The 72,089-nt window shown below is 38.7% G+C and overlaps 2 protein-coding genes across 2 annotated transcripts; one reads left to right on the top strand and one right to left on the bottom strand.

Annotated features, from left to right (window-relative positions):
• Nucleotides 1–2,012: 2,012 nt before the first annotated feature.
• On the bottom strand, nt 2,013–3,428 carry LOC149820934 (uncharacterized). The gene is made up of 2 exons (XM_089983500.1): nt 3,159–3,428; nt 2,013–2,330 (listed from the first exon to the last, which is right to left on the bottom strand). Exons 1-2 carry the CDS (start codon nt 3,378–3,380, stop codon nt 2,244–2,246), a joined length of 309 nt encoding a protein of 102 aa, XP_089839626.1. The 5' UTR covers nt 3,381–3,428; the 3' UTR covers nt 2,013–2,243.
• A 34,635-nt stretch (nt 3,429–38,063) lies between these two features.
• LOC149820933 (beta-xylosidase/alpha-L-arabinofuranosidase 1-like) lies at nt 38,064–43,160 on the top strand. The gene is made up of 6 exons (XM_089981866.1): nt 38,064–38,555; nt 39,590–39,895; nt 40,029–40,198; nt 41,172–41,272; nt 41,367–42,122; nt 42,538–43,160. Exons 1-6 carry the CDS (start codon nt 38,064–38,066, stop codon nt 43,158–43,160), a joined length of 2,448 nt encoding a protein of 815 aa, XP_089837992.1.
• Nucleotides 43,161–72,089: the final 28,929 nt, after the last annotated feature.

Genomic DNA, 72,089 nt, shown 5'->3' with positions numbered 1-72,089 from the left:
TTCAGAATAATCACTTAGACAAATTTAGGCAAAGCAAAAGGCATTGCGCCAGGAATGGTTGAACCTTGTACTAATGAGCGAATCCCGTCTGTCCATTTTTCCCATAAATTTTAAAAAATGGAGGCGAGTAATTTTTCAATATCTTTTTGAAATAAAGGTCAAGTGAGACCTTGCAAAAGAGTTTCCTTCTTTTTTCTCTTTCTCTCTCTTTCTTTCTTTCTCCCCTTCAAAAAGGGAAAAAGGCTGAAAGGAAAAGAGGAAAAGGACAATTTTTGCAACGATCACAACACTCCTTCAACTTGGAGATAATCTGAACCTTCTTTATCCCCAGGGGTCTAACTTGCATATCAGTCCTCAACTTGACGATAATTGAGAAAGCCCTTTTACAGATAATCAATTATACTTGTTTTATTGAGAATTTTGAATGAATTATTTATTGCTCAGAATATTTCTACTGCTTTCTTGTCAGAAGAATCATCTTTTTAGAAATGCACCATAGCTATGATCAATATCAATTCGCTTCTGACTTTTCAAAATCATTGAACATTTCTTTACTAATCATATCAAGGATATTTTTTTTATCCTTTTGGTTGATCAATAGGGAAAAGGTTTTGAATTTTGCTCTTTTTCTTAGCAAGCTTCACCTTTTAGGAAAGAATACTAGAGATAATCTTGAGGTGATTCTTTTGTGTAATAAAATATTGGAATCAACAATTGTTTTGGCAAATTGGCAAAATGTTCGAGAATCCCTTGTGAAGCAATTACTCAATATTAATTTTGATGGGACCTTGGGCTGAAAATTTAGAAAGAATAATATGAAAATTATATTTTGGAAATCCCGACTAATAAAACAGGATTTTGAAATCCCGACCAGTGAAAGTACTGGATTTTGGTAATCCTGACCAGTTGTAGAAACTGGATTTTGAAATCCCGACTAGGTTAAAGCTAGATTTTGATAATCCCGACCAGTAAAAATACTGGATTTTGGTAATCCCGACCAGTGAAAATACTAGATTTTGGTAATCCTGACCAGTGAAAAAAGTGGATTTTAAAACCTCGACCAGTTGTATAAACTGAATTTTTGAAATCCCGACTAGGTTAAAGCTAGATTTTGATGATCCCAACCAGTGAAATTACTGGATTTTGGTAATCCCAACCAGTGAAAATACTGGATTTTAAAATCCCGACCAGTTGTATAAACTGGATCTTAAAATCCTGACCAGTGAAAACACTGGATTTTGAAATCCCGACCAGTGAAAATACTGAATTTTAAAATCCTGACCAGTGAAAATACTGGATTTTGAAACTCGATCAGTGAAAACACTAGATTTTGAAATCTTGACTAGTGAAAACACTGGATTTTGAAATCCCGACTAGTGAAAACACTGGATTTTGAATTCTCGACCAGTGAAAATACTGGATTTTAAAATCCCAACCAGTGAAAACACTGGATTTTGAAACCCGACTAGTGAAAACACTGAATTTTAAAATCCTGACCAGTTAAAACATTGAATTTTGAAATTCTGAATAGTTGTATAAACTGGATTTTGAAATCTTGACTAGTGAAAACATTGAATTTTGAAATCTCGACTAGGTTAAAGCTAGATTTAGATAATCTCGACCAATGAAAATACTGGATTTTGGTAGTCCCGACCAGTGAAAATACTGGATTTTGAAATCCTGACCAGTTGTATAACACTACAACAAAGCAGTAGCTTAGCGACGACCACATTCCGTCGCTAATCCGTCGCTAACGATGTTAGCGACGGATTAGCGACAACGCGGCGACAGTATGCTTACGTCGCGAATATTTCGACGCTAACTGGCGACAGAATAATTCCGTCGCTAATTGCGACGGAATAACGAGCGCTATATTCCGTCGCCAATCCGCCAGTACTAAACGGCGACCACGGCGTGGCGACGGATTTAATTCCGTCGCTAAGCCGTCGCTAGATTAATATGAATAGCGACGGAATCATCCGTCGCTAATCCGTCGCAAAAACGGAAAAAAATAAAAAAAAATTTATTTAAAAATTAATTACCGAGAACTGTACAATTTATATTTCCTGTACAATTTATATTTCCTGTAAATAAAAAACAAACCACACAAAAAAATTCATATAACAAGTATCTATAATAATTAATCGTTCCACCTTAAAACTAAGAAGTTTAATTATATATTTACAATTCAACAATTACAATTAGGAAAAATAAAAAAAATAGAACTTCTTCAACACAGTCCTCTAATCATCGCCAAGATTTTGTGCGTCTTCTTGTTCATTGTCTTTATCTGTCCCTTCAGCTCCACTACCCTGATTATCGCTAGCAGCCTACACAAGAAAAAAACAGTAAGTATTGATAAACAAAAATATAATGAAATAAATTACACACTATATGTGATTCTATCATGTGCTCATGTGTGATCTAAGGCAATAAAAAAACTCTATATGTGATTCTATCATGCTCATATGTGTGCTAAGGCAGTCAAAAAATTGAATATGTGATTATAGCATGTTCATATGTGTTCTAAGGCATATAAAAAAACTCTATATGTGATTCTACCATGCTCAGATGTGCTTTAAGGCAGGCAAAAAACTATATATGTGATTCGATCATGCTCGTATGTGTGCTAAGGCAGTAAAAAAATTGAATATGTGAATATAGCATGCTCATATGTGCTCTAAGGCAGGCAAAGCCAAAAATTTTATATGTGATTCTATCATAAATGATATATAACATGTTCATATGTGTTCTAAGGCAGTTAAAAAACTCTATATGTTATTATAGCATGTTCATATGTGTGCTAAGGCAGTCAAAAAACAGAATATGTGATTATAATATGCTCATATGTGTTCTTAGGCAGTAAAAAAACTGAATATGTGATTATAGCATGCTTATGTGTTCTAATGCAATCAAAAAACTTTATATGTGATTCTATCATGCTCATATGTGCTCTAAGACAGACAAAAAGTTAAATATATATATATATATATGTGATTCTATCATGCTCATATGTGTGCTAAGGCAGTAAAAAAATTGAATATGTGATTATAGCATGTTCATATGTGTTCTAAGGCATCTAGAAAAACTCTATATGTGATTCTACCATGCTCAGATGTGCTTTAAGACAGTCAAAAAAACTATATATGTGATTATACCTGAGAGGGACCTGGAATCGAAGATCCCCTATCCTGAACAGCGGCCTTGATCTCATTTCGGAGAAAGGGGGCGACGGTGTATTGGAAGTAGTTATTCAGTGATTCATTAATGATCTCGCGTACATCATCACCGGAAAGAATAGTCGGCTGCTTGGAGCTTATGTCGGCGCAAGAAGTTGGTGAGCCGTAACTGGAAGAACCAATAACTGGTGAAGTGTTCATATTACTCCCAAACCCGAACACGCGACCTTTTTTGGGTTCACCTACTGCAGTCACCCATGCTGTAGGATCAAATGATGGATGCTGAGTAGCGTCTTCGCCATATCGCTCTACCATTTGTTGCTCATATGCCTCCTACAAAATAATGTTTAAAGTATTCATTAATAATTAATGATAACATTATGATGACTTGCATATATATTGCAATGATTATTAATAGAATTAATACATACCGTTGTCGTTCTCGCCTTCTCTGATACGAAGACTCCCGTGGTCTTCCGTTTATGTGTTTCTACAAACACATCCTTATATGGTACACTGCCTCCTTTTTCTGCTTTCTGCGAAGTTAAATGACAAAAGATTTAGTACACAAATTTGCAACAATACTTATAAAATTAATATTATATATTGATGAGTTACCATTTTCTTTAGGTGGCTCCCAAATGTCTTAGATCCACCTGTGTGTAGATGGGCTTCGGGCATCTTCGATCGATTTTGTGAAGCCTTCGCAGAGCGATTTTTAAATGCATCTCCCACCCACATATCGCACATTTCATCCCAGTAATCTCTCCTGATAGTAATAGGACCATGGCCCTTCCACAGTAATGGATCATCTACTACGCCAGATGCTTTTTTTGCTGCAGTCTTCATAGTGTGCAGCATGTCTGCAAATCGATTGGCAGCCACCTTCTGCCACACCTTCCTTGCATCATTTTCTTCCACCGTAGTTGCAAAGCGATTCGAAGCCTACAAATATTTTCAGAAAGTTAGTAGACATTGCTTAAATAAATTAAATATGAAACACATTAACTATGAGGAACAACTGTATACCATGAATGAGGACCACAATCTGTCTAATACCTCCTTTGGGTACTCTTTCCATTGAGCAACTGGTCCTGGTAGATGTTGAAGAAGTGAATTCCTAATCTCCCGTACTACTTCTTGTGGCTCAAACCTCGTGCTGCACATGAATTGTTACACAGTAAATATCAATATAAAATATTTAAAAGATATGCAATAATTGAAAACAAAATACTTACGATCGATTATCGATATACACTATTCGAATGAGTCTTCTTGTGCCAGCCTGAGAAGACCCTGTTTCCTGTGTTGGCTGTTGACTTGTGCGATCAACTGGTGTAGGTGGGTCGTGTACAGGCGCAACATCATCTGTAAAAAAATACACACCAAGTTCTCAGAATGTGCATTTGAACTAATCAAGCATCTAATTAGTTATATGATATACCTATCACAGGAGCCCGTGAAGATGAAGGTTGAGCCTGGCTACTACTGGATGAGCGACCACTATAACCTCCACGAACCATATTCTAACAAATAACATATGTCATACAATACATTCAAATAATTCACATCAAGTATTACAATGCATTCAAGTCATTCACATCAAGCATTGCAATGCATTCAAATAATTCAAATCATTGACATCAAGTATTGCACTAATTCAAATCATTCGTTAATTGCATAAATTATAATACATTCAGATAATTGAAATCATTCACATCAAGTATTACAATGCATTCGAATCATTCGTATCAAGTATTACAATACATTGAAATAAAAATTTTAATCATTCACACCAAGTATTGCAATACAACTCACATCAAGTATTACAATGCATTTAAATAGAGGTTTGTAGTATAAGATTTTGCTCACTAGCTTGAGAATTCTTCCTCGTCACTAGTTTGACTTTCTTCTTCTTCTTCTTCTTCTTCTTCTTCTTCTTCTTCTTCTTCATTGTTTGCCCATCCACTTGGTACATCATTTGGATCACATTCCTCTATGAATGTTTCATCAGCCAATGGAGATATGACATGCATATCATGCGCAACATCGTGACCATAAGCGAAGTCACAGACATCATCTGATTGATAGTAATCACTGTCTTCAGCTAACTCATCTTCTTGTAACTGATCATACTCGGGGTATAGTTTGGATTTCACCTTGCAAACTGCCCACCATTCATTTCTATCTGACTTTTTTATACTCGGATATGAAGTATAATAAACTTGTTGAGCTTGCGAGGCTAATATGAATGGTTCATATGTTCCAAACCTGGATTTATGATTCACCTCCACAATGCCTGAAGCTTTGTCGAGTCTTGTTGCAGTTGGATCAAACCAATGACACTTGAATACCGTAACTTTGTTATTCATGCCTAAGTAAGTCAACTCCATTATTTCCTCTATAACACCGTAGTAATCGTGTTCATTTTCACCGTAGCTGCTACCCTTGACACACACACCACTATTTATCGTTGATTTGTTTATACCGTAGTCTTTTGTATGGAATTGATAACCATTTACGATATACCCGTTGTAGCATTGCACAGCTTTGGTCGGACCATTTTCTAAATCACATATTCCTTGATCTTTAACATCACCATGGCGAACCTACGCACAGACATAAACAATTATTGTGATCACGATCAATTAAGTAACTTAGTGTTGTTTATAAGTACAAAATTTATGTTAGCTTCTTTACCAACTGTTTCAACCACTCCACAAACTTAGTTTCACGTTCTTTTTGTACTTCTGCATTAGTGAGATGTGAAACTTTGCTTTGCAACTCCAGATCAAATCGTCTGCAAACCACAAATACTTATATTACCGAGCCATGTATCCACATATAGAACATAAAAGGATTTATAATTGAGTTGCATATACATATACTTACTCGATGTATGGGTCGATCGCTGAACAATTAAAAAGAATATAGATGTGTGCTGCATCTTGCTCTCGATCTGTCAATAGCCTTGATCGGCAACTACCAAATGCATGCCCAAGTCGTTGAAATATCGACAGCTTGTCAGCTACAGTTACTTGTTCTCCATCATCGTTACGGGGCGGGCATGTGTAACGTGTTGAAATATGAGGTTCGAAGTACATAGATGAGAAATTTGAAATCTCTTCTAAAGTATACGCCTCACAAATAGAGCCTTCTACTCTTGCTTTATTACGAACCTTTTTTTTTAGGTCGAACATGCATCTGACAAGAATATACATTTCAAATTTTAAATATCTGTCATTAAAGAGACAAATATAAAAAAACATATACCTTTCAAATGGGTACATCCATCGATATTGCACAGGGCCACCAACCCTTAGTTCATATGGCAAATGTATGATCAAATGTTCCATAACATCGAAAAATGCTGGCGTAAATATCTTTTCTAACAGACAAACAGTGGTGATGACAGAGTCCTCGAGATTCTTTACATCTGATACAATGACCTCCGATGCGCACAATGTTCTGAAAAATCCGCTCAACTCAGACAATACCCCCCATATAGGTTTGTCTAACATATCATGAAATGCTAGGGGTATCAATCGTTGCATAAAGATATGACAATCATGGCTCTTCAACCCATATAACTGTCCATCGTCAATCTTCACAGCCCGAGCAATGTTAGAGACATATCCATCTGGAAATCTCAGTTGTCTCAACCATTGACATACATGTTTTATTTGATCAGGTCCGAGCACGTACTTCGCCTTTGTTTTCAGTACTTTGCCATTATACTCTTTGAGTTCCAATTCTGGTCTTTTACATATTAATTTTAAATCCATACGGGCATTCGGATTATCCTTCGTTTTTCCTTTAATATTCATTACTGTATTGAACACATTATCAAACACATTTTTCTCTACATGCATCACATCCAAATTATGTCGTATTAATAGGGTCGGCCAATACGGTAGTTCCCAAAAAATAGATTTTTTCGTCCAATTGTGTTCCTTCCCAAATCCACGGAAGGGTGTAGGACTGCGGGCATCTGTTAATACATCTGGAAAGTATCGCAATCTTCTTAAAATCTCTATGCCAGACAATCTTGAGGATGGACCTTCCATTTCAGTTGTGCCTGCTGTAAATGCATTCTTTTGACGTCGGAACGGATGATCGCTGGGTAGAAATCGACGATGGCAATCAAACCAGCAAGGCTTCCTTCCATGCCTCAATCTAAAAGCTTTGGAATCCTCCATGTAGTACGGACAAGCCAACCTCCCATGTGTGCTCCAACCAGATAACATACCATATGCAGGGAAGTCACTGATTGTCCATAGAACAGCGGCCTTCATGTTGAAATTTTGTTTTTTGTGGGCATCATACGTGGTAACACCGTCATCCCACAGTACTTTTAATTCATCAATCAATGGCCTTAGATATACATCAAGATTTTGGCCAGGTGAGGTCGGACCAGGGATCAACAGAGACAAGAAAAGATTTGGACGTTTCATACACAAGCTTGGTGGAAGGTTGTATGGAGTTACAAATACTGGCCAGCATGAGTATGGAGTTGATCTACCCCCAAATGGATTAAATCCATCTGTACATATACCGAGTCTAACATTTCGCACTTCCATTGCGAAGTTCTGATGAGTACGATCAAAGTGCTTCCAAGCTTCAGCGTCAACAGGATGCGTGATCTTGTTTTCATCGTGTCGAACTTTATTTGCATGCCATCTCATGTGTTTAGCTGTCTTTGAAGACATATACAATCGCTGCAATCTAGGAGTGATAGGAAAGTAGCGGAGCGACTTGTATGAAACTTCCTTTGATCTCGTGCTACCATTGCCTCTTGTCTTTGGCTTGAACCGAGGATGCCCACATGACGGGCATGATATGTCGTTTTCCTGCTCCTTGAAATACAACATGCAGTGATTTGGACAAGCATCAATCTTTTTGTAACCCATACCTAGAGCGTTGACCATAACTTTCGCACGATAGAAATTTTGTGGCAATTTCTCATCTTTAGGCAACATACTCTTCACAATCATGCACAAACGGTCAAAACATGATTGACTCAAATTATACTCGGACTTCAAATTCATTAGTTGAAGAACTGCAGACAAGATAGTGTGACTCTCACAACCGTTCCAAAGTGGCTCATCAGCATCTCTAAGTAAATCATAAAATCTACTAGCTGCATCGTTTGGTGATTCTTCATCTACGACAGTTCTTACATCACTAGAACTCATAGCAGAACCCAGTTCTGTTCCTGCAGCATCAAATATCAAATTCGTATATGGATTATCGTGCACCACATTCACCCGTGCATCAAAATCGTTTCTAAATTCTTCTCCATGAAACGTCCAGTTCTGATAATCACTCACAAAACCCTTCCTGTATAGGTGATGTCTAATGCCATGAGGTTCTACAAATCGATTATTCTTACAAATCTTGCAGGGACACCTAATCCGACCTGTGGGATCTACCGTACTGACACTTGCCGTTGCAAATTCAATAAAACTGTCGACACCATCCATATATTCATGCGATAACTCATTGTCCACTATCCTACGGTACATCCATTCACGGTTTGCAGTCATTCTGTCGTATGATGTTACGAATAGTATCCTAACCAGTTAAAAGAGAACCATCAGAATACTATGATGAAGAAAATATCAAATTTATCATGCAATATATGATGTCATACAATCACAAGAATTATGATGCATGCATTGATAACTTAATATTTTCATGTGCAAACTATTCATGACACGATACATTCATTTGAAGCATGCTTTCAGTATACAATTTCACATGGAAGACATAATCAAATTGAAAGTAACTACATGTAAGCATGGATACAATCACATCAAACATTGCAATACATCGAAATAATTCATATCAAACAAATATCAAACATGTACCTGCAGCAAACACACTTCAATATCCCACTAACTACTACCATGCATAGCATGGACTCCGTACTCCAAAAATAAGAACACTTCCATATTCATACATTAAAATCATGCTCAGCATGATCTCCGAACTCCAACAAAGTAATCCTAGATATCAACAACTAAGTGAGTGTGTGAACAATAAAGTGTTATATTCAATAAATTAAATAACATGTGATGCGCTTGCATCACTTACTCACCACGGGTATTTACCCGATTTGCATTGTTTTTGTCACTTACTTACCACGGGTGGCGGGGCACAAGCGAGTTCTGTTGAGAAATCTGCAAAAAAAAATGATGTTTTAAAATGAAGTCACCATGAAATTATTCGACCATATTAAATCATAAAACCTTAAAATACAAGAAAATAAATTATAAATAAACCAAAACATCATAAACTATAAGAAAAATAAACCATAAAATTAAATAAAAAAGCCACAATTTAAACCTTAATCAAACAAGGAAAAAACCTGCCCAAATCAAATACAAAAAAATCCTTAATCAAATTAACTAAAAAGTATTAATTAAAAAAATGTGATTTAAATCCCTAATTATAGAAAATCAATGAAAATCAAAGAAAACTAAACAATAAAAATAAAATAAAAAACCTAATTTCTGAAAAAAGAAAAAAAAGAGCAAGAAACCAGGGGGTCGACCCCCGGCCGGACATCAAAAGGGGTTGACCCCCTGCCGGACAAGGCAGGGGGTTGACCCCTGGCCGGACACGGCAGGGGGTTGACCCCTGGCCGGACACGGCAGGGGGTCGACCCCGGCCGGACAAGGCAGGGGGTTGACCCCCTGCCGGACATCAAAAGGGGTTGACCCCCTGCCGGGGTTGACCCCCTGCCGGACACGGCGGGGGGTCGACCCCCGGCCGGACATGGCAGGGGGTCGACCCCCCCCCCCCGACCGGACACGGCAGGGGGTCGACCCCCTACCAGGGTTGACCCCCGGCCGGACACGGCAGGGGGTCGACCCCCGGCCGGACACGGCAGAGGGTCGACCACCTACCGGGGTCGACCGCCTGGCAGAGTCGACCCCCTGCCGGAAAACGCAGGGGGTCAACCTCCAATCCATTTAAGGTGAAATACGTACCTGCGGTTGCTCCGGGCAGCGACGACGGCAGCGAAAGGTTGACGGAGATCGACTTCCGGCGAACGGTGGGGGCCGGCAGAGAGGTCGACGGGATGTATAGGGCGGCCGAAGGAAGAGGGCGGCAGGAGGGAGAGGGCGGCGGGCGGGAGCAGCGAAAGGAGAAAGGAAAAAGAGGGCTGGGATTAGGGGTAATGCGACATTTAGCGACGGCTTAGCGACGGATTAATTCAGTCGCTAAGCCATCGTAATTCAAAAAACAAAAAAGGCGACAGAAAATATTTCGTCGCCTAGGCCGTCGCTATGTTGCGACGGAATTTTAGCCGTCGCAATTCCGTCGCTAACTGTCGTATTTATTGCGACAAAATATTCTCTCGCACAATCCGTCGCTAAGTAGCGACGGATTTTGCGATGGAATATAATCTGTCGCTAGTTTCGTAAAATTCTACAAATATAGCGATGGATTCATTTCTCTCGTTAATCCGTCGCTAAGTAGCGACGATATAACTCCGTCGCTAAATTCCGTCGCTAATCAACTATTTTTTTGTAGTGTAAACTGAATTTTGAAATTCCAACTAGGTTAAAGCTAGATTTTGATAATCCTGACCAGTGAAAATACTGTATTTTGATAATCCTGACCAGTGAAAACACTGGATTTTGAAATCTCGACCAGTGAAAATACTTGATTTTGAAATCCCGACCAGTTGTATAAACTGAATTTTGAAATCCTAACCAATAAAAAATACAGGATTTTGGTAATCCCAATCAGTGAAAATACTGGATTTTAAAAGACCAAGTTCAGAAAGAATTCAACTTAGAGATCATGTTTTTTAGTAAGAAATTGGTTCAGAAGGGAATTTAACCCAAGAACTGCAAATTTGAAAAAGAAAATGGTCCAAGAGGAAATTCATCCTAAGACCAAACAATTTTGAAGAAAAGGGATCAGTACGAGGACTGACCTTGAGAAATAGGCTTGATTTAAGATTGAGAATTTTGAGAAATAACCAGTGCGAGGACTGGGTTTTGCAAATAATTCAACTTGATCTTTGATTGAAAATTTTGAGAAATGACCAGTGCGAGGACTGGATTTCAAAAATGGTCTGATCTAAGATCGAAAATTCTGAAAATGACCAGTTCAAGGACTAAGTTCCGACAATGGCTCGATCTAGGATCAAATTTTTTAAAAATAACCAGTTCGAGGATTGGGTTTTGTAAATGGTTCAACTTGATCTTTGATTGAAAATTTTGAGAGATAACCAGTGCGAGGACTGGGTTTTGCAAATGATTCAACTTGATCTTTGATTGAAAATTTTGAGAACTAACCAGTGCGAGGACTGGGTTTTGCAAATGATTCAACTTGCAAGTTGAATTCGGAAAATAAAGATTTCTTGATGAAAATTTCTAATTCAAGAGACCATCATAGTTAACTGTATGTGGTCTGCTTTCAGGATTACCCCTTATCCTGAATGGGTAGAAAAGAAGCTGATTTAAGAGATGACAGAAATTGATGGTAGAAAACCCACAGAATGTAATGAGTGAAAGTAATGTTTCAGGATTGCCCCTTACCCTGAATGGGGAGAAAAGAAGCTGATTTAAGAGATGACAGAAATTGATGGTAGAAAACCCACAGGATGTAATGAGTGAAAGTAATGTTTCAGGATTGCCCCTTACCCTGAATGGGGATGAAAAGAATTTAAAGATGATGATAGAAGAATTGATTGGATTTTGCCTGAATATGGAAATTTTGAAGTAAGACGAATGTATATATAAAAAATAAAAATGCCCCAGTATAATGGAGAAGAATGTTAGGATAATAGAAGATCATTGTTATTGAAAAAGGCTCTTTGAAGAATACAAAGGATAAAATGGGCATTTTAGGTATAAAACTTCTTAAAATGTAGAGCATTGACAGGATCTGACAATTCTACCCCATCTGTGTTGATCAAACGATATGCATTTCCGGGCAATGCTTCTTTGACCACATAGGGACTTTCTCAATTGGGTGACCATTTTCCATGCGGGCGGTGCTTGATATGAGCTATTGATCTGAGTACCAGGTCATTAACTCTGAATCTCCTCTCGATGAGGGACTTGGCATAATGTCGAGCTGTCCTTTGACAATAAGCTTGAGCATGTTCGGTTGCCTTGAGTCTTCTTTCATCCACTAGATCAAGTTGTACCAATCTTTGTTGTTGATACTGATTAGCGGCAATTATATAAGTGAGGCAAATTTGAGAGCTGGATTTTGAATATGGAGAGGTAAGACCACCTCAGTCCCATAAATGAGTTCTAAAGGAGTGGCATTGGTCTGAGTTCGGATGGTAGTTTGGTATGCTCAAAGTGCATTATGAATTTTCTCATGCCAATCACGACCTGTTTCCACAGTTCTCTTCAAAATACGAATTAAAATCTTGTTGGTGGTCTCTGCCTGCCCGTTCCCATGAGGATAATAAGGAGTGGAGAAATGATGGTAAATTTTGAATTTTGAACAGAAGGTTTTCATCCTCTCATTTTTGAAATGACTGTCATTGTCTAACACAATGTCATGTGGTATACAAAAACGATAAAGAATGTTCTTGTGAATGAAAGAAACCACATGTCGGCCTTCTACCGTATGTAGAGTAACAACTTCAACCCATTTGATGAAATATTTTGTATTTGCAATAAAATATTTGTGGTCATTGGAAGCGAAAGGAGTAATTGGGCCTACGACATCGAAAGCCCACATAGAAACAAGCCAAGGAGAAACCACAGACTGCAAGTATGCGATAGGTGCATGAATGGAAAGAGCGTGCATTTGGCATTTGATGCACTTCTTCACAAATCGATAGCAATCTTGCTGCATGGTTTTCCAGTAATACCCTGCCCCGATGATCTGTTTGATGAGAGTTTGGTAACCGACATGGCCACCACAAATTTCTTTATGTGCCTCTTGGACAACTTCCATAGCCTCATCTTTGTCTAAGCATCTGGCGTACTCAGCACTGAACCCACGGCGGTAGAGGACATTGGCAAGGATGAAATAGTGGGCGGACATACGTTGGATTGCTTGTCTTTCCCTCCTTGGCATTTCTGGCAGAAATTCACCTGTTTCAATAAAATTCTTAATGTCTTGATACCAGGGCTTATCCTTTTGATTGACCTGGTTTACTTGCTCGGCCGAAATAAAGGCAGGTTGATCAAGTCTGCCAATTTCAAAAGAGTGACAGAATTCACTGTCTTTAAAGGACAAAATGAAGCCCAGGCTGGCCAAACCGTCAGTTATTTGATTGTGTTCCCTTCTAATGTGATTGAGCTGAAATTCTTTGAAGTTGTCTAAAAGAGCTAAGACAATCTTCTGGTAAGGGATTAATTTTGGATCTTTCACCTGCCACTCAGTGTTAACTTGACTAACGACAAGCAATGGATAGCCAAAGGCATGTACTCTCTTGACATCGAAATTCTGCAAAATTTTTAGGCCTTGCATTGGAGCTTCATACTCGGCCATGTTGTGAGTACATTGGAAACCAAGTTTGAGAGCATAAGGGATCATTTCTTTCTCATGAGAAATCAATAATATTTTAATCCCTATGTTAGACATATTCTTAGAGCCATCAAAGAATAGGTTCCAAACTGGGAATTGTTAAACATTACATATATGATCATTAGAGAAATCATCTTTCACCTTGATCTCTTCTGCCAGAGGAAAATCTGCCAACTGATCTACGATAGCTTAGCCTTTTATTGACTTTTGAGACACATACTCTAAGTCATACTGCATCAGAAGGACTTACCATTTAGCAATTCGCCCAGTAAGAAATGGTTGCTCGAGAATGTACTTAAGAGGATTGAGCTTTGATAAAATTTTGAATTCTGATGCCAACAAGTAATGCCTCAGTTTCTGACACATCCATACTAAGGCTAGGCATATCTTTTCCATCTGAGAATATTTCTTTTCATAATCAATGAAAGTTTTGTTCATATAATAGATGATATGTTCTATTTGGATGCCTTCTTCATACTGCGCAAGAAATCCACCGCAGGCATTTTGATTGACAAAGATATATAATAGTAGAGGCTTTCCCAATTCTGGCGGCTTCAGAAAAGGTGGATTAAGAAGATATTGCTTGATGCGCTCAAACGAATGTTGACATTCTGGTCCCCATTCAAACTTTACTCTTTTTCTTAACAGATGATTGAAAGATTCGCATCTCATGACCAAATTGGAGATGAATTGTCGAATAGACTGAATTCGCCCCTGGAGGCTTCGTAGCTCTTTGAGATTAGTTGGAGGTGGCATATCAATAATTGCTTTTGCTTTAGCAGAATCCACCTCTATTCCTTTCTTACTGATCATGAAACCAAGCAATTTACCTGACTCTACTCCAAAGACACATTTTTCAGGGTTGAGTCTTAATTTGTAGAGAATAAGCCTTTCAAAGACTTGACCAAGAGCATCGAGGTGATTCTCCTCTTCTTTGGATTTGACCAGGATGTCATCCACATAGGCATCCATGTTTTTATGCATTTGGTCGTAAAAAATAACGGTCATTGCTCTCTGATAGGTTGCCCCAACATTCTTTAGCCCAAATGACATGACTGTATAGTAAACGGTTCCCCACGGTGTGGTGAAAGAAGTTTTTGACTGATCATGAGCGGCCAACTTGATCTGATATTAACCTGAATATCCATCCATAAAGGAAAACATGGCATGATCTGCCATACTATTGATCAAAAGATCGATATTGGGGAGTGAATAATCATCCTTCGGGGTGGCCTTGTTGAGATCTCTAAAATCAATACAAATTCAGACTTTACCATTCTTTTTGGGAACTGCCACAATGTTTGCCAACCAGTTTGGATAATCAATGGTCCGAATGAACCCTGCTTTTAGGAAATCTTCAAGTCCTTCCTTGACTTGTTGCTCAACTCGAGGATCCAATTTCCTTAGTTTTTGCTTGATTGGCCTGGAATTTGGTTTCAACTTGAGGCGGTGCTCAATCAGCTTGGGATCTCTGAAATCAATACTTCTTGATGCTTCTTAAGAAAATGGATGAGTCTTCCTTTCTCATCTGAACTTAAACCTGAGCCAATTTTAAGGATTTTTGGATCATTTTATGAACCAATGTTGATATCTTCTATTGGATTCTGAACCAAAGACGATGGTTCATTCTGCTTTTGAATATAAGCAAATTTTGGCAATTCTTGAATGGTCGAGTCAAATTCTGTCGGCTCTTCAATCTGCTCTGTCGCCTTGCTAACTTCTGCTCTTGCCTTTATCTTATGGATCCTTGCTGGCTTGGAGTTATTTTGAGAAAGTTTAGGATTGATAATGAGCCTTTTTATTGATTTAGGAGGCATGATTTGACAGTCCTGAAAATGCAAAAAAAAGATTTTTAAGGGAAATTGTAAACCCCAAAACAACTTTTTATACGAAAGCAAATGACATAGACAAAAGGTATAAGCAAGAATGATAGGCATCAAGATGTGAGGAGAAGATCAAATTTTCATTGATTGAGTAATGTTGAGAACAACGACTGAGTATTTACAAAAGTTCGACAAAGGACACAAAAGATTGGGATTGTGTTGTCCCTACAAGGTGACCGAAAAACAAGGAAAGAAAGCAGAAAACTATGGCATTATCCTTCTCATTTTGTTCCTTTGACGAATATGGTTCCTTTGTTGGATGTCTGGTCGGTGAACCTCAATCCTGAACCAGCGAAATGTCGAGCAGGGATGATCGGCTCCACCCTGTCATCTTTATTCTTTCCCAGGCCCCTGAAAGGCTGATAGTCATGTTTCATTAGGAGGTCAAATCATTTCTTTACTTTTGAGAACTGTGGAAACAAAGGGTGATTTTTTAAAGGGTGGTAATCAAGATGTCCTCTCAGTTTAAAGAAATGAGATCCTTGACATTGGACCGTTGATGCGACGTTCTCAACTAGTTGAATTTCTTTTAGCTTTAACATTTCTAGACTTTGGCTAAGGTTAATCTCATCGCTTTCCTTGATGCTGGGAATGTCTGTTGTAAAGGTTGAACGGGGAATCATAGGCTGTGGCAGCCTTTCTTCAAAAAATTTACCCATAATTATGGTGATCATTCTTCCTTTAGACCATTTTATATATTGGTGGAGTGTTCAGGGAACAACATTGGCATTATGGATCCACGTATGTCCCAACAGAAGATTGTATGTTGGTGGCACGTTGATGACATGAAACAAGGTTGTATATACTGAGTAATTGATAAAAATCTCTAGAAAGATCTTCCCTTTGGTTGTCTGCCCGTGGTTATTGAAACCGTAAATTATGATTGGGTCTATCACGTATTCCTCTTCTTTCAATCCCAATGCTCTTACGGTTATTTCTGGACAAATGTTGAGATTGCTGCCTCCATCAACGAGCACATGCGGGACTGTCATGCCACTGGTCCTTACCACAATATATAATGCATTATTGTGAAAAACATGTGATTTTGGCAAATTCTCTTCAGAAAAAGTGATAGGCGCATTGGTCATCGTCTGATTCACTATTTATGCCATATCTTCTGAAGTGGTGCCTGGTTTTACTTTGATTTTCCTCATCAAACCACTTAGCATCTCCTGATGCTTCGGAGAATCATGAGTCAGTTCCAAGATTGAAACATTGGAAAGTGCCGTAACTGGCTTCTGGAGGAGTTTAGCTCGTTCTTCCGCGGTCTTGGAAGTTTCTGCTTTCTTCATAAGGATTTGCTTTTTGATGATTTTTTTGGAAAAGGCAAGGCCCTTTTTGGTTTCGGCTGATGAGTTTATCCGATCTAGGATCGAGATGATGTTCATTTTCTTGGGGGCAAGCTGGGTTTGGTGAAGAACCATAACCTGATGCTGGAGACTTATATCCTTCTTGGAGCATGGAGATATATGATTTTGTGGTAGAAAAGGATACTCTGAAACGATTGCTATTGAATGATTTGGGAATGGTGCTAACAATATTTCTAGCTTGTTTTCCTCTTCATCTTCCATGAGGAGTTTTTTATCAATGCAGTCTTGTATCAAATGTTTGAGCACAAAACAATATTTTGTATCATGCCCCATTGTCCTGTGGAATTTGCAGAATTGTTCTTTAAATCTTTCCATGATCACAGGAAGGTCAGCGATTTTAGGGAGCTTGACCATTCCCTGAGCCAATATATATTCCAGGACTTTCTCTAGGGGTCGATCCAAAGGAGTGAATGTGCGATCTCTACTCCAATTGATGCGTTTGGGATTTTCTTGAAGATCCTCTTTCTGTTGGGGGTCAGTTAGAAGAAGTTTATCATTGTTCTTAAAGAACTTTCCTTTTTGTCCTTTGTTTTGATCCGCCTTCGGGCCATTGCCACTGTTATTTTTATTGCCCTTACTACTACTACCATGATTGTTGCCAGAGGTATCAGCTGAGAAGGTGAAATGTGCCTTTTTCTTCTGATCTTGGGCATTCTTGACAAGAGTAATGCCTTCATATACTCCATTTTCCATCCCCATTTCGAGCCATTCAGCTCGCTCTGTCAACTCAATGAATGATTTTGATGAGAAAGTGGAAATGAAGCTTCTTAATGGCTGCGAGAAATTGTTGAGAATAATTTGGATAACATGCTCTTTAGAGATGGGATTTCTCATCTTATTGCAAATACTTCTCCATTTGCAGATGAAATCTCTGGCTTTCTTATTGTTTTCCTGCTTGAGGTTATACAGATGATTGAGCGTGGGTAGAGCTTCCGTGTTGAACAAGAATCACTCAATGAACAGATTAACAACCTTGTTGAAATCTCGCAATTCAATGAGGTTAATATGCTCAGCATACCACTTGGCAGTTGTGCCTTCCAAACTGCGAGGGAAGCATAAGAAAAGAGCACAGTTGTCCTCATTGAATCTGGCGCACTCTGCAAAAAACATTGCGAGATGAGCCTTGGGATCTCCTGATCTACTAGAGAGGTTTTTCAAGCTATCATCTCCAACCAATCCAACATAGAAGTCTTGCCTGGTATATATTGTCTTCCCCTTGTCTCGAACTTGTAAGTCCTTAACCATTCTGGTCAGTGCTTGGATTGAATCTTCCATTGAGACCCCATATCTAGGTTTGTTTACTAATTCAGACTCTTCTATCATCTTTTTAGATTGTCGCAGAGGGTTTTGGATGAATACAAATTCTTCTTCTTCTTAATCCTCTTCTGCTAATTCTGTATCTTCAGAAGCATTGTCATACTGGACTTTCTTCTTACTGATCCTGACATGCCTTTTTACGGGCTTTCTCCTGATCTTGCTCTTAGAAGATACTTTCTTCGGATCTGCCCCAGTCTGTTCAGATATCATCTTTGTCATCATTTTCTGTAATAGTTTGTACATGGCCCGATCAATGTCATCTTCTACCTCTTGGCCATGTCCCCTGTATGATCTGGGGGGGGGGGGTCATATCTTTTGCCTCACTGTCATTGTGCTGTTGAACTATTCTTTCCTGTCCTGGTCTGAACCATGATGAAATGCCAATGTTTTCTGCAGAATAAAGGAATGATCAACTCACTGCAGAAGTTTTAGGATGAATTTGAGAAAAAGAAGAATTTGAGACTTGGTAGACAATTCAGAGAGATTATCCCATTACCAAGGATTGGGTCATCACAAGAATTGTGACAATTGCATTATTATTTTCATAATAATTGAAAAATGTGCCTTGTTACCTAAACGAGGTCGTCAACCATGATCTTGAAGAAAAATAGAGAAGTATTTGATATTTGGAGAGAAATGTCCCATTACCAGGGATAAGGTCATCACAAGAATTGTGACCATTGTATTTTATTTAAGAGTGAAATAACCAAAAAATAAAATTTGGCCAGAAACTTTTGGGAGAACAAAAAAATAAATTTTTATTAATGACAAATCAAAGACAAAGAGAGGGTGGGCAAATAGTTTGCCATCACTCTTGATATTTAGAAGATACATTGGGTCCTGGAAATATGAAAAGAGGAATAAAAGAGTCCCAAGTGTATTTGGCTGCATGGTATGCTCTGGACCATTGATCTGACTGTAGATCAAATTTTGGCATAATACCCATTGAAAAACGAGTGTTGACATGAATCTGCTGCTGCAAAAATTGTCTTAGACACCTTTCTGATTGATAATCGACACAAAAGAATGGACCAAGTAATCTGTAGTACTTGCCACGCGCATAGGTATAGCGAGGAACTGATTTTTGTCGGTTGAAGTAGTCCCAAACGATCTCTTCTTGATACAAACTTTTGATCAAGAATCGATATTGAAGAGTGGAATGTGGCTTCTCGTTGTTGAATCTGAATGGGCTAGCTTTTGATGGCACATGTCGCAGGAACCACGACAGTAGGGCATAGATGCATCCTTCTACCAAGATGGTCTCTCCGAAAGCAAAGCGAGTCAAACCTCAGTAGAGGAAAGCTAAGGCGGCCATAGAAATTGAGAGACGGTGGGTCTGCTTACTTCCCCATCTTCGCAAGAGTTGGACAAGTCTGACATCAACAAGGTTCTGGCCGTCTTGAAAGAAAACTAAACCCACTGTGCATAGGATCATGGCATGTTGAATCCTTTCCTTAGCTGCTCGGGACAAGGTATCAACTTCCTCGTATGCCCCATACTTGCAATAGCGCCCGAATAGATCGATGAACTGACTTCCATCAATTTCAGTGAGTGGCCAAGATCTAGTCCCAGTTGCTTTGGCTAAGGCATCTCGAACATCCACCCCTTTGACATTGACTAGGAACTGCTGCTCGACAAGATCATCTGATTGACTAGCTAGCTCTGCTAATCCCATGATGTCATTGAATTCATCCATCAGTAGGGTCATCTCTCTCCATAGAAACCAAAATATGCAAGTACGCAAATTTTATCGTTTTGAGATTTCTATTGATGGTTTGCTTGCCTACTACCGATGCCATCTCTAATCCACAATCATCCAAGTGGTCTGAAAATATACTTAAGAAAGTGGCAAACCAAGAATAATACCATCGGGGGAAGAAGGGAAGAGTATGAATTGCACGATGATCTGGGAATCCTTGTCTTATCTCATATGAGATATGGTTTTTGGGAAGGATAATATCAAGTGAATTAGATGCCATTGAATAATATTAGGGCAGAGAAAATAAAAGGATAAGATAAAATGCAGGACTTTAGAGAATAGAAGATAGAATCAAGATCTAGAAGGAAGAAGATATATATGACTGGAATTTTGAAAATGAAGAGAATTTTTAGAAAAAGATTTCCAGGGTTTTGGGAAATTTGATCTGAAGAGAAGAAAAAAGAAAGAAGAAGGAAAGTACACACCTGGGTGTTTAAAATGGAGAGAAAATTTTGAAAGAGATACCCAGGGTTTTGAGAAAAAGTTATTCTGGAAAATATAAGAAATAAGCAAGCCTCACATAATCACAACTATACAAACAAGGATGCACAAACAACACTCCCTAAAAGTTGACTCTAAATGTAATATTTAAAAAGGCTTGTAGGACCTTAATCCTAACTCTAAGGTTTAGATCATCTGATTTCAATCAAGATATGCCGATATACTCAAGCCGAAGCTTGAAGTACGTGGCATAAGAATATTTCTCTGGTTCTAAGGTAATGGTTTTTCCAACATCCTTGAGGACCTGTTGTAACGCCCCGAAATTTTAACCCAATTTTTGAAGATTTTTTTTTATAACAGCGGAAACAAGAAATAAAATAAGGTTAAGCATTTCGAGACATTACGGTGGAGAGAAACCCAAGACATTTATTTCATTTCAATATTAATGAAAATCATCAGAGTTTTAAATGATATGAACAGTTAAATTTTACAATAAACTCAAGCGATACCTGGAACAATAAATCCAAAAATCTCGATCCGATGCCTCATCCCGCAGCCGCTCATAAACCCTATTCTTTACCTGAAAAATAGTAAATTGATTGGAATTAGACTACCACGTCTAAGTAGGAATTACTGTAAATTTGGCAAATATACTAAGTAACAAGTATGCAAGGGATTTGTTTAATTACGGACAATAAAACATAGCATGAGAATATGAACATTACTAAACTACTGCACATTGTTAGTTTAAGTTTCTAGCTAGAATATATGAACACTACCAAGACCAAATCAACCATTGCAGGAGTACAAAATTCATCTCATGATAAGGTAATATCATTTGCAGCATTTAAATATATCATGGCCACTGATTCCATTGAATGCTTAAAAGTAAGTGAAGCAGACTATGCAACAACGGTAACAGACATATACATAAGCAAGTAAAGCGAATTGTGCAACAGCAGCAACATGCATCTCAGTCATGTGACAACCACAATATGAATTCAATGATCTCATATCTACATCTTTCAGTATTTCATTTCATCACAAGCTCAGAACATGCTGGAAGAATATAAGCATGTCTCCTTAGTAATTTCAATCACTGTGATACTAAAAATATTCTAATTGATGTTTATCTTTTCCTATCCCGCAGGTACACACGGACCAAGGCAACCATCACAGAAGAGAACGTTCGGGGGTATATTATTCAAAGTTGTTTTATTAACCCGAACATTCTAACTGTGACTGAAATCCCAAGGGAGCGGCCAGTGACCGAGAGAAACTCCCAAAGGCCAAAACCAAAACAGGATGCATCCCTAACTTCTGCAGAAGAACATGGAACTACCACCTAGGACACATTTGGTAGTCCGGGTCCCCCAACTCTGAGGACTGAGACCAACGAGTCGCTTTACGCTCAAAACTAAACACATGTCCCCAGAGTTTTGTACCACCTACCCTCTCCAAGGTAAGCCCGAATCTGAGTTGGTTAATCTTTTCATTTAATTATTTTCCTGAAGTACAGGGCATTTCCCCAACTTCCTTCTACTACCTTAGCAGTAGATCCCAACCTTAGTCATTTTACCAAGGTGAATAAACCATCCAAATCCTTTTTCCATATTGATTGCTTAAACTCACTCAAAGTGCTCCGGTGCCTTTAAACCAATCAAGCATGAATGCTCCGGTGCCTTTAAACCAGTCGGGCAACAAGAATTAAATTTAAGTTTCTTATCAGTATTATGATCATTATTCTAAATGCTTTGGTACTTTTAAACCAATCAGACACAAATGCCCCGGTATCTTTCAACCAGTCAGGCTCACAGAAATTAACCTTTAATTTTCTCACCAATGTTGTTGACATTGAGTACACGCTCATTAACCAAAATACCTGCATCAGGTACTCAATCCATATTGCCCAATTAGGCAAGATTCCCAAACTCCCTATCATTCATTTTGAATTCTCAATGGACAAGGGAAAGCAATTCACATAACTTGACTGCATGCAACAAACAATTTCAATAATTGACATTTCATTAATATGTCTCATAGCTCTTCTACAGAAAGCAGTCAAACTCAGACATTTCCAGGTTTGAATGTCAGCAACTTACATGACATAATTTCATATATAAACAAATTGCACATACACCCATTTCTAAATCAAGTTACAATTCCTTTTATTACTAAAGTGTAAAACATAGTGTTTCACAAATAGGTCGCATCACATATATCCAACTACAAAGCCCACCTACAATCTCATAACGAATTACAATTCTTAATGGCAATTTAAAAACACTGTTTGTTTGTTTGTTTTTTTTTTTTTTTTTCAGGTATCTAATATCACCCAGGTGCCAGCAATAACCGACCCAAAGGTTTGGTCAGGAGTTCATGATTTAAAGGGTTTCAGTTAGGTTCCCTTTTCAAGTATCTCACAAAGGATCGAGTATACGGCTTCATATAAGTATTCATTTCATCAAGCACCATTGTGTTATTATCCAAACCTAATCCTACTACTTCATGTAGACAGTGTACAGGCATCACCAAAATGTGAAATAGAAGTATAATAAGAATTGAGTGAAAGAACATGTAATTTAGAAGTGTGCAGGAATCATAATCATCAATATTAAAATTTCTGGTATTACCCCTTTTTAAGCACCTGTAATCAGTAAATATCATGTATTAGTTCTGACCTGGCAGTTCAAAAATTAAAAATCCATACTATCATGTTATGAGGATCGACACCCACAACATTCATTGCGTGTAACAAACTGCTAGCATTATTCATACACTTACAGACTCTATCTGTGTTATGTAGTTAGCAAGGCAATCATTATAGTCTTGATTTTCTTCTGAGTTTAGTGAGAGGTCTGATTTAAAGTTTGAAAAGTAGTTCACCCAAGTACTGGTGAACAGACTCTGTGTACGTATAACAGTGTAAATGGGCATCACATAATTTATCAAAATCAGAAGTTACTGCAATGTTCATATGGGTTGAACACTGATGCCCTACTCATAACCGAGTAACGTACACAGGCCAATGAGCACCAGGGACCCCTAATTAATTGATATAGGAATAAAACACAGTACAAGCTACAACAGTTGAACCTTACAGTGGAAATACAACTTATGCAACAAAAGAAAACCATGAGACTTATCCCATATTACAGTTTATTGTGTTATATAAGTATACTTCTAAAACCATCTACCATAAAAAAAAATTTACTAGGTTCAGTTATATAATCAAATCTATATGAGTATTAACACCCACAGAGTCGATTATATCCAAGAAAAACTCAGGGAAGAGCTACCACCGTAGGGCTTAACAAAACCTTCCAGACTACATCAATTCATACCCCTTTTAGTGTTGTTTCACACGCAGAAGCATGGATATGCAGTTCAACCAAGTTCCTGGTTTCACTACTGATCTTCTCCAAAATCGGTAGGTGTTTAAATCAGGAAGCAACGACTCAAAATATGTCACACTTGTTGAACCCAGGTTTTTACCCACATGATGACTGCATAGTTCTTATAAACATTCTACTGAACCATAGAAAAAAAAAGAAAACAGAGAAGTCAAAAATCTCAGAAGGAAAAGTTTAGCAGTGCATACCTGACATCAATACTCGCACAAAAACAAAGAAATACTCATGCAAAAACAAAGAAACCCCTTCCCCATTATCAGGAATCTGAAATTCCCAAATCTTCTATTTGGGGTTTTCGGCAAAACCAATATACACTTGGAGATTTATACGTATGCGCAAAGCATCATAAATCCTACACCTAAATTCCAAAATTTTGATTTGGGGATTCACGGCAAACCCAAAACCCCAATTTTTCGAGTTGGGAGTTACGACAAATCCAAAGCATGCTTGAAAACTTAGTAAATAATCGAAATCACAGTAAAACCTACCTCGGCAATGCAAAATCCCCAACTTTGTTCGATTGTTTCTCCCTAGCCGCTGTGAAGCCAAGCCCTCCTCACGCCGACTCCACGAACACGAACGAGAGAGATGGAAAAACCGAAGTAACCTCGCTGCCGTGCTCGTGTGAGTCATGCGTCTTCCACCGGCTGGTGTAAGAAAGAAAGGAAAATGGGAGGGAGAGGAAGAGAGAAACGAAAGAGAGTTGAGGGAGACCGAGAGAGAGAGAGAGGGTTCGACTAAATGGGAGAGGAAGGAGGCGAGATATGGAAGGGTTCCACGAAAATCGGAAGGGGATCTGCTACCCTCCCCTTCACACGGCGGCTGCGCATTGCCCCCTCCTCCTCCTCTTGTGATTTGGCTTGTGTTAGGGTTATGAACCCTAACACTCATTTTATCGGGCCTGCATAGTGCCCCCATACTTAACTTCATTTTTTTTTTCATTTTACTTAACGCACGGTGTGGTGCGGGGCATGGATCAACTGGATCCATGACCCACAATCTCGCCACGGTTTGGATCTACGGCCCATCGATGGTTTGGGTCCGATATTTGGACCCCTACGGATCCAACCACGGATCCAAGTATATATATTTATACTTGGTATTATTATTACTATCTTATATATATATATATATATATATATATATATATATATATATATTACACCCCAATCGGGTACGGTTTCAGTTTGGCCACCACTGAGACCCGCAACCCAAATCTTTAATGAAACCACTCAGTTGGGCAATTTGGATCTGTCTAAGGATTCAAAATATTACAAGTTTTAAAATATTATTTTCTTAATACATTTGGTTTATTCTTCGATACGATCTTGTGGGTCTTTCATAGGTTAATATAAATCCATTTACGTTAACCAAAAATTGACATAACTTAATATGGATCCAGGATCCATTGTGCTTCGTAAATCCTTTTAATAAATTTGGATCCAGAAATCTGAAGTTTTAATTATATGATTTGGGACTATGGATCCAAATGAATTATTATGGATCCGACTAAATATACATTGATCTTTATGGTTTCAATACAAGGATCCAGATATATATATTGAAATTCTGATATCGAAGATCCAAATGCAATATTGTGGATCCAAACATCGCCTTACGCTATACCAATTCTCACTAAAGTGTTGTAAAAATTTTCTCATTAAAATCTGATTTACTTCAAGGATCCAAATAGGTTATCCAAGATCCAAATTCGAATAAATAATTAAAACAATAAATTATTCGTGTATCACCTTAATGACTTAAAAATCTAAATTTATTTATCTGATAAAAATCGTGGGTATTACACCTGTCGATATACTTTGGACTATGGCCCTTAGTACATGGCAGGGGGGTGTTAACCCAAATGAGTGGTCCAGTTATAGGGCTCTTTCCCGAACTATGGTTCAGTGAGACAGCCCAGCAACGTGAAGACCAGGACAATATAGGTGAGGATGTTTTGAAAATATGAGCAACATGCAAGAAATCAGATGGCTCTAATGCAAAGCCCTAAATAAATAGAATTTTGAAAATCATAAAGAAGCACATACTTGCATACATTGTTATCATTCAATCCCTAGATTAAGGAGAGTTGTATTTCAGACCTAAGTCTAAGTGAGCATGGATAAATCTCCTAAATATGGTCCTACCAAACCATACTTGATCCTATATGCATAATGTTAGCTGGGTATGATTTTTTGTCTCTAAGGCTACATGAAAATGAAGCTGACATTTAAAGAATAATAACTCAATCAAATTTAGATAAGGCAAAGGTATTTAATTTGATCAGACGAAGATGGGTCCCATCATGGTCGACAAACCTATGATCGTTGCAAAATTTTTTCTCTTTTACCTTTTCTTCCTTTCCCCTTTTTGAAGGGAAAATGTAGAAGAGAAAAGAGAAACACTTTGCAAGGTCTCACTTGACCTTTTGGAAAAGATGTTTTGAAATTTACTCGCCTCCGTTTTGAAAAATTTTGTGAGAAAATAGAGAGACAAGATTCGCTTATCGGTACGAGGTTCAACTGTTCCTAGTGCCTTTACCATGAGTAATTGAAACAAGAATCGAATTCATGCATTTTGCTTTGCCAAAATTTGTCTAAGTGATTTTTCTGAAATCCTAAATGCACATAGAGTCATGCTTGTGTTGTAATGTATGCTTTTGAAAATATTTTAGAATTTTGGATTTTCCAAGTGATTTTGAAATAAGTTTGAAAATATCCTTTAGAAAATTTGAACTTGATTTGAAAAGATTGAAATTTGAATCCCAAAACTGAGGATTGAAGTGAATTTGAGATTGAAAAGAAATTTAGAAGTTGAGACTTTGAAATAATTCTGAAATTTGATTTGATGTTTGAAATCAGATCTGTATTTCGAATTGGAAATCCAAAATGAATTCTGAATTTAGCTTGAGAATTTGGAATAAGATTTAGAATTTGAAATTGAATTTGTGATGAAAATGGAATTTGAAATTTGGAATTTTGAAAGTTTGAATTTGAAAGTTTTGAAATTGAAATAAAACTTTAAATTGATTTTGAGAATTGGAATTGAGATTTTGAAGAAATTCTGAAATTTGATTTGATATTTGTAGTCAAAGTCGAACTTGAGAATTGAATTGGAATTTCAAAATGAATTTCAATCTTTGATTAGGAATTCAAATTGGATATTGAAATAAAATTCAGAATTGAATTTGAGATGGAAGATAGAATTCAAAATTTGAATTTTTGAAAAAGAGGTAAAGACTTGAATATTTGAAATTGACAAGAAATTCGAAGTCAAAATATAAAATCCAAGAAATTGTGAAGTTCAAAAATAGGAATTAAAAATTAGAATTTTGAAATAAGATTTAAAACTGAGTAGAATTGAGAAATAAAAAAAAGATAAATTTGCATTTATGAATGGAAGTTGAAAATGGTTTTGAATTTTGGAAAGACTGCATTTCCGAAAATTTATTTCAAAATCACTTGGAATTTCGAAAATGATTTGAGATAATTTAGAAAGATGGCAAATAATGATGCAAAATGATGAATTCTTTGAGAAAATTTGTTTAAAATTAGAGTTTTAAAAGCAAATTTTATTCTTTAATGGAAGTGAAATGAGATTTAAATTTTAATATACTCATGACTATGGTCACAAATATATTTTAATTTAATCTCTATTTAAATTCCAAGAAAGAATAAAATTAATTTTTATGCTTTTATAGAACTTAAGGCAAGATTAAATTTTAATATATCCATGACTATGACCACAAATATATCTTGATTTAATCTTTACTTTGAATTCTGATAAAAGAAGAAAATGTATTTTTGAAAAATATGATAATTTTTCAGAAAGGACCTAAAGTGTAGGTCAAATTTTATTTCATAAAAGATAAAAATCCTTAGTATTGTTCATATTTTGACTATGGCCATAAATATGAATCATTTACTTAGGATTAATTACCTTTTATTAGAATAGTGCATGTGTCATTCGTGTTATCTCATAGTGCTTTTTGAAGAAATAAAATAAAATGAAATGCCATAAGCAATTATGAGAATTTAAAATTGCAACTATATGCTCGTATATTCTATTCTAAACAGAAAAAAAAAATTCTCCTTAATCTAGGACAGTCTTAAATTGAAATTGAAATAATAAAATTCCTAATCTAGGAAAGGAAATCAAAATCTCCCAAGCTTTTTCTGCAAATATGAGTTAGCACGAGGCAAAAAGAAATGCAAAATATAGAAAGAAAATTGAGGATATCATGTTAAAACTAATATGCATATGGTTATGCCTAAGCTATAATAGAAATGCATATGTTAATGAAGATGCAATGCCTAATGCATGAATGAAATGCATATGCATTTGCCTAAGTGCTATGCTTATGCTAAACAAAAGGCATGTAGAATTGCCTAAGTGCAATGCCTATGCTAGTGAAGAAATGCATATGCAATGCCTAAGTGCAAGACATATGTTTATGAAGAAATGCATATGCAATGCCTAAGTGCAATGCATGTGATAATGAAGAAATGCGTATACAATGCCTAAGTGCAATGCATGCGCTAATGAAGAAATGCATATGCAATGACTAAATGCAATGCATATGTTTATGAAGAAATGCATATGCAATGCCTAAGTGTGATGCATATGCTAATGGAAAAATGCATATGCAATGCCTAAGTGCAATGCATATACTAATAGAAAAATGCATATGCAATGCCTAAGTACAATGCATATGTTCATGAAGAAATGCATATGCAATGCCTAAGTACAATGCATATGCTAATGAAGAAATGCATATGCAATGCCTAAATGCAATGCATATGCAATGCCTAAGTGAAATGCATATGCTAATGAAAATATATACATGAGAATATATATGAGATGGAAATACAGCAGCTCACGAGCTGCCATAAGGCTACAACAACTCATGGGCTACTTGTGAATGCTTGTGGTGCAGAGATACACCAACTCATGGGCTGCTATGAAGCTTACAGCAGCTCATGGGCTGTTGTGAATGTTTATAATGAGGTGTTATGAATGCTTATGAGGTCACAACAGCTCATGGGGTATTGTGAATGCTCATAACATGGTTCTATGAAGCGCACAGGAAATCACAGCAGCCTATAGGTTGTTGTGCTATGAATGCACAGGAAATCACAACAGCCTATAGGTTGTTGTGTTATGAGTGCATACGAGATGCTAGATTGGATTTACATATGTGCAAGCTGGATTTTTTGTGAAGATGTAATGAGAACACCAATCATACAGGGGAAGAGATGAATGCATATGCTACTAATGTAATGCAACCTGGGAAATGCAATGTATTAAATGATACGCAAGTGTATAGATGTTGTAGGTGAAATGATTCAGCAAAACAATATGCCATGGTAAATGAAATGCTACTATAAATGATGATATGCAACATACAGAGGACTAGGCTAACATGTAGGGAATGGGATAAGATGCAACATTACAAACCTAGCTTAATATGCATATGTAGAGAATGTATATGCTGTAGAGGATGCAGAAGATGCTAATGCATATATGCATGCAATGCAGAGGATGATAATGATGCAGTGGTGTTATAGGAAATGAAGTATAATGAATGTGTGAATGTGAAAAGGTGAAGTATATGTATTAGGATGAATGACCCATAGTAAGTGGACACTAATAGTATCCGGAACAACAAATCGATCTTTCAATTTGATTTTATACAATCAATCAACCTCAACCAATTGAATTCACACAACAATATGAAATCTTAAGTTGATTTATCATAGCATAATGGGTCGATGAAGTCTGCTTAGCAGCGAACAGATTTCTGCTAGTTGGATGCAGTGAGTCACCTTCAGCAACATCAATGAATGGAATTTGACAGCATCCACAAATCCATTCAACAGTGCTAACAAGTTGGTTTCAGTCAGCACATCCAGGTGCTCCTCAAACAGTATATCAAAATATAGAAAGCAGTGTGACAACACCTTCATGTGCTTTGGCTTGCCAAAATATAGAGAACCGTGTGACAGCACATTCATGTGCTTCTCAACCAGCTTCCTCTAGAACAAAATTATGTAGCTTTACTATAAAATTTGATTTTCAAGTGGAAAGACCTAAATTCTTTCCTCTATTGAAAGAGAAATTGAGTCAATCAGACACACAAATGGAACACCAATTCACTGTGAACCAGCATGGTAGGGCAAAAACATTCTTGCTTCAGGCATTGCCTTCTCATATACTTTCAAACTTCAACATTGACTTGTGCGACTACAATCACTCGTATCACCAACAACATATAACAGATTTGCATCCATAAAGTGATGAACCATTATAATAGGACATGACAAACATATGGAATTTCAATGTCTATAGTAGGTAGAAGACATCAACCATACGCAGTTCATGCAATTGAAAGGCCAATGAATGGTGTTCAATGAAATAAAAAAATCCATAACTCAAAATTTGAAGAGAGCACTTGGGGTGGCATTTGAAAGGGGGTTCAAATACAACTGGTTCAGAAAAAAAACTGAACAATGTGTCTCACATTGGGGTGGGAGTAAGTAGCTAAGCTAATTTACTATATTGTACAGGTAATGTTATCTAATATGCGCATGGAAAAAATATGCAGGAGATGCCATGATGGATGAAACACCAAATGACAATGCAATATATGATATGCAACACAGGTCAAATTGAGTGTAAAATATGCACAAGCGCAAATTGTAATGCAGATGTAAGCCTAAACCATTATAATGCAAAGTAGCAGAAAAAAAAACGTGTCAATGGATTGATATTATACCGAACTAACACTAAATCAAATCAAATCTCAACACATGAACAAATGCCGCCTACAGGAGAATATTTCTGCAATGAGATGCAACAGAGATTCTGAGGAGTAAGGTATGATGCCAATGCAAAGGAAAGACAACAAAAAATCTCTGAATAAAAAAAAAGAGAAATACAGTAACTCAATGGATGTTGATATGATGTTGTGGAGGATACACAGATATGGATGCTAGATTACAGAAATGTAAAGAATTGGATGTTGATGAAGAGGGAAATATAACAGAGGAATGCAGCAAAAACACAGGGACTCGATGCATTACACAATAACGGATGGACGATAATGGGAAAGATAAGTAATAAATCTATTGAGATGCAACAAATTAATGAGATACAAAAGGTGATTTGCAATAAAGAAGATGTAACTCAAAACTGAAATATAATCGATGCAGAATTAAAATGACTAAGGAAAGATAGCACGACAGAACAACATGCCAAAGAAAACAATAATGGGAGACACACTAAGCATTTACATCTAACGAGTGCGGTGGTAGGGGATGGAGAGGTATATATGAAGATGGGCTGATGCACTTGCAGATGATGTCGATGACAGATCAAAACAAAAATGAACAAATGCAAAGTTGAGTATGCAATTGATATGTTGATGATGTAATGCGGATGGTATGCGATAAAATTACAAGGACCTGATGGAGTGAATGTGATGCTTAACTGCAACGATGCATCAAATAAAATAGGAAAAATAAATATCGATTCCTTGAGGCAATCATAGGGGAATGAGGCAAAAATTAAAATGATGAATCTATGAAGCATAATAGAAGTGATTCTGATGTTGCTAATTCGAGTAATGGTGATTGCTACCGTGTACAGAGAATCGAGATACGTAAACTAATAAAGGAAATGTAATAGAGAGAATGTTGACCTCTTGTTGCAAAAATGCAAACTGATACTGCTATAGGAAGATCGGTAGTGCATATCATGCATTGATGGAGAAGAAACAGAAACTGATATCATACAAAGAAAATCCAAGGGAAAGGAGAAGAGAAGAGCAAATTCACAGAAAAATGAAGAGGGAGAGGGGATAATTTCTTACCTTGGCTGCTATTGCAGGGTTGATTTTCTTCAGTTGACCAAGAACAAAAGAAAAGCGAGGGAGAGAGGGAAAAGGAAGGAGAGGAAGAGGGGAAGGGAGAAGGCGAGAGATGGTCGATGGATCTGCTTGGTGCCCCTGCATTGGTTTATAACGGGGGAGACTATTACAGGTTTCTCAAAAGTGGTCCTTCATTTTTCTAAATTTTTTCAAAAAGGGGGCTTCATTTACAAAGATTTCTCAAAAAAAAAAAAACCTAAGATCTACTTTTCTGAAATTTGGCCTCCTTCATGCGATTTCTGAAAGAAGATCTAAAATATGAGAAGAATGTGAGGGATTTTAAGAGATGGGATCCAGATGAGGTTTTTAAAAGCCTTACGAAATTATTAAATTTGAAATCTTGAGGATTTTACAAAAAGAAGGGTTTTATGAAATAGCAGAATTGATTTTAAAAATTGGGTTTCAAAACAGATCTGAATCTGAGATTTTGAGAAAAATATCGAGTTTGGATCTCGAACTGAGAAAATGAAATGAGATTAGATATGGGCAAAAATATCTAAGCCAATACAAAGAATTGATTTTTGATTTTTGAAAAATAGAAGATCCGGACTCAGAATTGGATTCAAATATATGATCTGAATCTGAGATTGGGTCAGATATGGAAAATGAAATTGGATTTTGGATCTTCAACAAGGAAATGAATCTGAGAAATGAATAGAAATTAACCCAATGGGGGCTTGGGTAAAAAGAGAATTTTTGAAATTTTTGAATTTTTTGAAAATTTGGGGTGTTCACAAGAGGTTACTGCCAGATGAACACTTTCAGTATTCTCTTGCTTCATCCTATCATCTTCTTGCACATAGTGCGAAATGAGCTCATTAAGGGTCCATTTTTTCTTCTGACAGTTATAACTAACCTTAAACTTATTGTATTGTGTAGGAAGGGATATCAAAACCATATGCACGAGTAAGTCCTCAGACAACTCTAACTTTAGTGCCTTGAGTTTTAAATCCAGCTGAGACATCTCAATGATGTACTCTCGAATGTTTTCTTTGCCCTTATACCTCATTGAGACAAGACTCGAAAGAAGAGTACTAGCCTCAGCCTTTTTGTTTTTTGCAAAACATTTTTCTATTTCTTCAAGGAAACGTTTGGCGTTGGCCCCTTCAGACATGGTGCCCCTGAAGGATTCTAGAATCGCACATTTTATGATCATGAGACTCATGGGATTGGATTAATCCCACCACTCATAGTTCTTTTTATCTCCAGTAGAACTTTTATCTGTAAAAGCAGGTGGTTGATCTTCTCGTAGAGCTAGCTTCAGATCCATACAACCAAGTACAATCATAATATTTTTTTCCTGTTCTTAAAATTTGAACCGCTCAAAACATGGATGGAATTAATGTTGACAGATATCATAAAAGCATAGGTATTAACTGAATAAAGAACATACAAACTCACAATTAACATATAATTTCATATGCAATAACATAAAATGACATATTAAACAGTGGCAAATCCCATTATAAGATACCCAGCACAACATTGACACTTAGTCTTTTAACAGAAGTGTCAACTTGTAAGTGGTACTCTCAATATAGTAATCAAAATACGAACAGCCAATCCTGTTAAACAACGAGCCTTTCTTTGGACCGACTTGTTATTCACATGGAGAACCGAATGATTGTCTTATATTCATTACTGAAAGTATACATTTGGGCTCTGCCAAATAGTAATCTTTCTTTGGGCCAATCATTATTTGCATGAACTGCAAACATATAACCATCACAATATTCTAAAATGAACTAATGTACACAACAGAGGTTACTTTGGCAACATAATGATTCAATTAATTCAATTTAAAATATTGGACCTAGAATAAAAAACAGTAGCAATATTCAAATATGTCAACAAGAGCACAAGCATATGAATAAAATAAGCAAGCATAATAATATGTATGCGCCGAAAAGAAACTGAATACCGGCCCACCAGAGTGACCCTCAATGCATGCCAAATAGCCCTATAAGATCCTGAATTTTTTTTGTAAGGCTTATCGTACGGGTCCTAATATAGGTTTAACCTGATTCAGCCCCTCAGCTGAATGGGGCTGAACCAGACTATTAGGCTACAACCCATCTGAATGTGACTACAACTAACCTGTCCCCTGAGTGGGTGCTGAACCAAAATCGGGTCACACATGGGTGCCTGTACTTATGAAGGCAATGAACCAAACAGGTCCAATGGCAGAAGCCCGAACTGGCCAAAAGCATTTGGGTAGTCGACTCAGAACTGGACAGTTGATCTGGTTCTCTGCACAGAGGTTTACTCTAGTAAAGCGCAGGACCAAACTGACCGCGAACCCAAAAAAAATGTATCAGCCAAAAAACATATGGTTGAATCGGTTTCATAAAGATAACTCGGCCCGACCTGAGCACCCGAACTGCCCTACCTGACATAGTCAACAATGGGAGCTGAAAGAATCAACTGAACATCAAACAAAAAAAATGAGACGACGCAATAGACCAGCTAAAGAGCATCACCTGAATGACTCGTTGGGCACAGAGGCCCGTCGGCGAAGTGTTGAACTCGACTACAAGTAATGGAAGATGATCTGAATGGGGGGCAACGAATAGAGCATATCCGGCGATAGCCGAAATCAGCCCTGGATGCTGGTGAATACGCGTCTGCTCATATGCCCGTTGTGAGGCTTATCATAACCTAGCACTATCCTGATGGCCGAGATCGGTCTGACAGCATCGTCGTGAGGCAGATCACAGCCTGACACCATTCTGATGGCCAAGATCGACATGATGTCATCATTGTGATGCAGAATTCACTCCAGCACCATTCGTAAGGCCGATAAGCGTCGACCGTCGTCTGCTTTGAACCCTCAGTCACCCAGCGATGGTGGTTAGGGCGACCCGAATCCCTCACTGATGTCGTCAGACATTGCTAGCTCTGGACACCAGACGATGAATGGAACAAATACAGTGCCTCAACCATCGACAACCTGCATCTGATCACCCACCGGTAGCTCGGGCAAACCGAAAGCCCAACCATCGTTGCCAGACACCATCCAATGTGAGTGTACCGTCGGAAGCCTGCCGATGGTCTCGCCCTGGTCGTCTTATGAGATCAGAGGGTCGAATGGTCCTTCCTTAAATTCAAAATGAAAAAACAGGGTTTATTGGGTTATCAGAATGCCTGAGTCATCACCGTCGGGCATCGTTCGACGTTCGATGATGGAGATCAGGCGGCAGCCAAATCGGCACCCACCCCGGTCTCCTGAATCACGAAAGGGATGTTTACTTCTAGCAGAGACCAGGCAGGACCAAAAAAAAAATTTACGCAAGAAGAGGGTCAAACAACCATCTCTCGACCACGCCCTGAATCCAATCAAAAGATCGATGCCAAAAGAAAGTGAAGCATAAATAAATATGTTTCAACGATTTAGCCAAGAACATGTGCTCTGATACCAATTGTTGGATCATAAATTCATGAAAAACTAAAACATGATCGATAACATGCTTTCGCTAAATCGTTGAAATCAAACAGAACAAAACCAAAAGCAGAAGCAATACCAGAATCCATAACGCTCCGGTTGATCGTTGACAGGTATGATCTTCCAGAAGGAACTGAATCTTCTTCTGGCAATGAGAGTTTTGGAGAGGGAGGGCCTTCTTGCACCAAAGGACTCGCTGAATCCATGGATTCATAGCATTAGAATTGTTAGGTACAACCATCCATGTTTCCAAAAATTTATAACCATTAGAGCGTTTTTGGATAGCAGGACGCACCCGAGTGGGGAGTGAATGGTCCCTGCCTATACAAGTTAACATCATTATAATGAAAGATTGCAGAAGGAATTCCTCATCGCATGGAAATTAAATACATTGATACTCAACAGTCTCGGTGCAATCTAATTATTGGAAGTTTAGAGTATTGCTGAATTGTGTATCCATAGGATGAAAAACATTCAAGGGAAAAGGAAGGGAAAAAGGAATTGCAGAAGGGTAATTAGGGATGAATTTTACATCTCCCCCTTTCTTGCTCTCCCCAATGACAACATAACATGACTGATAACTGAAATTTCACAAAACATGGCTAATAATATGAAATCATCGTATCCTTTCAGTGTGTAGGCTGGTAAACAAACCGAGAAGTTTGTGATTCGGCTTGGTTTGGCTAGTCATGAACTAGTTCATCATTGGCTCATATAGCTGGCGAGCCTAGCCATCAGCAGCTCATTTAGCTTAAACGAGTCAAGCCCGAACACAGGGTGTTTGGCTCAGCTCAGCTCAGGAGATCTCGTATACATAAAAATTATATTTATGTACAATATATATTTTAAGTGTAATATATAAAAGGAAGAATGCATAAAATATATATACAAAGAAAAGAATAAATAGAAAATATATACATAAAATATGAACTATTGAGTGTAATTTTTAAAACATATATATTTTAAGTGTAATATATATATATATATATATATATATATATATATATATATATATATATATATATATATATATATATATATATATATATATATATAACATGGAATGTTTTTACACGAGCCAGCTCATGTTTGTCTCGTCTCATTTAGGGACGAGCCAGTCTTGAGCTCAGCTTCACAAAACATGAACACAAGCCGAATCACAAGCTAAATCCACTGGTAAATAAGCCGAGCCCGAACACGCTCTGTTCTGTTCGTTCAGCTAGTCTTCCAGCCTTATCAGCGTGAGAGGACTAGGCAATCCAAGTGACCAACTAGTCAAGCTGGTTACACCTAGTTTCGTAGGAACTAACCAGCCAAACTAGGGTTCACTAGTCAAGGTAGTACTCAGCTATGTTTCTATCAATGTCCATTTTTACTACCTACTGTATCCGCTCGTATATTAGTCGCATTGAAAATTTTCATAAGAATTCCTCCGGGCAGGGACCATTCACTCCCCTCTCGGGTGCGTCCCGCTATTCAAAAAGGCTCTAATGGTTATAAATTTTCTGAAACATTGCCATGTTAAAAAACTTTGCAATGTACCTAACAATTCTAATGCTATGAATCCATGGATTCAGCGGGTCCTCTGGTGCAAGAAGTGAAATACTTGCAATACCCCTAATAGAAATTTTGGTGAGGATTTATAAGCAATGATGGGTGCCAACTATAGGTCTTGTATAGTCTTTCACGTTTTAATATATGTTTCTTCATATATATTTACAAGATCCAATTGGTTTAGAAACAGGTTACTCAGCATGGGATTGAAAGGGCCACCATGATCTAGCTGGCAGTTGCCAAACATGCTATAGTTCATGGCATTCAAGAGATCTCCCATGAATGTGGTTATTAGATTCTTCGCTTACATCAAGATTATCGTATCCGTCATGCAGCATGGGCAGAGATTTACCTTCTTGGATAGATTTACCATGCAGATTGTTAGTAAATTATAGTTCTACACCATTTGCCTTTATTTTAAAAACTTCTACAAAGTGTTAGAAATTAGTTAGTATAAACTTATGGTGGTACATAAAATTACCATGCATCCTAGTGACGCACATAAATAGAAGACGAATATTATACATATAGTGGGTTGTGTTTGTATTTTTGGGATCAATTTTCTGATGAAAATCAGGCCCGATTTGCCCGACCCAACCTGTCTATACTCTTGATAAAGAAAAAAGAAAAAAACGAGTGGATTTTTTTTCAGATAAGTTTTTTTCTTCGGATAAGCTTCACAGATTGCTTTATCATGAAATTAATCCATTAGATATGGTAATCCCGTTTTAGTTGGCACTTGATCTTATCTGTGAAACTTTTCAGAAATACATCTGTGAAATTATTTTCCATTGCATATTCCGGTAAGACCGCTAGTATGCCAAAAATGAATTGATCAATGAATGGATAAGCATCTCTTGGTGGACATTTTCTAACTGCCACATTATAAGCAGTATGTTTTTTTTTTTCGTTTAAATATAAAACAAAAAAAAAATGGGCAGTATCCAAGTCCATTTCTACGCCAAAGCTTTGTAAATTATCAGAGACGTGTTTTAAGATAGATTTACTTGTTATAAGCAAATACTAACGACAAACACACAAAAGTAGCACTTACTAAAATATATTAACAGCATAAATTTTATTTTGAATTCCAGTGGATAAACATATGTATAACATTTACAAAAACGAATTCAACAGAAATTATATATAAGGAAGTCTTATCTTAAAAATTAAAGCATACTAAGAATGGACTCTTTCGCCTATTTAAGCACATAGCCTCTTAACTGTTCATGGTACTGCTGCTTGCTAAGAGGACCAACCACAATGGCTAGAGGGAGGCAGTTGATCGTGTTTGCACTCTTCTCATTGTTACTGGTGCTGCCTTCTTCTTCATCTAGGCACCATGACACCTCCTCATCACTGAGATCCAGCCATGGCTTGGTGCCATCGATCGCGAAAACCCATTGGAAGAACATGACCATCATCTGCAATGCGACGAGGTTCTCTGATTTGGGCTTGGACATGAGCAAGCTTCCCTTCTGCAACAGGTCATTGCCTCACGGTGTTCGTGCCAAGGACTTGATCAATAGGATGACCTTGGATGAGAAGGTGGCTCAGTTGGGCAACACTGCTGCGGGAGTAGAGAGACTAGGCCTGCCCAAGTACGAGTGGTGGTCTGAGGCACTTCATGGTGTGTCCAACGTTGGGCCTGGGACCCGCTTTGATAATCAAACGGTTCCTGGTGCCACTAGCTTCCCTAATGCCATCCTCACTGCTGCTTCCTTCAATGAAACTTTGTGGAAGGTCATTGGTGAGGTAAGTAACAAAGAAAAACACCATACTATCGAACTTTTTTTTTTTCGAAGTGATGCAAAGCTTATGGATTGGGTAAGTCCTATTTGATAAATCACCAAAATGGTTAGCTTATTGAGTGAGGTTGGCCAACTAAGACCTTGAACTTGGTTGTAATATCTCTAACTGAACCTGGACCTGAAATGGGTTTGCCCTCACTGGTCCATCAATTTGGATGCCCATCGATCCGGTTCAACAAAATAGGATCCCATGATCCTTTTGTCATATTTACATGTGCCGCTGCCAAGCTTTGATTAAAATGAAAAACTGTATTTTATTTGGCCTGATTGTTGTGGACATTGATCATAGTCACAAATATTGCCATTTTTACAAAGTGTTGAGACTTTATAGAACGATTTTAAAAAATCAATACAATACCTAAAAATCTGATATTTTTTTGTAAAATCACTTATTTTGAAAATATTCTGTTATCCCAATATTGCGATGTTGATTATTATCGCAGTATTTATTTATTTATATATTTTTATGTTTTCCTACATTCTTATATATATTATTTATGTATTTTCAAATGTTAAATATGCTGATATTCTCCCAAGATTTTCCCCAACAAAATTTATCATGATATTTTCCTTTGCTAACGAAATCCCGAAAACCAGATTTGTGACTGTGAACATGATTGTTTAGGTTCTGCTTAGCCAAGAAAATCAGTCGGATTAAGTTTAATCTAAAATGTTGTCTTGTTTCAAAAAAGTGGATCATATGTACATGTTCACCCAAATCCGTATGAGGATCCAGTAAGACCTGACAATATATATATATATATATATATATATTGCTGTTTTTCATTGGATTTTGTAAAGGGCTGTCCGTATTCTTGACTAAGAGCTATATGTAACTCGAATGGACTGCTTTGGAGATCTGTCCAACTGTGCTTGTTGGACTTCAGGCTGTATGGATTTGGATCCAGCAAGCTGGACCCATTAGGGTCACATAACGTATGTCACTCTTTCTCACCATCCTATATCCTTGAACTTCAGGCTGTTTCAACTGAGGCCAGAGCCATGTACAATGAGGGGCTAGCCGGCCTAACATATTGGAGCCCAAACATCAACGTTGTTAGGGACCCTAGGTGGGGACGGACTCTGGAGACACCGGGCGAAGATCCATTCGTAGTCGGGCGCTATGCTGTTAACTATGTCAGAGGCTTGCAGGACGTTAAAGGCTCAGAAGTAACTGCAGATCCAAACTCTAGGCCTCTCAAGGTTGCTGCTTGCTGTAAACACTACGTTGCCTATGACCTTGATAATTGGGAAGGCATTGATCGGTATCATTTTGATGCTAGGGTATGAACATTTTTCTTATTTGTCTAAACATGTTCTTAGATAACTATATGATCACTAGAGGATGACTGCTTCAGTTGTTGTTGATGATGCTTTCATTGTCTAACTCTCTTATTTTGCAAATCATGCACAAAAGGTGACCGAGAGAGACATGATCGAGACCTTCCAACGTCCCTTTGAGATGTGTGTAAAGGACGGCGATGTTAGCAGTGTGATGTGCTCTTACAACCGTGTGAACGGCATCCCCGCCTGTGCTGACCCTAAGCTCTTGACACAAACTATTAGAGAGGACTGGGGCCTCCATGGGTGAGCCACCCTGACCTCTCTCTCTCTCTCTCTCTCTCTCTCTCTCTCTCTCTCTCTCTATATATATATATATATATATATATATATATATATATATATATATATATATATATATATATATATATATATATATAGTGCTTTGTGAGTGTTTTACCCATAGTTACCCGAAGATGTCCAGAGCGGTGGCTTGGAAAGCCTGAAACTCCTTGTTCCATCAAAAGGAGGGAAAGCTTTGGAAAACCTACTTCCCTTCCTTTAGTGCTAAACCAGTTTTTCTGGCCTCTTGTCACACTCACCTCCCCCTTACATTTTACATTTTTTTATATAAAAAATAATAATTTGTTTATAACAAGTTTGCATATTGTTTCTATATTGTTAATTTTGTACATATTTTTTACTTTATTTCATATTTTCTTGTGCTCGCACTTCATATTGCTTTGTGTGTTTTTTGTCTCTCTTGCATTTGCACCAAGCGTTAAATGTGAAATAAAAATTGAAAATGAACACCTCATGAAAGTATGTAGGTTTATAGTGGACCCAGCCCGTGTTGCTTTACGATAATGTTGATTAATATGGTTCATGCATATAAAATAGACATAAATATATAATTATTTGTTTTCTTAATTTCATAAATTGATATCCCTTGATACCACATTTTCACACTTGCTTCTGCTTCCTGCATTGCTTCTCGTATCCATTTTGTTTTCATGTAACTATTATTTTGCCACCATGCTTATTTAATGGCCATTGTTCAATAAAGGCCACGTTGATTCTGTCTAAACTTATTTTTCAGTTAAAAAAAAATGGCTGACATTCTCTAGGGTTTCCCTTTGGCTTAGCCAAAAAAATAGGAAAAGAAGCTCCGTAGCATACTCGCCTTCTTACTCGCGCTTGAGTGTTTATATCTCAACAGCTTTATACGCGACTCTGCTTTTATCTTTGTAAATGTTTCTTATAAACTGTCAACTTTCAGGTACATTGTCTCTGATTGTGATTCGATTGAAGTGATGCACCACGGTCACAAATTCTTGCAAGACACACAGGAAGATGCGGTTGCACAGGTGCTTCGTGCAGGTGAGCACAAACTTGAGCTGCAGTTGTGTTTAATAAGACCATTGATGAGTCGTTCCAAGCAAAGATCCTTAACTGTGTTGTTACTTCCTCATAGGGCTTGACCTTGACTGTGGAGAATACTATACAAACTTTTCCAAGTCTGCAGTCAAGAAAGGAATAGTTAGAGAGGGTGACATAGACAAGGCATTGAAGAATCTCTATGTAGTGTTGCTGAGACTCGGCTTCTTTGATGGAAACCCTGTCTACAATTCACTAGGAATTGAGGATGTGTGTTCTAATGAACACAAGGACTTGGCAAGAGATGCAGCAAGGCAAGGCATGGTCCTACTGAAGAACACCAACGATGCATTCCCCCTGAACCATGATGTGATAAAGACGCTGGCTGTTGTAGGTCCTCATGCTAATGCTACCGCAGCCATGATCGGAAACTATGCCGGCATTCCATGCAGTTATTCGAGGCCGTTGGCAGAGTTATCGCGATTTGCGACGGTGAATTATGTGAGCGGATGCTACGATGTCGCCTGCAGCAACGAGAGCTTCATCTTCCCTGCAATGACGGCTGCAAAGAAATCCGATGCTACTGTAATATTTGCAGGGCTAAACTTGACGTTTGAGCAAGAGGGTTGGGATAGGACTGATCTTCTCCTTCCTGGGTATCAGGCTCAGATGATCAGTCAAGTGGCAAGAGTAGCCAAGGGGCCTGTTATTTTGGTGTTTTTTTCTGCAGGTGCTGTGGATATATCTTTTGCACAAAACCATCCTAATGTCTCAGCCATTCTTTGGGCTGGTTATCCTGGTGAACAAGGAGGTGCAGCCATTTCTGACATCATCTTCGGTTACTATAATCCAGGTATGTCAGAAGGGAGATTAGACTCCCAAATTAAAGATCCCAGGCTAGCTCGATGTAGTTTTGTGGTCTACTGTGTTCTCAGGTTGGATATGGATTGATGAATTTTATACTTCTGTGAAAAAATATAGGATCCTAGCTAGCAGGACCCCAGGATTTAGACCAGGAAAACATAACAGCTAAATTGGATCTAGTTCAATCTGTCTTTGACCCTTAAGAGACCAAGTACTCTGTTTTCTTGTGTGCAGTTCAATATTTACTTGAGTGTTTTACGAACTCATTCGTATATTTTGTATATATGTGGTAATGCTTACATTAAGAATTCATATGTAGGTGGTTCTTGGTGATTGAGTTTTATTATGAGTTCATCCATTTTGAGTCTATATGGTCATGGTTACAAATGAGAATTCATGTGCAGGCGGTCGACTACCAATTACATGGTATACAGGCGACTATGTCGACACGCTTCCTATGTCATCAATGACTTTGAGGCCTGTTGATGAACTGGGTTACCCGGGAAGAACCTACAAGTTCTTCAATGGTCCAACTGTCTATCCATTTGGCTATGGTTTGAGCTACACCACCTTCAACTACACCATAACATCTGCAACAAAAGCCATAAGAGTTCCACTAGAGCCATATCAGCAATGCAAGACACTGAACTACACCCAGGATGTGTTTGTTCCTTCGTGTCCCGCCTTACTGATTGATGATTCTAGGTGCACAGAAGTGATTGAGATCCTTGTAGAGGTGCTAAATTCTGGCTACAGAGCTGGAAGTGATGTGGTGTTGGTGTATTCCGTGCCTCCCAAGGAGATCCTGAACACTCACATAAAGCAGCTGGTTGGGTTCCAGAGAGTCGGTTTGGATGCAGGGGGAAGCGAGACTGTTAAGTTCAGCATCAATGCTTGCGACGGCTTGGGCATCGTGGATGACAATGCTAACAAAGTTTTGCCTGGAGGAGGACATACCATCATCATTGGAGATGGAGATCGATCTGTATCTTTTCCACTTCATGTTAATTTCATCCAAACTAATTAAGCTAATGGGTGCTGAATAGTGTAAAATGGGTGAACATTAGGTAATGCATATTGTGAGGGGTTAGTGCGTGCACCAACCAGAAGGGTCTCTTCTGTCATTTGTCCGTTTTAGCAGCGTTAAACTAGTTTTGTCTCGTGTAGCCCTTGGGGTGATAACTTTTCACTTGTGTTTTCTACTTCACATTTGTGTCTTGTTATCTCTGATTGATTTATGCAATGATTCTTCTAATATATAAAATGATTCTCTTTCGTCAAAATAACATATGTGTGTGTGTGTGTGTGTGTGTGTGTGAGAGAGAGAGAGAGAGGAGTTTGCGGATGATGGTACAGTTGGTTTAAGGAATATGACAAATTTGATCATTAGAACTCCATTAGTTGTCTTGCCTGTTTCTTCATTTTTTTTTCCTTTTTAGTTTCTGACATTGCAATTTTTATATAGCCTAGGCAATTGATCGATTAGATTTTAACGTCATTCAACTGTTGTAATCGTGATCTAATCTAGAGTAACTATCCGTGTTAATCAGAATCTCATTTGGTCTGATGTCAGATTTGATATACAAGAACAAGCTCTAAAATTGGATAGCAAAGTAAGAACGGAAGACAATATAGTATCCACTCGTTTTAAGTCATAGTAGAAAGTAGTTTAATTTTAATTGCATTATTCAGACCCAATATGTGTGTCACGGACTTACTCTTTTCAATAAGCCAGTGTGGCACAATGATCCTTCCTTACCGCTGCAAGTCTACTCTTCGCTCTGTCATGAGCACAGAATGCTTCGCAAACCTGCGATGCGTCAAGATGCCCAAGCTGGCCAGCCTAACGGTCAAAGGTTGCGTATTAACACATTTTCATGTGTTGAATTATTTTCATTGGTCCTGCGCACCACCTCGTGCGTAGCTGCCTAGCGGAAGCTGATCATGCGCATTTTCAAATGCGCATTCCATGTAGTCCATGCCACTTAGTACATAACTGTTTCATACCAGTTATCACTTCCGAAAGAGGCGATAACTTTGCCTTAACCTTGCGTGCTATGGACTGTATTGAGGCTCCATGCGCACAACATAGCAAAACCTCGTCACTAAAAGAACAAGACATTGCGGGCCCTAGTGTGAAAACTAGTTGATGATTGAACACCATAGCGAAGAGCACTACTCAGACTCATTCGTTGATGCCTAGGCATTCACTTCTCTAGCGCCGAGTCACCATACTCGGTTGGAATCACCTAAGGTGATTCCTGATAGAATTAGCCCTAACCCACACGCTGCCCTGTGCATCCAACCGTTATGAGTGAGAAACACTCTTGCAAGCTAAGAGGTCCTTAACCAAATCTCCAAAAGCAACATCTTTTGATCAACTGCTTAACCGAACAATGATCCACGTCTGTACTGCCACATAGCGATGCACTAACGATGATACAGATGCCTATCACATGTTGTGCTACCATTGTACATCACCGATCAAGCAAACACATACCACGCATTCCTATATTCGATGTATTTTCTACTCAGTAGAGCTCCACACTGCACATGCCCATTCCGAAAGATCGGCCTGGGATAATATGTTTGCTTTTTGTTATTGAATTACAAGAATTAGAATGGACCATGTAAGAAACTAACCTGACCCAAATTCTGTTCATTTTATTTGGAGAAATTGTCAAAAACATACCTAAACTTTGAATTATATTAAAAGCCATGCCTAAGTTCTCAATATTCTTAAAAACACAGCTAAATTTCATCAGGTTTCATTAACCGTGTACTACAATTACCAAAAATTAGGTGTGTTTTTTTATTATGGCCAAAATTTGGTGTGTTTTTTGAAAATTTTCTAAACAAAAAAAGATTGTTTTGAGGGTAAATTAGTAATTATCAACTCAACCTGAAGTAATGATAAGCAGTTAAATTGAGGGAAGTGTGCTTTTAATGAAGGGAGTATATATTAGGTTTGATTTTAATAGTATCAAAAACTTAAGTGTGCTTTTTTATTACCAAAAAATTAAACCTTTTTTTAGACTCTCATATTTGTCAATACCAAAACAGATCAATTTCTGCTTAGATAACTGACCCAAACATATGCCACTGACATTCCTATCCAATGATCCATCATACAACTGCCAAAGCTTGGTGTATGCTACCCAAGGTTAGGGCTTTGGTCTTCCCAGAAGACAAGGCAATTACATTAACTCAATTTGGTTAGAGCTTGAGTAGTCACAAGTTACTTGACTCTTAATATTTCACTTTCTGTCATTGCACAGTCAACCACTAGTGCACAAGTTGACTCTTGATATTTCACTTTGTCATTGCACATAGTCAACCACTAGTGCAGTATTAGAGAATTGTAGTGTTTCTTCAACAAGACATGGCCACTGTCTTGACTCTTGACTGTAACTAGCACCTAGCATTTTCTTTGAATTTCTTTTCTGATGCATTTATATAAGATTGGTCTGAAACCATTTTCTATCAAATTCTTTGTTTCTTCAAGTGAGCTCTGATATTCTATGACCTGCCTGTACATCTAGTTTTGTCGGTTTTCTGACCTCAAGAAGGCTTGCATGCAGTGGCCTAGCTTTGAAATGAGTTGGTTGACATGGGAGTTTGACCTGTGGTTGAGATTTCGCCAATCCTGAGCTTGGTTGATCCTTGGTATGGTAGTATATACTAAAGTAAAAGTTGCAGACAGTTGATGCCTACTTCAAGTTATGATTCACTAATCGGTGCTTGATGGAAAGAGCTTCGACTGGTTATATTTAGCTTCATTTTGCTCTCACATGCAATAAGAATCGATGTTCTTATTGCAAAGTTACAAGGATCTAATGGAAAAACTGATTTTGTTTTCCTTTTTAAAGGAAAATGATTTTTTTTTGTTTTTATTGACTTGAGAAGTGGGAACAAACATGGCCTTTCGTCTCTCGGAAAAAGAGGGCTTACTTTTTGTTTTCGATGATAAGAGGGATGTGATGTGCCTTCTTATATTTGTAAATCTATGATGCAATCTATATTGTGAATCATTGATAATAGCTAAACTATCATAACAGGGAAAATCCTGATTTAGAGGGAGCAGAAGAGACAGAAATTATAATGAAAATGTCACTTTTGGTTATTTAAAGTAAAATCTGCCTGACATGGAACATGGTCACAAATATTGACCTTTTTTTTATAATCTCATGATTTTATCATGAGATTTTCAAAAACCGATATAATCTAAAAAAATGTGATATTTTCAAAATGTCACCTATTTAGAAAATAACGTGAATTTAGCACTATATCATCGGCATTGTAAATGTGATATCCATGTCTTTTATATATTTTTGTGTTTTTCTTATATTTTTTATATCTTTTGAAAAGTTAAATATGCTGATATTTTTCTGAAAATCTATTTTTTTTATTGCAAGATTTTTCTTTGCTGACAAAACTCCCAAAAAATCAGTCTTAATGGAATTTTACTTCCATTAAAAAAAAAGAAACAAACTATATTATGGAATTTATGCCTGAAACAGGGCTTGAGACTGAACAAAGGAATAGAGGGACTCTAATTCTGTCTGTGAATTAGGATCATGAATGGTGTTAAAACTCGGACTCACTTATTTCTTTAGTTTTGCATTCAGATTGACCTGATAAGAACTGAACTTAGTCACCCATTTCACATATGATAGTCAAAATCAGGATTTTCTAATTTAGGTCAGACTCAAGTCGTGGCTATTTGAATGTCGATTAGTGTGGGAGCCGCCTAACATCAAACCTGAAAACCGGTTAAGATTAAACCTGAATCCTATCAGCCAGATTTAATTTGATAAACCAAGATATTGCCAAGTAATAAACCAAAGTGTCATAAATCAAAGAATAAAGCCTTAACCTAAGAAAGAGTCCCAATATGGAGAACATGATAAGCATTTAGTGAAGTGTAGATTTCAATATGGAGAACATGTGTGGCTCCATCTGAGCAAAGAAAAATTGACACCCTGACGCAATAAAGTCACTCTGATGACTCATCAGAAATGGAATTGTTTGTTCACATTCCAACATTGAATGTGAACGTAAAGTATTTTCATCAAAAGGAACCAAATACTTCATGAAGGAACCCTTTGTAAGGGGTTCACTAGTAATTTGGGGTATAATCCCATCATAATTATTTTTAAAAATTGAGACCTTTTTTTATAGATAAAAAACCTAAGCCCACATAAAACATTCTTAAAAGGATATGTTTAAAGTTTCATTTTATAAACTGAAAGTTTTCAAATTAATATTTCTAAGGGTTTTTGAGTGTTTTGGGACATTTTAAAGAAAAATATCATTTTTTTACATGTGAAATAACATCCTCAACCACTTTCAACCAAAAATAGAGGTTTATAGCTTTCCAAATAGCCAAAAATCACTTTAATCAAGAGCAAAGAGTTATGGCCAAAACATGTTTTTGAATTTTGAAATCACTTGTTTGAAAAGCAGGACCCACTTTAAAGGAATTTTTGATAATTTAAATAATTAAATTTGGATCTAAGTCCAAAATAATTTTATAGAAGAGGATGTTAGCTTTTAAATACACTAAATCATTTATCAAATGGATTTATAAATCCCAAAGATACATGCATTTCTCGTGAGTATGTCAAAATGGGCCTAGACCAATCTAGATTTTGACCCAAACTGGATCCAGGTCCATTCAAATCAACACTAGTTAGATCAACTGGAGACAACTTATAATGGTTAGATCTAGATCAGATCATGCCTCACTAGACTCAATTCTAGATCCATCAGGGTCATTGCTAGTTAACCCAACTGGCAATGACCAAGGAATATGGATAGAGTATGGACTTGATCCGACCCATTCAACCCAAACCTAGGTAGGGTTGCTGCTAGTTGGGACACTTGGCGACATCCAGGTTGTTGTTGGTTGACACAACATGCGACAAACTCAATGGGTCAGATTGGATACATATTTGATTTGATCTATGTGAGAGGGATGTTGCTAGTTGGATTAACTGATGACAACCCATGTCATTGCTAGTTGGCCCAACCAGCGATGACTCGGTATTGAATCGCCTCATAGAAACGGTGCCAAGGGAGAGTGTGATCATCGCAAAAATTTTCCTCTCGTTCCTTTTTTCCTATCTAACCTCTGTTCTCTTTTTGAAGGGGAATAAAAGATAGAAAAGAAGAGAGAATGAGAAAAGGAAGAAGAGAGAGGAACTCTTTTGCAGAGTCTCACTTGACCTTAATTTTGAAAATATTTTAGGAAATTACTCACCTCCGTTTTGAAATATTTGCGGAAAAATTGGGAGACGGGATTCATTCGTCGGTACGAGGTTCGACCGTTCCTAGCGCCTTTATCAGGGGTAATTGAACCAAGGATCGAATTTATACCTTTTTGTTTTTGCCTAAATATTATCTAAGAATTTATTCTAAGTCTAAATGCACAAAGAGTCATGCTTGTGCAATGCAGAAATGCATGCTTTTTGAGAAAACACTTTTTGGGAAATCTGAGATTTTCCAAGTGATACTGAAGTAAATGTGATGAAGAAATGATTTGAAATAGTTGATCTTCACTTTAGAACTGGAGATAGATCAGAAAAGATATTTTTAAGTTCTAAGTCTTTGAAATATTCAAAGTTTGGTAAAATAAATCTGAACTTTGAAAGGAATGATTTTGAAGCTAAGATAAAGGGAAAAGAAAGGGAGTTTTAAAGTCAGAAATGGACTTTGAATTTGAAATTTTGAACCTGGATTTAGGAGAGGAAATGTATATTCAAAATAGAATTAAATTCCAGATTCGAAGTTTTTAAATCAGAATGGGATTCGAGAAATCCAAGTTGAGTTTGAAAAATAGAATTGGGTTTAAGAGATCTAGATGAGATATGAAAAATGGAATTGGTTTTGGAATTTGGGAATCAAGATAGACTTGGATTTGAAATCTGGCATCCTAAATGGATTTAGATCCGAAGTCTGGAATTCTAAATGGAATCTAGATCTGAAGTCTGAGATCCAGGATAGAGTTGGATCTGAGATTTGGAATTGAATTGGATCTGAAGTCTGAGATCCAAAATGAGGTTGAATTCCAGAATCCTAAATGCAATTGGATCCGAAGTCTGGAATCCAAAATGAAGTTGAATTCTAGGATCCTAAATGGAATTGGATCCGAAGTCTGGGGTCCAAAATGAAGTTAAGTTCTGAAATCTGGATTTTTAAATGGAGTTGGATCTGAAGTCTGAGATCCAAAATGAAGTTGAGTTCTAGAATCCTATAAAGGAATTGGATCTGAAATCTGAGATCCAAGATGACGTTGAATTCTGGATCCTAAATAAAACTGGATCTGAAGTCTAAGATCCAAAAATGGAATTGGATCCGAAATCTGGATATCCAATATGAAATTGGATCCAAAATCTAGATCCAAAGTGGAATTGGGTTCTAACATTGGGTTTTAGAAAGCCCAAATGGGACTTTTGAAGATGGATCTGGGTTTTGAAAACCCAGACTGAATTTAAAACTTTTAGAAAAGATCGAATTTTGAGATTCAGAATCAATCTCAAAACCTTGATTTTGAATTGAGAAGCATTTTGGAGATACAGAATAATTTTGAATTTGAAATCAGAAGATGACTCAGAAATTTCAAAGCTAAATTGAACTTTGAAATTGATTTTGAGATATTGATTTGAACTTGAATTTGAATCTTGAAAGAGTAAATTTGGAATTTTAAAGTTGATTTGAACTTTGAAATTTGATTTGAATTGGAAATTGAAGTTTTGAATACAAAAGGAATTTGAAATTTCAAAGTCAATTTGGACTTTTAAAATCGAATTTTGAGTCTTGAAAATGAGATAGAATCTGAATTTGAATCTATAAATAAGAATTGATTTGAGAAATGAAGAAGATACACAAAACCACTTGGATTTTTGAAAAAGAATTTTTGAAAATATGATGCAATCCTATCCTAAATGATGAATGAATTTAAAGAATTTGAAATTGGATTTGAAAATCATATTTCATTCTTTAAATGAATGTAAATAAGACTGAGGATATAATACACTCCTGACTATGGTCATTGAATGTATTATATAATAATCATATTTGAATTCAGGTGAAGAATAAAATATATTTTGGTGCTTTTATAGAGTTTAAAAATGAAATTAACTCTCAATATATCCTGACTATGACCATTGATACATATTTTAAGTTAATTTTAAATTAAACTCTGATAAAAGAGCAAAAATATTTTAGAAAAATATGATGATTTTTGAAAAAGATCCAGTGTGGATCCAATATTATTCCATAAAAGATGAAAATCCTAAGTTTTGTTCACACCTTGACTATGGCCATTGATGCAAATCGTCAACTTAGGATTTAATCACCTATTATTAGAATGGTGCACGTGCCATTCGTGTGCCCATTTGTGAATTTCTGGAGAAATAATAAAAAGAATGATATGAAAACAAGTAATTCCATGAAAATACATGCTCATACATTCTAGGTTAGAGTAGGAAATGTAAATATTCTCATTAATTCCTAGCTATTATAATTAAAATTGAAATAACAGAATCCTAATCTAGAGAGGAAATTAGCATTTTCTATACATTTCCTGCAAAAAGAAAGAGTTAGCATAAAGCAAAATATGAAACGTGGAAAAGAGACCAAAAAATGTAATATGATGATGCCTAAATGAAAATGCATATGCAGTGATTCCACCAATGGGAAAATCTATATGGAGATGTATATTTGATGCAAAACATGTCATATACTAAGTTGATGGAAAAAGTGTACATGCCTAATGAGAAGCATATATACCATGGGGGTTAAAATATAGCAACTCACGAATTGTCAAAGAATTTTCGCAGCTTGTGAGCTACTATAGGTGATCGTGGCCAATCACGAAGGTGTTGTGTATTGACAAAATGCAAGATACACATGAAAGTGTTGTGCATAGGTGGAAGATATAGGTAATGTTGGGTAGTGAAGATGGGCAATGGTGACCGGGTGAGCTACTGTGAGTAGGTGCAGGGAGCTATATTTGGAATTTGGCTATGAGACTGCTGGCTATTTCAGAATGGAGGCAGCTGGAATGGGTTGGGTGGCGGCGGTGGTCGCAGCAAGATGCATGATAAGTATGTTGTGTGTGGCATGGGGATTCCTGGAATGGATGAAAGTGTCATGGGTGCATGATGTCACAATAATACTTTGCACTGTTGAGAATGACAGGGGAAATACCACAATATTTCACACTGTTGTGGGTTTAAATGAACTCCAACTAGACTTTGCACTGCTGTGAGTGCAATGGGTAGCATAGTAGTGCTTTGCACTGCTATGAGTGCAAAAGAACACGGCAGTACTTTGTACTGCTGTAGATGTAAGAAGCACACAACAATGCTTTTGCACTGCTATAGGCATAAAACAATCACAGTCATGCCTCACGCTGCTGTGAATGCAGGTGGAGACTGAAGATTGTGTGAGAACGCTGCAGGGTGAAGAAATGTTATGGTGGCTTGGAGCTGTGTTGCAGGTAAAATGGGAACTTGTTGTGAACAGTGACATGGTGTCATTTAGTGGAGGTTGTTGAAGGAAAACAGAGCCTGTACTGGATCAATACAGGGGCTGTGAAGAAGGTGACAGTCGCTACAGTAGGTGGGTATAGCCACAGGTGGCTATATGAAGTTCCCATGTTCTCAGGATGGAATGTATATAGTGAGGATGAGTCAACCCACTCTCTAGTGCTTTTGATAGCAGAGTGTATATTACCAGTATCTTAATTGATATGCCGATGACATATCTAGTGACATGCTAAGAGCATATCAAATGATATGCTGGAAGCCTATTCAGTGACATACTGAAAAATATATCAAATGGTGTGCTAAAAGCATATCATGTGATATATAACGAGAATTCAAGAGAGTTAAGTGACGGGAGGGGTGGTTGCAACATGAGTCTGATTCCAACACCTACATTTCTCTGTTACTCAAAGTCTGTCAAGTTATTTCATATCAAACAGCAGCTGATCAGAGTTTATCAAAATGAATCATTCTACTCTCATAACATGCATTATGGCAGATTGACTTGGAGCCATGGCTGCAAGTTTAAATGATGTTGTAACGAGTTTTGATGAGACCGAGATGCTATAAAATGCTGGATATTATGCAGTACACAAGATAATGTAAAATAGCTTAATGTACATTACAACAAAACTGGAAATCTATTTTAGCAATAAAAAAAAAATGAGCATTTCTTGTTTAACCAGAAATTGATCCAGCAATGGACAAACCCACATTGATAGCTTAAGAGAAAGAAAAAAAATGCAAATTCACACTTGATATTAGAATGCATCTAGGTCCTAACCTATGTGTTGATCATCTTATGATAAGAAATGTCAGGTAATTCATCACAACCAGTAACTAAGTTAGCAGTCACCTGGTGGGTTTGCAAGGATTCCCAGAATGAAGTGAGCTAGGTGATAAGAATGCAAGCTAGAAGGTAATGAACATAAAATGCATCGCTACTGCAACATATGATCTAGTTGAGAGTATAAAATTAGCAGAATAATAAAAAAAAAAGGAAAAATTGGTATAAAACAGGAATTCAATAGAGATACACATCATAAGGTCATGAGCAGATAAACCCACTCCCAAAGTCTTTGAGTTGCATACTGAAGCAAACCATAAACAATGCTTCTCAGCAATATCGCCTGAATCTCGATGGGCATCACGCTGCCAAAGTCGGGGGCTCCTAGCATTTGAACTCTTCATACTAGAAATGAAAGGCAGATTTTTGTATCCAAACGCTCATCTGGGATTAAGAGCCCCATGATAAGACCTCTGGGAAGAGACCTTATGAAGAATCAGAGAATGGACTGAAAGTGCAGTAGGATCGTGGCAACGAGCACTAGAAGGGGGGTGAAAAGTGCTTTTAAATATCGTTTTCAGAATTTTGACGGATTTTGTAATTCACAAAGCAATCACACAAAGAACACAATAATTTATCCTAGTTCGGTCTTTCCCGACCTACATCCAGTCCCCAAGCAAAACCCGCTTGAGATTTTCACTATCAACCTTGTGTAACTACAAGATCATACAGACCAAATCCGGTCCCATTTTCAGTAACACACCTACTGTGTAATAAACTGGGGGGAAAAATTAAGTTTGGATTCGGGTCGGATCCGGACCCGAACCCGAATGAGGCACCGCCTCCCGTGTTTTTAACACAGGGAGGCAGGGGTTTCAAAGATAACCCCTGCCCCCCTTCTTCCTCTCTCGTTCTCTCTTTCCGACACCCCCCGACTCTCCCTCGTCTTCAATGTTTTGTCGAAGTGTCCTGTCAGGCCGCCGCAGGCGACAACACCACCAGAGCCCACCCTCGCCGGCGACAGCCTCCCCTCTGCGACCTCGTCGGCGATGCCTTTCTACTCGATGACCCCCAGACTCGCCGACGGCCACCTCTTTCCTTCTCTCAGCTGCGGAGGCGCCGACGACCCACCGCCACCGCCTTCCGCTCCGGCGACTCTCCATGTACGCACCCACCTCCTCTCCCCTTTTCTTTTCCTTCTGCCTCTTCTTCTTCTTCTCCGTGAGAGATCGACCGACAGGGGGCAGAGCCCCTGCCGTCGCCTCTCATCGGCAGGGGGTTACCTCCCCTGCCTTTCTCAGGATCGGCCGACAGGGGGGCTGAGCCCCTGTCGTCGGCAGGGGGACTCCCCTCCTGTCTTTTTCTTCGGGTCGACTGACAACCCCCTGTTGTCGCCATCCGTCGGCAGGGGGCTCTGCCCCCTGTCACTTGCCGTGTCGGCAGGGGCTTCGCCCCTTGTCACTTGCCGTGTCGACAGGAGGCTCCGCTCCCCCTGTCTCTCTTGTTTCGCCGGCAGGGAGCGAAGCTCCTTGTGTCGGCCCACTTTTTGGCAGGGGCTTCTGCCCCCCTGCATCTTCGTGGTTCTTCCGGCAGAGGAGGGGCTCCCCCCCCCCCCCCCCCTATATGTTCTCCTATCAAGGCAGGGGAGGGGTCGAGCCCTCCTCCCTGCCTCCTGCTACGGCAGAGGAGGGGCTCGCCCGCTCCTCTCTGTTCTTTTGTTTCGGCAGGGGAGGGGTTGAGCTCCCCTCCCTGCTCCCTTTTAGGCAGGGGAGGGGTTGATCCCCCTCCTTGCCTCCTGTTACAGTAGGGGAGGGGTCGAGCCCCTCCTCCCTGCTCCCTGCATCTCCTTATGGCATGGGAGGGGCTAAGCCCTCTCCCTGCTTCGTGTTTTGACAGGGGAGGGGCTGAGCCCCCTCCCTGCTCTTTGTTTTGACAGGGGAGGGGCTCGGCCCCCTCCCTGCTCCTTGTTGCGGCAGGGGAGGGGGCCGAGCCCTCCCTGTGCCTCTTTTCTCGTTAGGCAGGGGCATCGCCCCTGCCTTCGCTGTTTTTTGGCAGGCCGGGGCAAGCCCCCTCGCCTCGCTTTTCCCTAACATCAGGCGGGCCTCCGTTCGTTGTTGAAAGGCAAGGTGCGACCTCCTACTTCCCCCTTAGTGGCTTGTAGAGAAGGGCCTCGCTTTGTTGCTCTTCTGGCAAGCAGGGCGACGCCTCGACATTCCTCGTGCCTTCATAAGGCATGGGCGCAACCCTGCCTCCCCGTTGTTTGTTGACAGCATGTCAGCAGGGGCTCATGGTCGTGCCCCTGCTCTTTGCGCTTATAGCAGGTGCGCATGTGCACGATGCTCTTGCCTCTGCTTCCCTTACGTCAGGACGACATCAGTGCCCCTGACTTCCTATTTTGGTATTACTTGCTAAGATCGTTACTTTTGCAGCTCGTACGACGGATTCCGCTCGCGCTCCGCGACCCGAGCCGCCAATCGTGTACATCCGCGGACGACAGCAAGCTTGCAACTCTCAAAGGTAGGGGAAGATTGCACAGAAGACTTGGACAATTGAATTAAGTTCAATTAACTAAAAAGGGACCATTAAATAAATATATATATATATATAGAAATATATATATATTTATACGAGTACACATTTAACTCAAGGACGCGGTTTCGCGATCCTTGTCCTTTACTTTGTCGTCGCGCTTTGCGCCTAGGCTCTTGCCTTTGCATATGTGTTGGTATTGTCTTGTTATTGCAGTTGACGTGCAGGTTCTTGCTCTTTGCGTATGCCTTAAAGGCATCCTCGTGGAGGATGCAAGAGGCATTTACCCCTCTCCCTCTTGCGACAAGAGTTCAGTCGGGAGCGAGCGGCACATCCTCGTCTAAGGAGAAGGATACCTCGCAAGGATCCTGGCTCTTCGTGTGTGCAGTCCTGCAGAGTCAACTTGAGGTTTCAGGGAGCTACGCAAAAGCATCAAAGACTGCTCCAAATCGAAGCATTTGGAAGGATGTGACTGGTTGGTTCTGCTCGCCTTTTTGGCATATCTCGGGTGATCCCGAATTGGGGGTTCAAGCGAACTTCTTAGCGGGTGTTCTGTTGAGAAACTCGTATCCCGTCTATCGAGGCCGGTATCGAGTCATGCGAGACATGTAGATACCCCGATAGCGGATGTGATTCGAGATAATCACATGCATCATGTTGGCACAAGGTACTGTTGTTTCAAAAGATAGAGTAAAGTTGATAAACTTTACATCTTTGTGAAACACTCCTGTTGAGGCTTCTATTGATGAGCTATACCCCCTTCATCCTAGAGTACTTGTAGTCGTGCACGACACGTCTAGTACTGCGATGATCGGATGAGATGGTCGTACGACCTCAAATAACGCTAAATGCAAAATGTTGTAATCACATAAATGGCCTCACATTCGCCTTCATAGGCAAGATGCTCGAGTGGTTTAAAGACCACAGCATAGAATGGGTCGTTAGTTAAGCAACCCCTAACGCACCCGTTCGCTTCTGGTTGTCTGTCAAGGGAGAGGACAAATCGGTACAAAAACTCCAATGGACAAGTTATTAACAACCACCCCACGGGCAAAGATCTGGCCTCCCCAGTCATTGGAGTTAGGGAATAGGGGCTACACAAGTTAGCTCAACACTTCTGCAGAAGTTGGATGCATCCGTGGCACTGCTTTTCAGCCTCTGGGGAATCTTCTCTCGGCTAATGCCATCCCCTTTGGAGCGGACTCAACTAGCTATTTGGGTTATTGAAAATACATAGAATAACAGACGCCCGAACTAGTCTCAGTTGTTTCTACATTTTGCCTGCGCGTACCCGCAGGCCAGTAATTATCGAAACATAAGGTCTGTTCACACTGGTCGTGGGTCGTGAGATTCACTTGCACTACGGATTCGCTTGCACTACTGCTTCACTTGCACTACTGCTTCGCTTGCACTACTGCTTCACTTGCACTACTGCTTCGCTTGCACTACTAATTCGCTTGCTTGCTCGATAGTTCAGTATGCTACTCGTTGAACTGTGCATGTCTGTCAAGGCGTTACTCTAGTTGGTTAAACTGCTTACGCAGTTCTTTGCGGAGTAATAAGGAGTTTCTCATACTAGTTAAATGCTTATAATAATAGCATTATACCAGTTGCTACATATTAGCATGTGACTTGCTTTATCCCTTGGTCGAACTGTTTTGGTGCTTATTGTAAAGTAGCACTTGTTGGCTTGCATCTCTTATGATTGATGTGATTGCATACAGCTCGTAATCTACGAACTGGTGGCAACTAGGATTGATGTGACCGCTTGTCTTATAAGCTGCTTACATATCGTGATATAACTATTGTCGTATGATTGCTTATAAATGGCTTGTGATGTAATGGTTTATGCCTTACAATTAATTTAATTACTTGTCGATGGACTGAGCCATTTTATGGTAATTATATGTTTTACGAGCATTGTTATGAGTGCTTGTCTTATTCAGTTGTTTTGTTTGGCTGACGGGTAGAGTTAGTTACCCTTCGCCCATAGAATCAACTGAATTGCCATACCTGCGCATTCTCATGTGTCGTTTACACATGCTTTGAGGGCCTATTTGAGGATTGCAATATTCCTTATGGCAATCATACGATGCGTAGGATTATATGCTTCTGCGTGGAGTGATACAAAGCATATTGCTGATATATATGCTTGTGCCCATATTGTGGCTACTGACATCGAGAGCAGTCAACTGTTCGGAGCAGTCGATTGTATAGATGCGTGTATCACCGAGTAGGGTGTTTGTCGAGCACCTGATCTCCAAAGGATTATCTGCGAGGGCGTGTATGATCAAGACCAGGTACCCAGCTAGAGTGATAGAATCTCTGTGAGGATGTACACTGTCCACGAACGGGTAGCCGCGAAGACGGTGAACTCCTGTGAGAAAGTGTATGGTCCAAGACCAGGTATACCATCTAGGGCGGAATTCTTTGTGAGGTTATACATTTCCCAGACCAGGTGATCCGGTGTTGATCTTGTTGTTTGTATTAGTGGTTATCGACCCTGAGAGCGATCATTTGTGTTGATGCGTGTATCGCAATGAATTTCATTGGATATGGCATTTGTTGGGGACCCGCTTCCCAAAGGGTTCGCTGTGGGGGTATGTATGATCAAGATCAGGTGACCCGGCTAGAGCGGTAAAATCTTTGTGAGGATGTACACTATCCACGAACGGGTAGCCGCAAAGACAGTGAACTCCTGTGAGGAAGTGTATGGTCCAAGACCGAGTATACCCTCTAGGGCGGTATTTCCTTGTCAGGTCGTATATCTCCCGGACCGAGTGATCCGATGTGGATCTTGTGTTTTTGCTTACCACAAAAAGTTATGGTGAGTTGTGACGATCTTTTGCGATTGTTTGTGATAGCCAACTATGAATTCATAGTTTCGGCTTTCTGTTTCAGCATGATTACATGCAGGACTCATATGTGAGAATCAGATCGTTAGCGATTTGAGTTAGTGATTATGTTTTAGACCTTCTACAGAAGGGTGATGTAAGACCCGCAATTTTTCAGAAAATATCTGAATAAAATTCATGAGGCATTTACCGCTAAATATGGCATTTTTCTCAAAACGCGAAACGAATCAATTCCTACGAGCCAGTTACACTTAGTATATTCGTCGAAACGCGAATATATGCTCAAACACTCTGGAAGCCATAACTTCCTATCTGAACAAAATCAAAGGATTCCTGCGAGCCAACTTTCTTAGTGGCATCAATACGAAGATAATGGCGTACTCAGAATTTTTCGGAAAAAAATCGCCGAAAACCCGAAATTCTTGTGGGACCCACAGAAATATGGGTGGGACCCACAGAAATATTTCTCAGAAAATATTCTAGAATATTCCAGCACCTTCCAGGACCTTCCAGCTCCTTCCAGCACCTTCCATGGAAGGGATTTCTGAAAAGCCAAGGGGTATAAGGGTAAAAGTGAAACTTGGGGCCCAAGTTTCACTTCCTATAAATAGAGGAGCCCCCCTCTCTCTAAAAATCGCCAACCCCTCTCTCTCTCCTCCTTTTTCTAAACCTCCCCTACCTAGCCTAGCCCACCTGACCTGGTCTGAGCCTGCCTGACTTAGCCTGAGCCTGCTTGACCTGGTCTGAGCCTGCCTGACCTGGTCCTAACCCACCTGACCTAGGTCTGAACCTACTTGACCTAAGTCTGAACCCAGTTGACTTTACCTGAACCTGGTTTTGTTCAAAGTCAAAGTCCAAGTCCTTTTTCGTCCGAAGTTCGAAGTTGATCCTTTTTCGAAGTCGAGCCTCGTTCGAAGCGTTTGAAGCAACCAGAGTCGTTTCTTCCGCAATTTGAAGTAAGTTCGCTTCATTAAATCATCTCTCTCAAGTATTTGATTGTTTGTATATAGCATATACTTTCTGAAATAGTATCTTGCTTTAGTTCTTGGTTGAGCCCTCTAGGACACTTCGGTGTTCACTCGCTCGCCTCGTAACTATCGTTGGATACAGATCTAGGTGTATATCTGCTGATTCTGCCGACGCGTCTTATATCGCACAGGCTATGTAATTTACCTTTGTCGTCGCGTCGTATGATGCCAAGGCTCCCTGCTTTCTGTACTTCCGATTATGCATTTACTTACGCCGTCGCGTCGAACGATGTCAAGGCTCCTGCTTTCTGCAATGTATTTACTTACGCCATCGCGTCGAACGATGCCAAGGCTCCTGTTTTGTTATATATGTAGAATATTTCATTCAGTTACACACCCTGAACAATAGTATATGCATTTTCTTTACGCCGTCGCTGTATAAAGTACAGGCTTCTGCTTATACTACATATATGGCGCGTAAGTGAGCGTTCAAATGGAGATCAACTCCAAAATCGCCCATGCGATTCCCTTACCGCTCCTCGTGCAAGATTCTGCTTGACGAATGAAGCCCCTATTGGAAAGGCTTCGCCTTTTGGCAAAATGCTCTTTACGTAAAGACTAAATCAATTACGTATGGCCTGGCTATGGCCCAAGGTTCCTGCAACCTTGATGGATGCAAAGTACGCACAACGGTGCACATCCATTTCCCAAGTTAAGCGTAGCGATTTCCCATCAAAGAGGGGAGATGCCGCTAAAATGGATAAAAGAAAACGCACGCTTTCTCCGTTAAAGAGAGGAAGTGTTGCTGAAATTCCTGAAGGAGCTAAGAATGACTCAGAAAGAATGTAGCAGAAGTGCTACCCAGTTTATGGAACGCCTTCTACGATGTAGAAAGGTTCGTCGCACCACTGCCGATAGAGCAGAGAAGGTGTTGACAGAATGGTTGGCAGAAGAGCTGCCAGAACCAGTTAAGTGGCACAATGATGTTGGAACGATGTCAAAATGACTCGTCTCCCTGGCACCTGCAAGGGCACCATACTTGTAAGAGCCGTTGCGCCAAAGTAGTGATAGCACCTTGACGAGGTCCTGAGCTCGTTGCGTAAAAATACGCCGAGTAGCCGATCCGTAGAGATCGAGTCATGTGCATGCTCATTGAGAATTATCAGACAACCAGACTCGTAAGGGCCGCTGAGCCGGAGTGTGTTGTTTCCACCGAAAGGGGTGAAGTGCTCGTCAAGGCCGAAGTGCCGAGAGCATAGTTAAGCATGCATATGAATAAAACCTTTGTTCCACGGTGAAAACCGTGTGGTTGATTGGGGTCGGGTACATACTTCTCAAAGGCTGCCCTATAGGCATGCAATGTTCGTCAAGTAATTGTAAGACCGGCAGGCCCCTTTTAGAATTTCTCACCGAGGAAGACGGTGATGGCGCAACCTTGAGTGACATATATTTCACTCGAACCTGATAGAGTTCATTGATGGCCTTTGTCACTCAGAGGTATGGAGGTCGTGGTTATCCTTAAATATCTAAGGATTGAACCCAACTACTGCAGTAGCAGAATGCATTCGGATACCTAGTAAGGATCTCTTCCGGTATGTTGTACCGTCCTACTAGGGGGATGGGGTCAACAGGCCTCTGGGGTATCTAAAATACATAGAATAATCAACCCCCAGATCGTCGCGTTGTCGCCCAGATATGAGTCCCCTAAGCCCAGGGGGGGTGCAATTATTGAAACAAAGCATTAGCTTAGGTACAACGCTACTTTGAATGTATGAGTGGATGACGTTGTTGAGTCAGTCCTGCATAACCTTTGTGAAGGTGTCATGGTCGGTATACTACTGTACCGATTGGGAAAGAACCCCATTGATATCCGTACGACTAAGTGAAGCTCGGAGAGCTGTCCTTAGATTCGTAGGATACGGATGTGCCAAGCATAAAGGCTTGAGCTAGACATCCATTCGTGACTCTGAGGAGGTCAAGGCTAAGTCGTAGAGACTTAAGCGGTTATTCTAACTCACAGCCCTGAAGAGGCTTATGCGAAGTCATGAAGACTTGCGTGGATGTTCAACTCATAGCCCTGATGAGGCTTTTGCGATATACGCTAAGTCATGGAGGCTTGAGCGTCGTATTACGAACTGCAACCCTGAGTGGTCTATGCATTTACTTGAGTTGAATAGATAGGTGTTTGCCTTCTTACCAGACCATCAGTGGTTCTCACCCCGTTTAATGGGGATTTCAGGTGTTGGACCTGCGTGGCGATATGCGGAGCAAGGCGGCATCGAGTTCCAGGGTTTCTCTAGACAGAGTTGTACTGGTTCCTTTTATTGAACCTATATTGCTTTTCTAAGCAGTGATGTTGTAATAAACATGTGGTTTTCGATAAGATGGAACACTTTGGTGGTCAATGAGTTGCTTGGCCACATATCTGCAACGTGCTCGGAGTTTTCTAAAACCGATGACTCATTATCGTTTGATTCCGCTACTAAAAGCTTTTGTAAGTTCCGCTGCAAAGAAAAAAAAAATTCATAAAAATTGTAACTTAGCTTTGTTTTGGAAATCCGGGGCGTTACAGGTGAGCTTTTATAAGGAAGTATGACGCCTTAGTGCGTCATAACTGGTGACTGTTGGCCGCGTAAGGCCTTGAGAGATGGGAATAGATTAAGGTTGTTCAGGACAAAGCGTTTGTTAGAAGTCGTGAGAGCGACCAACGATGTCCTGATATTGTTTTAGTGCAGAGACCTTGTTCTAAGAACGAGAACAAGCTAGTTGTATGGTGGTTCACAGTCTGCGATCAATTGAATCGTATGCTGCGTTTGTCAGTTGAACTGCTTACTTGCTTTGAACTGCTTACTTGCTTTGAATTGCTTACTGTTTGCCCTACTTACGTGCTTGCACTCCTTACTCGCTTGCACTGCTGACTCACTTGTATTACTTACGTGTTTGCACTATTCACCTGCTCGCATTGCTTACCTGTTTAATTGCATATCTGCTTTAAACTGTGTAACATACTGAATTAAATGTACTTAATTCAGTTTCCTGTTAGCCTCTCTTGTGCACCTACTAGTTTTTCGCGAATCTAACCCATTCTATGGGTACAGGTGATGATTAGGTACACTAGCGATGGCGCGATTGCAAGATGGCTTCAAGACTTCTTCTTCCTGCTCTTAGCTCGCGTCCTGGACGCTTGGGTTTGTATCGGATTTCCCTTAGGATATCCGAATCTTGTGAATTTTGGTTCTTTTAGCTAGCGTACCCAAAGTGTTCAACTTGCCTTATGATTTATCAAAAGAAAATATTCCGTTGATTTCATAAACAAACTCTGAAGGAAAGAGATATTTCTAGTCTCTTGCCTGTTTTTCTGAAAAGGTTCGCAAGTTTGAAATTTGGGGCGTTACATACTGAAAGCAAACAACTCCTTTAAACCAAGGAGTCCTTCCTTTTACAGAAAATTGAAATAAGTAACAACTTACAAAACAACCTATGAGCCCTTCTTATGAATGCAAATGAGATGCAATTTGCTTTTGAGGTTGTTGGAATACTCTACTAACAAATTCACTATCTCTCAAAGGAATTTGAGTGAAAAACTGAAGTGAAAAATATCAAGTGAGTGAGAAACTTAATATGAGTGAAAAGCAAAGAGTAATTCAATGTAAATCGATTGGATTATTGTGCTTTTGAGTGTAGAATGCACTCATATTTATAGTTGAAAGATTTCATATGTTGAGGGTATGAAAGGGTGTCAAAACAGTCCATTTTGAATGATCAAAATGTTTGAAAAATGAAAAGACACGCCTTTTAAAAGTTTCAGGAAAAACAATAAAATTATTTGATTAGAACAGTAGTTAGTCAACTAATAATTAACTATTAGTAGACTGACAGTTATCGTCGGTCGACTGATCTGTTTATCAAGCTGTTTAAAAATCTGAAGTTTTGAAACTTAGTCGACTAGAGAAAAAGTTAGTCGACTGATAATATCATCAGTAGACTGAAAAACCTTTCAGTCGACTATTACTAAATTTTTCTGAAAATACATGTTCTGTTCGGTCGACTGATAAAATCATTAGTCGACTACTGCTAAATTTCCAGAAAAGAGACATTCTGTCCGGTCGACTGATAAAATCTTTGGTCGACTAATTTAACAAAAATGACATTTTATTTAAAAAATTTGGTGTGAATAGATTAGTCGACTGGTGAGTCTATTGGTCGACTAATAAACACAAAAAATTAAATAAAAAGTTTTCTAAAAAGATTTTCATGAAGGGTTCTTTTAGAAAAGTTTTTCTAAAGACTTTTTAGGTGAGATGCAACTGAAATATGCACTCTAAGTAAGGCTCTTACAAGAATCTAAGACTTACTAAATTTTACATTTGCACACTAGTCTTCAAAGATTCTTCATCGAATTCTTCAATCTTTCTTCATTGCCTTAGCTAAAATGAAGTTGATTTACTTGTTCATCATCAAAACCTTGTACTTGAAGTATCATGTACGGCTTCATTGTCGTAACCTGAACCAGACTTGAACTACATTTGATGGGATCATTCCAAGCACTTAGTGTTACATTGAAGGCTAGCAAGGGCATCTATGCAATCTGGACTCAATGACTCATATATAATGTTGTGACTCAACCACAGGTATCATACACCACCAACATTGGGGCAAAAGAATAAGGGCAGATCATTAAATGACATCTTAGATTAGCATCAACAGTGATGCTCACCCATACCAAATATCAGGATACATCAACCTTATGGGCACGCTTGATATGTTAAAGGGTGGAGAGGTCAATATGGAAGATGACAGTTATAAACATCTTCTCCTTTATGGAGTAGTTTGTTCAGCGTCAAGCATAACAGAGTTAGCAGACAGTATCTACGGTAAACATCAACTTATTTTCATTATAGAAAGTTTTGCAATAAATGAAGATGAGTGAAAGCAAGAGCAAGAATCAGGTAAGCAACTTATGACCAATACATAGTGAAAATACAAGCAGAATCAAATTGATTCTGAGTATTCTTTGTGACAACCTATCATAATAGATGAATCAAACAGAACAAAATGAATCAATTAGATCTAAAGAGAAAGCTATAATACATGAAATAAGCAAAATCAACTACTGAAAATGGACTAACATAATGGATTAAAAAAAAAATTGATTACGGGCGATGAAATTCAGTGAGAAGAAAATATAGGGTAGATGGATAACAGATGGTGGACGATACTAACAGAAATACAACCAATAATGAAGCATAATGTAACTAGAATAGGTGAAATATCGTATTGCTTATCAAAACGAGGAGTCAAATGCCAATAGGTAATCGTGATCAATAGGAAAATAGAACAGAGTCGAAAATCGAAAATACAAATCGACTATAAAATGGAACCAGAAATCCGATACGAATAGGAATTCAAAACAATAAGAGGAAATCTATATGCAGACAGGAAATTAGATGTTGGAATCAGAGATTCCCTTACTGTAGCAATAGGTGGGTTGATCTTGTTATATGCAGATCGACCCCACCATTGATGCTTCTTGATAATAAAAAAAATGAGAAACAGTAAAGTTAAAACGATAAGATAGATTTCTAAAAAAAAAGAATAAAAAGGGGAAGGAAACCTAGGGAAAATCTGAAAAGGATGTGATAAAACAGTAAGAAAGGGGTATGCAATACGAAAGAAAGGGAAGACGGTGAGTCGCTTACCTCTAGCTGATGTGACGATCGATTCCTTTGGATGTCAGAAGAGGAATTGGGAATGGATGGCAAATGGAATTGGGTGCTTACCGTGGCTATCATCGGAGGTTGGGTTTCCGAGCGTGTTGAAAAAGGAAAAGCCTTTTGCGGTTGTCGTTGCGAGTTTGGATATATCAATATGGAATTTAACCCAGAAGATCTGAAGAATAATTGAAATTTGGTTTTGAAATTGCTTTGATTTTCTCATAAGATGGGGCCAGGGGCAAAAAGGACATTTTTACAAAACTTTGAAAATTTTGGGGTGTTCACAGATGCCCCTCTTTACTACTAAGCCGGTTGAAAGCCGAGCTTAGTGGCAAAGATAACACTCCAAATTTTGAAAATGCTCCAGTCAGCAGATCTGAATTGGGTGTGAAAGAATTTATTTGAAATATGTGATTTCTCAGGCTTAATACCTTATCCTGAATGGCTTTAGGGAGACGAAATCCTCGAAAATGACATGACTGAATAATAGAGGATGAGGAAATCGTGATGGGACTTTGGGTAAAAATCTTGAAATGGTGGAGATAAGAATTTCGATCAAGTCACGTGGGTGGGACAAGATCAACTTTTTGGAATGACTCAGGTTTAGCCCTTAACCTGGATGGGACGAAGATATATCAAGATGAATTGAACGAGGAAAGGAATATATGAGGTCCTTGATGGGATATTTTTGAAAAATGCCTCATGGGATGAAGCTCAAGTAGGATCCTATCTTGGATGGATATATGAAGCATGGATTCCTTTGATGGGGAAACCATGATGGGACTGGAAGAAAACACCTTGTCAAAATGAGGAGTTTCGTCAGAACAAGACTCAGGTTTAACCCAATCCTGAAAAGGAAGATACCTCGTGGAGCGAGGTTCAGGCTTAACCTTTAACCTGAAGGGGACGACCAAATGGAATCCTTGAACGAAGAAACCATGATGGGACCTTCGGAGTTTGGACGAACAATTTCGAAAGGGGTTTGTGAAAGGTGGAAGATGGGGTTCCCTAAAGCTTGGAAAAGGGATGATCTTGGGCGTCCCATTGCTGAGACTGAAATAGCTTTTGAAATGGATGGCCTTTCGCAGAAAAATTCAGGTTTTTACCCTTATCTTGAGTGGGAACGACCATACAAAATTCTTGGAAGAGAAAACCGTGATGGGACAGGAAGAGATACTTCTCCTGCAGGAGGCAACTCTTTTGGAAGATATAAACAACGCTAGGTTGCATCAAAATGGATATTGAATATTTATTTCATTTTTTGAATAACTAGAAAATTTTGCCAATAAGATAAAATTGTAGTTGACTCAAACGCTTGAAAATGTGCACGTATGTGCGAAAGATATTCCCCTGTTTCACCTAGAGTGTTTTCTCCAACGAGGTTAACTCCCTTGATTCGAGAGTCAAATTCAAATTTTAAAGCTGTTGAGTTTCTTCAAGGAAGCTATCCATTTCCTTGATATTAGAAGAGAAGAAATATTCTTAATTTCATAAAAACAAGTAGTGAAAAGATACTGATAAAGGAATTTCACATGAGAAAAGATAACTCCTTACAACTTTGGCAGTTTGATATCTGGGTGTTTTCCTATGATGATCTTTTTGCACTCTTTTTGAGTCATTGAATTTTCTCGGGTTTTTACATCATCCTTCATTTGGATGTGTTCTGACTTTTCTCTCTTTTTCGGGAAAGGGTACGTCACAAACTCTATCATCTTGGAGATGTTTCGATCCTTCTTTTGTCTCAAGCATTATATTGATGGTATTGGGTCAAAAGGTCTCTAGATGATAGCAGAAATCAAATATCTTTTAGGGTTTGTCGGTAGGTTTATCACACTCACCTTTATCTCGACGGTAATTTGAACTTTCCCTGGAAGGATCCGTCACAAACTCCTTCATCTCGGAGATGATCCAAATCTTCTTTGGCCCCGGGGGTCGAACTCGCCTATTCATCTTCATCTTGATGACAGTTGAGAGATCCCTTTTGCAGATATTTGATTGCAACTTAAATGGTTGAGAAGACATGGATTGAGTGAATTCTTTTATAGCTCAAGATATTTCCATTGTCTGATTGCCAGAGAGTCGTCTTTAAACATGCACCATAGCCATGATCAATATCAATTCGCTTCTGGCTTTTTAACATCATTAATTTTTTCTTTTACTAATCATATTGAGGATATTTCTTTCATCCTTTTGGTTGATCAACAAAGAAAAGATTTGAATTTTACTCTTTTTCGCAAAAAGTTTCACCTTTTTGGAAAGAATACTAGAGGTAATCTGAGGTAATTCTTTTGTGTAGTCAGATTATTGGAATCAACAAATGTTTTTAGCAAATTGGCATAATGTCCCAGAATCCTTTTATGAAATAATCACTCAATATAAATTTTGACGAGACCTTTAGTTGCAATTTGGAGGAATGGTGTAAGAATTAGACTTTGGAGAACTTGACTGATGAAAGACATTAGATTTTGGAAATCCCTACCAGTTATAAGAAACTGGATTTTGGTAATCCCGACCAGTTATAAAAAGTTGGATTTTGAAATCCCGACCAGTGAAGACACTGGATTTGAAATCTCGACCAGTGAAAATACTGGATTTTGAAATCCCGACTAGTGAAAATACTGGATTTGAAATCCCGACCAGTTATGAGAAACTGGATTTTGAAATCCCGACCAGTGAAAATACTGGATTTGAAATCCCGACTAGTTATGAGAAACTGGATTTTGAAATCCCGACCAGTGAAAACACTGGATTTTGAAATCCCGACTAGTTATAAGAAACTGGATTTTGAAATTCTGACCAGTTATTGAAATACTGGATTTTGAAATCCCAACCAGTTATGAGAAACTGGATTTTGATAGAAAAAGGTTGTTATCTGAAGGTTTGAAAGTGATTAAAATTTGGGAGATTATAACCCGAGGGTTGAGAAAATGATAGATTTGAGAATATGAAACCCGAAGGTTCGGAAATGATAGAATGAGGAAATTGAAACCCAAAGGTTTGATTGTGAAGTAAATTGATTTGGGAGCTCAACTAGCATGAGTTGGGGCTTTTGAAATACATGACCAGCGAGAGCTGGATCCTTTGGAGTACACGACCAGCGAGAGCTGGATTATTTGGAATACATGACCAACGAGTGTTGGATCTTCTGGAATACATGACCAACGAGTGTTGGATCCTTTAGAATATATGACCAACGAGTGTTGGATCTTTTGGAATACATGACCAACGAGTGTTGGATCTTTTGGAAGACATGACCAACGAGTGTTGGATCTTTTGGAATACCTGACCAACGAGAGCTAGGTCTTTTGAGATATATCAAATTTTGGGATGTTCAACTCAGAACTTGAATTTTGTAGAAGGGAAGACTTTGATCAGAAGACTGAATTTAGAGAGTTATCGGTGCGAGGACTGGATTTTCCAAATGAGCTCAATATACGATAAAAAAGTTTGAGAAATAACCAGTGTGAGGACCGGGTTTTAAAGATGAGCTTGATTTTCACAAAGAATTTTAGAAATCAAAGATCCTTGGTGAAAATTAATGGACCATCATAGTTTAACTGTATGTGGTCTGCTTTCAGGATTTATCCCCTTATCCTGAACGGGGAAAATAATAAAAAGAATACCTCATTGAAAGGAGGCATCAGGTTTATCCCTTAACCTGAAAGGGTATTTTAGAAAGATGGATAAAATTTAATAATAAAATTGATGAAAGATTGTTGAAACTTGACAAAATTTGGCAATAGTTTGATGAAAATTTGATTAAATTGAGAAATGAACAAAAATGAATGAGATTAATAAAGATCACAAGATCAATTGAAGAATTGGTAGAATTTGAGAAAAAGAGTTTTTGTCTAATCCTGCATGCATATGATGAAGGAAGACAATTATGGATCAAAATAAAAATGTCCCAGTATCATGGAGAAGAATGTGAGAATTTATAGAAGATCATTGTTTTATTGAAACGACTTTTTGAATAGTACAAAAAGGTTGGAATTAACATTTCAGGTATAAAACTTCTTCAGATGCAGAGCATTGACAGGATCTGGCATTTCCACCCCATCTGCATTGATCAGACGATATGAATTATGAGGAAGTGCTTCCTTAACCACATAAGGGCCTTCCCAATTGGGTGACCACTTGCCCCGTGGTCGATGCTTGAGATGAGCTATCGATCTGAGCACCAAATCATTAACTCAAAATTTTCTCTCAATAACGAACTTAGCATAGTGTCGAGCTACCCTCTGACGATAAGCTTGAGCATGCTCTGCTGCCTTGAGCCTTTTTTCATCCAGCAGATCAAGTTGCACCAGTCTCTGCTGCTGATATTGATCAAGTGGCAATTCTATAAGGGAGGCAAATTTGAGAGCGAGCTTCTGGACATGGAGAGATAACACCACTTCAATTCCGTAAACAAGTTCTGAAGGAGTGGCATTGGTCGGAGTCTGAATGGTGGTTCGGTATGCCCAAAGTGCATCATGAATTTTCTCATGCCAATCTCGACCTGTTCTCACGGTTCTTTCCAAAATGCGGATCAAAATCTTATTGGTAGCCTCTGCTTGGTCGTTCCCTTGAGGATAATAGGGAGCTGAGAAATGATGGTAAATTTTGAATTTAGAGCAGAAGGTTTTCATCCTCTCATTTTTTAAATGACTTTCATTGTCTGACACAATGTCATGTGGTATGCCAAAGCGGCAAAGAATGTTCTTGTGAATGAAAGAAACCACATGACGGCCTTCTACTGTGCGTAGAGTAACGGCTTCAACCCATTTTGTGAAATACTTTGTAGCGACCAGAAACTATTTGTGGTCATTTGAAGCAGGAGTAATTGGGCCTACGACGTCGAAAACCCACATAGAAAATGGTCAAGGAGAAACAATTGATTGTAGATACATGGCTGGCGCATGAATGGAAGGCGCGTGCATTTGACACTTGACGCACTTTCTCATAAATCGATGACAGTCTTGTTGCATGGTTTTTCAGTAATACCCTGCTCGGACGATCTGCTTGACGAGAGTCTGATAGCCGACATGGCCACCACAAATTCCTTGATGTGCCTCTTGGATAATTTACATAGCTTCATCTTTGTCTAAGCATCTCGCATACTCAGAACTGAACCCACGGCGGTAGAGGACATTGGCAAGGATGAAATAACGGGTAGACATACGCTGAATTGCACGTTGCTCCCTTTTGGGCATTTCTGGTGGAAATTCACCAGTCTTAATGAAACTTTTGATATCTTGGTACCAAGGCTTCTCCTTCTGATCGACCTGGTTTACTTGCATGGTTGAAATGAAGGCAGGTTGCTCAAGTCTACCAACTTCGAAAGAACGACATGAGTCGCTGCCCTTGAAGGATAAAATAGAGCCCAGACAGGCTAAGTCATCGGCTATCTGATTCTGCTTTCTTTTGATGTGATTGAGCTGAAATTCTTCGAAGCTGTCCACAAGAGCTAGGAAGATCTTCTGATACATGATCAATTTTGAATCTTTCACCTTTCACTTAGTGTTAACTTGACTGACAACAAGTAATGAATCGCCAAAGGCATGCACTCTCTTGACATTGAAACTTTGCAGAATTTTGAGACCTTGTATTAGAGTTTCATACTCAGCCATGTTATGAGTGCATTGGAAACCAAAATTGAGAGAATAATGGATCATTTCTTTTTTGGAGTAATTAACAAAACTCCAATCCCTATGCCGAACATATTTTTAGAGTCGTCGAAGAATAGGTTCCAAACTGGAGGCTGCTGAACATTGTAGATGTGCTCATCAAGAAAATCATCTTCTGCTTTAATTTCTTCTGTCAGGGGAAAGTCTGCCAACTGATCTGCAATCGCTTGGCCTTTAATAGACTTTTAAGAAACATACTCTAAGTCATATTACATTAGAATAACCTGCCATTTTCTGATCCGTCCAGTGAGAAATGGTTGTTCCAAAATGTATCTAAGAGGATTAAGCTTTGATAGGAATTTAATTTCAGATGCCAACAAGTAATGTCTCAATTTCTGGAACATCCAAACCAGTGCTACACAAGTTTTCTCCATCTGAGAATACTTATTTTCATAACCAATGAAAATTTTGCTCACATAGTAGATGACATGCTCTATCAAACTGCCTTCTTCATACTGTGCGAGGAATCCACCACAGGCATTCTGTTTGACGAAAATATATAGTAAGAGAGGCTTTCCCAATTTTGGCGGCTTCAAAACTAGTGGGTTAAGGAGATACTACTTGATGCGCTCAAACGAGAGTTGGCATTCCGATCCCCATTAAAATTTTACTCTTTTTCTAAGCAAATGATTGAAAGGTTCACATCTCATAGCCAAATTGGAAATGAATCTGCGAATAGACTGAATGTGCCCTTGAAGGCTTCGCAGTTCTCTAAGATTAGTTGAGGGTGGCATATCAATAATTGTTTTTGCTTTAGCTGGACCCACCTCTATTCCTTTTTTGTTGATTATGAATCCGAGTAATTTGTTGGACTCTACTCCAAAAACACATTTCTAAGAATTAAGTCTCAACTTGTAAAGAATGACTCTTTCAAAGCTTGACCAAGCGCATCGAGGTGATCCTCTTATTCTTTAGATTTGACCAGAATGTCATCCACATATACATTCATATTCTTATGCATCTGATCGTGGAAAATAATGGCCATTGCCCTTTGATAAGTTGCCCCAGCATTTTTGAGCCCAAATGGCATGACCGTATAGCAGAAGGTTCCCCATGGTGTAGTAAATGAAGTCTCTGACTTATCACGAACAGCCAGCTTGATCTGATTATAGCTTGAATATCCATCCATAAAAGAAAACATGGCATGGCTTGTTGTGCTATCGATCAGAAGATCAATATTGGGAAGTGGATAATCATCCTTCGGGGTAGCCTTATTGAGATCCCAGAAGTCAAGGCAAATCTGAACTTTTCCGTTCTTTTTAGGAGCTGCCACGATATTTGTCAACCAATCTGGGTAATCAATGGCTCGGATGAAGCCTACTTTTAACAAATCTTCAAGTCCTTCCTTGACTTGTTGCTCAACTCGAGGGTCTAATTTCCTCAGTTTTTGCTTGATTGGTTTGGAATATGGTTTCAATTTGAGTCGATGCTCAACCAGCTTGGGATCTAATCTTGACATATCTTCATAAGTCCAGGCAAATACTTCTTGATGCTGCTTAAGGAATTGGGTGAGTCTTGCGTTTTCAATTGCATTTAGACCAGATCCGATTTTGAGGATTCTTGGGTCATCTTCTGAACCAATGTTGATATCCTCAGTTGGATCCTGAACCAAAGATGATGGTTCATCCTGCTTCTAAATGTGAGAAAATTCTGGTAATTCTTGGATAGTTGCATCAAACTCTGCTAGCTCTTCGGTCTGCTTTGTTGCCTGGTTGACCTCTGCTCTGACCTTTATCTTAGGAATCCTTGCCAATTTTGATTTCTCTTGAAAATATTTGGGAATGATAATGAATTTCTTCATTGATTCAGGAGTTATGTTTTTGATAGTCCTGAAAACGTCAAGAAAGGTTTTTAAGAGAAAGTATAAACCCAAAAACAAGCTT

This window comes from Nuphar pumila, chromosome 12 (assembly GCF_984573655.1).
Source record: "Nuphar pumila chromosome 12, dmNupPumi1.hap1.1, whole genome shotgun sequence".
Lineage (NCBI taxonomy): Eukaryota > Viridiplantae > Streptophyta > Magnoliopsida > Nymphaeales > Nymphaeaceae > Nuphar > Nuphar pumila.
Note: the sequence above shows the minus strand (reverse complement) of the source record. Positions and strands in the feature narration are given on the sequence as shown.

Excerpts from the sequence above, each read along its gene's own strand:
- LOC149820934 (XM_089983500.1), bottom strand. The coding sequence starts at position 3,380 with ATGAACACTTCACCAGTTATTGGTTCTTCCAGTTACGGCTCACCAACT. Across the intron at positions 2,331-3,158 it reads CGATTCCAGGTCCCTCTCAG|GCTGCTAGCGATAATCAGGG; the intron begins GTATAATCACAT and ends TTTCTTGTGTAG.
- LOC149820933 (XM_089981866.1), top strand. The coding sequence starts at position 38,064 with ATGGCTAGAGGGAGGCAGTTGATCGTGTTTGCACTCTTCTCATTGTTA. Across the intron at positions 39,896-40,028 it reads GGTATCATTTTGATGCTAGG|GTGACCGAGAGAGACATGAT; the intron begins GTATGAACATTT and ends CATGCACAAAAG. Across the intron at positions 41,273-41,366 it reads TGCACAGGTGCTTCGTGCAG|GGCTTGACCTTGACTGTGGA; the intron begins GTGAGCACAAAC and ends ACTTCCTCATAG.